Source organism: Panthera leo, chromosome B1, assembly GCF_018350215.1.
Source record: "Panthera leo isolate Ple1 chromosome B1, P.leo_Ple1_pat1.1, whole genome shotgun sequence".
Classification (NCBI taxonomy): Eukaryota; Metazoa; Chordata; class Mammalia; order Carnivora; family Felidae; genus Panthera; species Panthera leo.
In genome coordinates, this window is record NC_056682.1 from 25,677,126 (window position 1) to 25,749,214 (window position 72,089).

General features: G+C 39.4%; 1 protein-coding gene across 2 annotated transcripts; it reads left to right on the forward strand.

Annotated features, from left to right (window-relative positions):
* The first annotated feature begins 7,549 nt into the window (after nucleotides 1–7,549).
* LONRF1 (LON peptidase N-terminal domain and ring finger 1) lies at nucleotides 7,550–45,273 on the forward strand. 2 transcript variants are annotated; one of them, XM_042934410.1, is made up of 12 exons: nucleotides 7,553–8,353; nucleotides 18,150–18,268; nucleotides 19,281–19,403; nucleotides 30,118–30,267; nucleotides 30,760–31,000; nucleotides 31,097–31,193; nucleotides 33,095–33,209; nucleotides 36,143–36,264; nucleotides 38,485–38,643; nucleotides 38,754–38,916; nucleotides 41,506–41,658; nucleotides 43,974–45,273. In XM_042934410.1, the coding sequence occupies exons 1-12, from the start codon at nucleotides 7,639–7,641 to the stop codon at nucleotides 44,130–44,132; spliced, it is 2,316 nt and encodes a 771-aa protein (XP_042790344.1). In that variant the 5' UTR covers nucleotides 7,553–7,638; the 3' UTR covers nucleotides 44,133–45,273. The 2 variants fall into 2 exon arrangements, with proteins under 2 accessions (XP_042790345.1, XP_042790344.1); XM_042934411.1 differs by lacking the exon at nucleotides 41,506–41,658 and having other exon boundaries at nucleotides 7,550–8,353.
* Nucleotides 45,274–72,089: the final 26,816 nt, after the last annotated feature.

Below are 72,089 nucleotides of genomic sequence, written 5' to 3' on the forward strand. Positions count from 1 at the left end.
TGTTTTTGCTTTTGTTTTTTGAGAGCGAGAGACAGAACATGAGCAGGGGAGGGGCAAAGAAAGAGGGAGACAGAATCCGAGGCAGGCTCCAGGCTCTGAGCGGACAGCCTGGAGCCGGATGCCAGGCTCGAACCCACAAACCTTGGGATCATGACTTGAGCTGAAGTGAATACTTAACTGACTGAGCCACCCAGGCGCCCCAGAAAAGAAAATGTTATGAAGAAAATTGTCAGGAAGAGAAAATACGTTTACAATACCGTACTGAATCTGTGGAAAAGAAGCTTCCTGTACGTGGAACTTCACAGTCCAAACCTGTGTTATTCAAGGGTCAACTGTAGATGGGAGCTTAGTAAAAGCAGCTCTTGCTAGCTGCATTGAGCTGTCTAGTTACATTTGGAGCCGAATAACTTGGCTACATCAAATTTAGGAGAAACAAAAATGGAGCTGTTCTATTACTCAAAATGCCTCTTCTGGTCAGAAAGGTTTGATCTAAATCTGGAGAAGCACTTTCTATGGGTTAGGCCTAATTCTTTTAGGCCTGAGTTGATGTAATAGGGAGAATGATAAAGTGATACCTGGACAAATAAATCCTCTAAAGCCAAAGGCACTTGTAGCAAAGTTACCCTGGTAATAAATGCCTTTTCGGGAAGCTTTGGTTCCCTCCACGCTGGATCAGAAGTGTTGTCACCTAACAAATGAGTCAGAGTCAGAGATCTCAGGTTCTGAATTTTGTAGAGATCGGGGTCAGAATCAGATTAAATTAGTGGCAAGAATTCTCAGAGTTCATTTGAGCTAGTCAGTTAGGAATGAGAAGAAATTAACATCAACCAATACATATGCTGATAAATATGAACATATTCCTGTATTTTACAATCTGCTAACAGCTCAAGTCAAGACATTTTTGATTGCAAGGCATTTTATTTGAAGCTATTATGTGTTTGTGATTTGGTTTCCTAAGGGAGTTGATGGGACTTATTAGAACAACACATAAGAATGCAGGAACCAGGGGCACCTGGGTGGCTCAGTCGGTGAAGACTCTGACTTCGGCTCAGGTCAGGATCTCATGGTTCATGAGTTCGAACCCCACATAGGGGCTCTGTGCTGACAGCTCAGAGCCTGGAGCGTGTTTTGGATTCTGTGTCTTCCTCTCTCTCTCTGCCCCTCCCCTGTTCATGCTCTGTCTCTCTGTCTCTCAATAATAAATAAATGTTAAAAAAAAAGAAAAAGAATGTAGGAACCAATTTACCGGATTAGGTCCTTGGACCCTCCAGCCCATTATTCTCTTATTGACAAAAGCACCAAAGTGTGCATCATGGGAAAGCATCACTGTCTTTCTTGCTAACCTAAAGCTCCACTTGAGTCTGACTTCCCTCAGTAGTATTTTAATGTATCCATCATTCTTAAATTTGTTCAAAACCCTTTATTTTTGCGACAGTTTTCCATGCTGGATGACAAGAGTCTATGTTGTCATAGACTCAATTTATTTCACTTAGGTTTGAAAGAATGTGACTTCATCTAGCTATTTCAGAATTGGAAAGGGGATAGAAAGAGATCCTTCCCCATTGTCCGAGGCCCCAAGCCAGCCTGGCCTAAAGCATGCACTTCACCCTGAATAAAGATGGTTTGTAATGCACATCCACCTGAGCATTCCATATCTTCCTCTTCCTCTGGTTTTCTCTTAACCCGAACCCTCCAACCTGTTGCTCATTCCACCATTACGTCCTTGCTCTCATTCTCTCATCTGTACATTTTCATCTCCTGGTTGTGAACTCTTCCGTCACCTGAGGTCCTTATCTCTCCTTCTTTGGAGAACGTGTGGACCAAATTGGGACACAGATCATCTGGCCTAATCTAGTCACATGTATTTTCCTACCTAATCTGGCGGATCTCCTTCACCAGCTTAAATGCCCACCCCGCCCAGATAACTTCCTCCAGCATTTCCCTTTATACACATCAGCCATTCTTTTACGAATTACAATCTTGAATTTTTGCAATTTAATAACTCAGATTCTGAAACAGTCACACAGGAGCTGAAAATGAGCCAGGGAAAAGTGCGTTGCACTTCTGGCTACATTCTGAAGGTAGAAGCAAAGGATTTGTGAGCCTAGTGTATGGGAAATATGAAAGAAAGAGCAGAGCTGAGGGTGGCTCCAGGATCTTTTGGCCCATACAGGCTTCCCACCGTGCCTTCTCAAATCTTCAAAGGCTTTCTGCTATTCCCACTTTAGCAAGCATTTCTAAATAACAGTAGTAATAATGCTAGATTCAATCCAGATTATTAGTGCTTTTCAAATTATTAAAGCTTCATTTGCTATGTTAGATGGGTACACAGTTGCCTCCTGAACAATGCAGGGGACAGAGGCACTGACACCCGCCCCCCATGCCGTCCAAAACCCACGTGTAACTTTTGACTCCCCCAAAACGTAATTACTGAGGGCCTACTGTTGACCAGAAGCCTTACCATTAACATAAACATTTGCTTAACATATATACTGTATGTTACATGTATTATATACTATATTATTACAATAAAGTAAGTGAGAGAAAATAGTATGAAGAAAACCATAAGAAAAAACACACTCAGAGTACTGTATTGTATTAATTGGGAAAAAAATCCACGTGGAAATGGATGTGCACAGTTCAAATTTGTGTTGTTCGACTATATATTTCTTTGATTTCTTGATTTGTGTATACGTATATATAGTTGCTGAACATAATTTTCTTTTTATCTGTTTCCATTTGCAAAACTATTTCTCTTATTCTAAAGAATACCACAACTCAGGGCACCTGGGTGACTCAGTCGGTTAAGTGGCCCATTCTTGATTTTGGCTCAGGTCATGATCTCACGGTTTGTGGGGTTGAGCCCTGCATTGGGCTCTGTGCTGACAGCATAGAGTCTGCTTGGGATTCTCTCTTTTTCCTTTTTTCATCTCCCCTGCTTGCTAGCTCTGCTCTCTCCCTCTTAAACAAACAAACAAACAAACAAACAAACACTTTTTAAAAAATACCCAAACTGGTTATTTTAGGAGGAGAAATGTTGATAGCCTGGGCCAGGGTGACTGCGGGGAGTGTGGAGGGGGGATGGGAGGGAGCAAAAGGTTAGGGGGCAGAGTGAGCAGTGAGGAGGGGTCAGATTGTCAATACAATCTGCAGGCAGAACCCAAAAACTTTTCTGGCAGACCAGGTGGGAGGTATGAGAGAAGGAGAGGAGAAATGTAGAAAATAAATTGTCCTACTGTCTTAATGGTAAATGTGTGTCCATCACTAACAAGAATGAAGAATATTAGGTGGTATCATAATTTGTCGGTGACTCATTCAACAGTGACTAGCTAGGGTCTTTTCAGTGCCCTAGGTGTTAGAGACACATCAGTGAACAGGATGGGCAGAAAATCCTAGCTCTTGAGGAGTTTACATTCTCCAGGATACAGACAAATAATATAGATCTCTATATAAATATAACATGTCAGATGATGGTAAGTGCTAAGTGCGTGGGGGCAGGGTGCGGACAAGGGAGGAGGAGAGAAAGTACCAGAGGAATTCATATGTGGTTAATTCTTAGAACTTGTTGAATAATACATGGCATTTATTCCTGCATCTATTTCTTTTTTAACAGCTTGATACTGGGAAATACATTCATTTTATCAATTTGACTACCATGAAATGGAATATGGGTTACATACTTAGTATTTCTAGATTCTTTTGAGTATTGGAAAGAAGAATTAAGAATGGTGCCCATGGTAAGGGTGGTGCCCCTTTGGCACACTGACATTGTTCCCCATGAGGATAGCAGAATATTTTAATAATCAGTAGTAAACTGCACTTGGTTAGACAGTAGTCATTGCAGACGATTGGGTTTCGGCATCTACTTAGCATCACCTCTATTTAACCTACTCAGGTTGTCCTCATTAGGGCTTTTCACTTAGAACACCATTATAGCAATCATATACTGTATTTTTAGCATCTTATATAAACTTCCCCACAAATGCCCAAGTTATATAACCACCCCCCCCCCCCAGACTTTCCTCCAGCCTCTCACGGAATTACAGTAGGGGCGAGGAAGTGCGTGTGGTGGGGGGATCCCTGTCCTGTGACAAAAAGTGTTCATGTCCCAGAGACTGGTTCCCCCTCCCCTGGACGGGGCTGGGCGTGTATCAACAAAGTGTGCTTCCTGATACCCTCCTTTTCTATTCTCAGCCTTCCCTCTGCTATTACATTTTCATCAGGTGTCACGTTGCTGTGTTCCTGAGCTTGGAAGCCTCTCTGCCTCCTCTCATTGTGTTCAAACAAACCCCTGGGGCTCAGCTCCAGAAGTAGAGGCACCCAAGAGATCGTTCCATTCCCTCATTTTACAGATGGCAAATGAGGCTCTCTCAGGGCAGCCAGACGACTTCCTCTCAGACACAGAGGGACAAATACGGTCAGCACCAGGTCTCTGCATTGCCTCTCCATTATGACTTCCATTAAACCAGGAGCTTCTCAGATCTCCGTGTTCTCATCCACATAAAAATAAGGGGTAGGAGAGGTGATCTCTGAAGACCTTTTCTTCTGTGCATTATGTACAGATATGCTATTAGGTGTATACTGATTATATTGGACTTTAGAGTTTACGGTTTCCAATGCATTGACTAGGATGTAACCAGATGAAATAAATCAGGAAGAGGACATCATTTTGCTTGGCTCTTTAAAGCTCAAATTCAGTCTTTTTTAATGGTAAGAATGTGAAGAAACAAATGGTAAATTCACCCACGGCAAAAAAAAAAAAAAAAAAAAAAAAAAAAAGGCTCAAATACACATCTTCAGCTGACTCGTGTCCAGGAAAAGCACTATGTTACGTTATTCTTAAATAGGAGTTTACCTAACTATATCAGGAAAAGTCTCCTTCTGGTGTGGCGGGGGAGGGCAGGGATATGAACGGAATGATGGTGATAAGCATTTTCCAAATTAGGAAACAGATATGCTTTTCTTCTTACTCTCTTACATAACTGATCTATTTTAGAAGACAACACTAAAAAACTGAAATGAAATACAAATCTCATGATTTTACTACTTGGTTAGCTGAGACAGAAGCAAGTAATGCTCGGAGGAAGAGAGAGGAGAGCTTCACCCTTAGTGTTCTCCTCCTGGCCCCCGGGGGGTATTTCACCGGCTCCCTCTTCTCCAACTGCAGCCTGCCGGGTGAGCCAGAGACCAAAGTCCGAATTTTAGAACGTGAATGAAGAAAGGTACTAATTTTCCTCTCCTCTTAATCTAAAAAGCAGTCACATCAAAGTGCATATCCTCTTGTGGTGGCACGGAATGATGGAAGAAGGACCTGTCTCGAGCCGGTGATTGTCTTGCCCCAGACTTCCTGTTTCAGAGGGAAATTGTGCAGCACACAAAGGCCACAGAGGCAGTACAGCCTCTTACATAAATAAGTTACATAAATGAGAACCAGTTATGTAAATGTATAAACCAGCAAACATGAATTATAACCATTCACAAATGCCAAGGAGATCACGGCAAGATTCCTCCCACAGTCCCATTTTTTTTCCCCTCTCACATTATTGTAATTGTACCACTTCATTTCACACCAGAATCAGATGTGGTTATCTGTCACATTTATTAGGGAGAGAAGCTCCAAAGGACAAATGATACTTCACACTATTTTCTGAACCATACATTTTACTTTTGGGGGAAATTCCCTAATAAAACCAGATTTGAACTGTATGTGATAAGAAATATAAGCATATTTATGAATTTGTTATACTTTGTGTATAATCATGAACTTATGTATGAAGTATTTACTATTGTACATTTTGCAAGCTGTTGTTAAGGACCGGAATGTATCACAAAAACTCAATATCCACCTACATATGGATATTTATTTAACCACTTAGGGTTTCAAGTCTTAAATGAGTATGTGAGCATCCGTGTGAAGTCATTCTTCTGCTTATCGAAGGGGGGGGTAGTACCATGGTAGGGAGGTTAGCATTAAATTCAAGGTTATGCTTATGAATTAATCCCAATATTCCCCACCTCAAATGATGAGGAGTTGCTCCTGTATCTTGGCCACAATTTGTTTCAGGTGCCATGTGGATGGTACATGAACCTGTTTGCTTCTGTGTCCTGTTGGAACAGAAGCCTCAATTTTTCCTCAGCTAGCTTTTTCCTTGTTCCTTTTAGGGCAATAGATCTACATCTTTTCTGAAGTTACAGGATTTGCTCATTGTGTAGTAAAAACATATGTAACTCAAAGCAGTTTTGAGCCCAACTGCCTGTTCCATATAAAGAAGGATGTTAATTAAACGTTAGCCAATTTCAGGCATAGCATGCTCAGGTTAACATTCCATTTACCAACTTCCTTTATTTTGAAAATCTCATGTAATATATTTCTAAGATCTAACATAGTAACCCAACAGTGAAATGAGAGAAGAGAGCAGGGCCTCTGTATATTATTAGCTGTGTGATTAGAGACAAGTAACCTTCCCTCTCTGGGCCATTGTTTCTAACCATTTGAAAAAAGACTAAAAGTTCTAAGTCACTTCCAGCATTAACACTCTAGTAGCCTATAATTAAATCTGTATTTTCAGCTGAGAGCTTTACACTCGCTGACATCAAGTTTAAAGGAAATATAATCCATTATACAAAACCCAGATTGTCTTTTTTCTTCTGTTGGCAATACTTGGGTTGTAGTGGTATTGTGACCGCCTTATGAAAACTATTCATCCTGGTGTTTTCTCTTTAAAAATGCCAAACATAGGACTTAGCCAGCTGTGGAGCCCCGAATGCGATGTAAAGAGTACGTCTGATACCTTGGGAACCTGTGGGCTTTCTTCCTCGAGGTGGGGGTGGGTTTTAAAGCGGAAAAGCAGCAGTAACTTGCCACCATAGAAAACTGTCTTGCCCTCTGGAGGGAGTCGGCTCAGGTACATGGGTGGGGTTATTTTGTTTCTAAAGTTGACCTAGTCTAGACTTGAGGAGTCACAAAGTCATCAGACTGACTTTGCGCATTCCTAGGCCCTCTGCCTCTACATGTCCATCTGTAACTTGGGCATAAAAAAATGCAGACATGCACCTGACTACTACTCGGGGAGGCTCCCGCCGGCCAGGAAAAGGGAGCGAGTCGCCACTCAGGAAGCCCGGTGTGTCAGGAGAATGTTGGTGATCTGGGCTTTAGTCCCGGGAGGCCAGACGCCTAGCAGAAAAACCGCCCACCAAGCAAGCATCAGAAGAAAAGCCTTGGCAGGTGAGGGTAGTTGTCCCGCGGATTGGCGACAGGGGCGGAGGCCTGGGTTCCAAGAGGCTTTGTTCAATTACTAGCCAGGCCCCAGTTTCGGGAGAAGCCAATTAGATCCCCGCTGGGGGATCATCTGACCTCGCGTTCCTCCCCAGGAGGGGCTTCGCAGGGGGCGGGGCCAGGCGCGAGGCTCCTCCGGGACCGGGGCGCCGGCCGTGCGGGGGAGTCCCGGGCGCTTTAGCGAAGCCCCGCCCCGCCCCGCGCCCGCCAGGCCCCGCCCCCGGGGCTTCCCGGGCGCGCGCCGCCCCGCTGTGTCCGCGCGCCACGCCCCCCAGCTCGCGGGCCGCGTGCGGAGCCGCGCGCCCCGGAGGCTCCGCGACCGTGGCGGCGGGCGGCGGCGGAGGAGCAGCCCTCCGCGGGCCATGTCTTCTCCGGTCGTGGCGAGGAGCTCCCCCGGAGGGAGCCGGGAGATGGCCCCCACGCCGCGGAGCCGGGGCCGGTTCTGGGAAGTGGGCGGCGGCAGCGGCGACCGGCTGGAGCGCGCGGCGGCGGAGTCGGAGCGCTGGGAGCTGCTGCTCCGCCGCGGCGAGCTGCTGGCGCTGGGCGGCCACCTGAAGGGAGCGCTGGAGGCGTACGCGGCGGCGCTGCGCCGCGGGGCCCCGGTCAGGCCCGAGTGCCTCGGCACCTTGGTGGACTGCCTGGTGCTCAACTACCGGCTTCGCCACGGGCTGGGCTGGAGCGCGACCCTCGGAGCGAGCGCGGACCCCGGCGCAGGCGGGCTGCTCAGCTGCCTGGGCTGCCGGGGCTTCCTGAGCGAGCCGGTGACCGTGCCCTGCGGCCACAGCTACTGCCGTCGCTGCCTGCGGAGAGAGCTCCGCGCCCGCTGCCGCCTCTGCCGGGACCGGCTGCCGCCCGCCGCCGCCACAGATGCTGAGGGCACCACCCCGCGGCCGCCGCCTCTGGCCGCCGCCATCGCCGCCTCGGGCTTCAGAACCAGCGTCGTCCTCAACCACCTGGCGGAGAAGTGGTTCCCGGGCCAGCGGGAGCGAGCCCGCGCGGCCGGCCGGCTCGGGGAGCTGCTGCACCAGGGGCGCTACCGGGAGGCCCTGGCCGCCGCCTGCGAGGCGCTTCGAGCAGGTGACCGAGCGGGGATGCGGCGTGGGCCCGGGCGACCCCACCCTCCTTTCCCCGACGGGCTGGCTGCCCGGCGTCTCTGCCTCCCCGAGGCTGCCTGACTCCCGTGCGTGGGGTTTCGGGGTCCTCGAGCGTGTGGGAGGGGGCGGCGCCCCGGGGTGCTTCGGTCACAATGGGGATCGCCTTTGGAACCGACTGTGACGCGGCGCGGGGAGGGGCGCGCAGGCTCGGGGTTCCCTTGGCCGCGGCCCTGCGGTCTGAAGCGAGCGTCCCGAGCGGAGCGGGTGGCCCGGTGGAGGCCGCCGGAGCGCGGGATGGGGTGGAAGTTGGGCGAGCCCGAGCGGCCGCTCGCTTCCTGCCGCGCTCTTTCCGGTAATTGGCCGGCCGGGCCGGGCCCGCCGCCGGCAAACGACAGCCGGGGCGGGGAGAGGATCTCCCCACCGGAGGATAGGCGTGCAACGTTTACCGTCGTCTCGCACGAAAGTCATTGGGGCAGTTGAAGCCGCGGGAGGGCAGAATTGCATAAGCTGGGTGGGGGGGGGGGTTGTGTAACGGGTGACGTCCGGTGGGCGTGGCGGGAGCTCGGCGCCCGCACCCAGCTCCGGGAGGCCCCGCCGGCCACTGGGCTTGGGGCGGGTGTCGGAGCTGCCCGGGGGTGTTAGGTCTTACCTGAAACGTCTGCAACCTTGGTTGCTCTTGATGGTTTACCTGCCTATTTCAAATAATACTTATTTCATAAACACACGCGTGCTTACTTTCCGAGCACTCCTAGTTCTCGGTAAAGAAAAAGAGGTAGTCTCATCGAGTTCTTTGACACGCTTTTGTTTGCTTTTCCACTCTTGATCAAGCTGTGGGGAAAAGCCTTTTAGGTCTTTTGTTTGTTTCTTTGCCTCCAAGAAGCAGCATTGGCTTCTTAACCTAGGTTAGCACTCTTAAGGTGGTTTCAGGCTGCCAAAGGGGACCCTGCCGGACTTACCTAGGTGAAATGAAGACTTCTTTAAGTCAATCGGTGGTTCTCTACCGGAGGTATTTTAGCAGCCCCCCCGCCCCGGGGGACATTATCTAGAGCAATATCTGGTGATAACTGGAGACACCCCTTGTGGGTGTAGTGCTGGTACATGTGGTGGGTAGAGGCTAGGGATGCTAACATCCTACAGCGCACAGGACAGCCTCCCTCACAGTTGTCAGGCCCAAAATGTCAATAGTGTCACTGTTAAACCTTGTGTTAAGTAAGTATATTGCAAGAGTAGTGTCTTTATTGGCATGGAATAATGCTTGAGGGAATTATCCCCGAGAAAACAGACGTCTAAAATATAAACCGGTATTAGGTAAATTTATAAACTGTGTCACCAAAACGATCTTTTTGCAGGTCTTTTATCCTAAGTGCTTAGTCATTTTGAACTAGTGACAATACATTGAGTTATTTAATACCTTTGGAGTTCAAAGCATAAACTTGGCACATGTTCATAGTCTTTCAGTATCTTTATGGGAAGTGTAGGCAGTTATAAAATGGAATAGAATGATAGAAGGAAAGAGAACAACAGTATTTGGAATACAGAATTCTAATACAGACAGCTCTGCCTCTCTGGGTAAATGGAGCATGAGTAAGGAAGCACAAACCATCTAGGCCATGGGCCTCATTTCAACAATGAAGCAGAAGCTAGGGCAGTGAAATGACTTGTCCAAAGTCACACAGCTAGCTGGTTTTAGAGGCAACATCATATTCTCCATTTCTCCTAAATGTTGCACCAGGGCCCATTCTGCCCTTATAGCTCACCCAATGAAAGTGTTTGATATAAATTTCCAGGGAAGTTTCTCTTTCTTTCTTTCCTTTTTTCTTTCTTTCTTTCTTTCTTTCTTTCTTTCTTTCTTTCTTTTTCTCTTTCTTTCTCTTTTTCTTTCCTTCCTTCCTTCCTGTCACTCGTATAAAACAAAGGATGAAACTTATGGACAGCACTATGCAGTATTAATTACTAATTTGACCTGTTAAATTAGACACTTCATAAAAATTCGTATCCTAATCTATAGAACAGTGAGCACATTTACTAATTAAGGTCTGGCATAATATTCTCTAACCAGTAATCTTTTAATTAAGGAAGACTCTGGGCCTTGGGTTGAAGACCTTTTTTTTAACAGGAAAAAAAAAAAAAAAAAAAAGACCTTTTCTCTCCTTTTTCCAATTTGCATGGACTGCCCACGGGGATTTTGCCTATTTAGCTACTTAAGTCTTACTGTGGCAGAACTAGAACTCAAGTCTTTTGACTTTCACCTCATTGGCTTCTTTTCCCTTATTCTCTGAGGTCTTTCAAAAGTCATGAATTCCATATGGAAAAGTGTGTCTGAATGTTACTAATGAAGAAAAATTTTTTTCATCCCTTAAATTTTTAGTGCAAAGTGGGAAGGAAAAAAAAAGAAACCTTAGAGCTAACAAATTGTAGTTGGTCAACTATAGATACCAAGTGTTTAACAATATATGGGGTAAATAAAAATGTTTAGTAGAGTTATATATCTGTATTATTAGGCTTTAGCTTTTCAGAGTCAGCTAGTTTGCTAGATAGGCATTTGAAATGTGTTTATATAATTGTACAGTTCTGTGGTTACTAATGATAGATACTTTTCATTATTGCTGATGAGAAGAAAGACCACTATAATTTCTTCATAGAATTCTTATGATGAAAGAACTAAATACTATTAACTAGAAAAAGATAATCTAGTCTACAGTTAGCCCACACCCGTCCAAATTTATCCCTGTTGACAAGAAAGGCAAGCTTGAAAACCTTTGCCAAAATCAGAAGTTTCCCATTGAGATTACATAAGTTTCTGTTGAATTGAAATATATTTAGATAACATTTAATCTATTGATCTTTTGGTATTAACTCTCAGATGTTTCATAACTTTCTGTCTCTTTAGTATTCAGGAATATTATGTAAAAGTCTTTTTCTACATTGAATCTTTATACATAAGAGCCTATTGAAGTGATCTCACTTTGCTATGCTATTTTCCTTTTATTTTTAATAAATTTGTACACTGGCTTGCCTCTTCCCCGTGTACACCCCTCTCACCCAAAGAACCGTATAAGTAACAGTTTGAACTGATTAAAAGAAAAAATAAAGGTCATAAGGGGGAGAATAGTGTATTTAAAATACTTGTAAATTTTTGTCTTTAAAATTAATTATGTAGTTAATTAATTAAATGCTTACCTATTAAGCATTTAAAAAAATTTTTTATATCATTTGGTCTTCACAAAGAATCCTCAGAAGGAAACTGAGGCATCTAGAAGTGGAGGTGCAGTGTGGCCTAGTGGTTAAAGCTAGCTGACTGCCTCCGTTTGAACCCCAGGGCAACCTTCCACTTACTCTCTGACCTTGGGCCTGTTGTCTAACCCGTCTGTTTTGGTTTCCTTATCTGAAAAAGCGAGAATGGTATCTGAAAGATAGATACCAGTAGTAACAGCTACCTAGGGCTGTTGGGAGAATAAATGCCTAGTAAATAGTAACAAAAATGTTTTTAAAATATGAAAGTTGTGCTACAGCCAGAAGGCGATTTGGCTAAAATTAAAATCTAAACTTTGTAATGTCAAGTCCTATTCTTTTCTGTCTACCACATTAATAATATTACCCGAGTGAGGGCTGAATCTTGATTCTAGCCTGTATATGTGAATTAGTAACATTTTTAGCATACATCGATAAAATACAGATACTGCAAGGCTTTAGTTATAAAAAGAATAGATTATAGGTATCTACTGAATACATTTAAAGAAGATATGAAGGTGTTTAATATCTTAACTAGGTTAATGTGAAGAAGTTTCAATTTATTTTATCAGTAAACTTCTGCGTGTCCTAAGTTACTCTGTAAGACACTTGAAACTGTAAACACTTGGACGTTTATGTGATGTTTCCTAGTTGACAAAATATTTTCATTTCCATTATCTTAACTGATCCTTAGGAAGGCTCATGTGATTTAGGAGGGCAGCTTTCGCATTGCTAATTCACAGACTGAAGATGGGAGCTGCAAGACTTTTCAGTGACTTCTTGAGGCAAGTAAATAACCAAGTTGGAACTGAAAGGTAGAAGCAGTGGATATTGCTTCTAAGACTAAAATTGATATAAAAAATTAGCATATAGGGGCCCCTGGGTGGGTCAGTTGGTTGAACATCTAACTCTTGATTTCAGCTCAGGTCATGATCCCGGGGCCCTGGGATCCAGCCCTGGGTCGGACACCCTTGGGCTCCGCACTTAGTGTGGAGCCTGCTTAAGATTCTCTCTCCCTCTGTCCCTCTCCCTCTTTCAAAAAAAATTAGCATATAAATCAAATCTCAAGTATCCATACTGTCTTTTCAGTAGATACTTACTGAGTACTTAGTACATAAACGGCATTGTTTTAGGTGCTGGAAATATAGAAGTGAACAGAATAAAATATCTGTCCTTACAGAATGTGTATTTTTCTGTGTGTTTCCTTTAAAATTGCAGCAAATTGGTATTTATTGAAAATCACTACAACAGGGGTTTATATTGCTCAATTGACCTCTAACAAACAGAGCCTATAACGTGGTAGATCTTTGATTCATCCTTTCTTTAAGGATGTTACTTTAACTTAAGTTTGAGGATTTTTGCAGTGCCTCAGCATCACTACAAGGATCAGTTAAATGGCATACTCTTATTGATACAGAAGATGGGAAAAGGGGTTATGTAAATATGATATTTTCTGTTTTAAATAATGCCATTTTTTATCTTTTTTGATTCATCAGACAATGAAAAATTTATCAAAACTCCACTGTCTTAGATTTCTAGTTATTTGTACATTAACCTTTGGTATATTCAGAATTGTTTTTCTGTTTAGTGGAATATTTCTAAGAGGCTTAGATATATTCATGTGAAATTTTAAATGAATTTATATAGTATTCTACCACTCACATTGTAGAGATATTTTTCAAAATTGTACTGTGTTTTACTGTACAAGATGAATGACTTAGACTCTAAAATGCAATACGGAAACTTCTGTTCAGATTTCCCCCACTTTGGTAGAATAGGATCAGTCTTTTTTTTTCTTCTCCTCCCTCTCTTTTTTTTTTCTTCACCTTCCTCTCTCTCTCTCATTTTTTAATGTTTATTTATTTTTGAGAGAGAGAGAGCACGAGTCGGGGAGGGGCAGAGAGAGAGGGTCTCACAGAATCTGAAACAGGCCCCAGGCTCTGAGCTGTCAGCACAGAGCCTGACACGGGGCTCGAACTCACCAACCGTGAGATCATGACCTGAACTGAAGTCGGACTCTTAACCGAGTGAGCCACCCAGGCGTCCCTCTTTTTTTTTAACTTACTTATTTTGAGAGAGTGTGTGTGCGCATGCCACGTACATACATTAGGGTTTGGGGCAGAGAGAGAGACAGAATCCCAAGCAGGTTCCATGCTGCCAGTGCAGAGCCAGATGCGGGCTGAACTCCCAGACCAGAGATCATGACCTGAGCCAAGATCAAGGGTCTGGCGCTTAACTGACCGAGCCACCCAGGCGCCCCTCTTCTCCTTTTGTTCAGTCTGCACTACTGATCCCTAAAGATGTTGCTCACTGGCAAAGATCTATTTGGATAAAAGAAAGTACTTTTCCTAATGCCTTGTATCAAGAGCAAATCTCACTGCTATCCAACTTATTTAGAAATGTTTTGTAATACTAACGTTTATTGAGCATTTGTGTGGCAGGCATTGTGTTGTCAACATGCGTGGTCTTACGTAGTCTTCACGACAGTCAGAAGATGTGTCACCAGCATTCTCTAGGTCCTCGAGGAGACTGAGGTTTAAAGAGTAAGATAGACTGTCCAAAGTGGATCTCAACCAGATGTTCTGAATCCAGTGGTTATGATCTTAAGTATGCCAGTTACTATTCCTGGACTTTATTAATCACTCCCTAATAACTTGTCAATTGGCAGCTTTTAGTTTATGATAACAAAGTCCTACCATACTGAACTTGAAAAAGTAATCGAAGCAAAGAAATTTGGCATTTTGGTTAGCTGCTGAAATTGTTGAAATAGCTCAATACAGAAATCCAAGAAAAAAACACTCCGAACAACAAGTAAAAGATTATGAACATGGAATGTTTATTCTTACGCATACACAATCTAAGTAATCAATAAATATATATTGTAAAGGTCAAACTGATTAAAGTTTAAGCACATTAAAATAAATTTTTTTGTATTTTTCTAGGAAACAAAAATACATAGCTTGTGGGAATATAAAATAAGTTTTTATAAAAGGAGGGTTAGCAGAATGTATTGAAAACTTTGCCATTCATCTTTGTAGACCGTGACTAAGGAAATAAGCAGATAATGTAAAGGCATACAGATAGATGTTCATGATAGTACTTTTTATATTAGCAAACATTGGAAGTAAATGCTTAGTTGGACATTTTTAAATTGTGAGCATGGTAGAATACTTTGCGACCATTAAAAATCATGTGAATTTAATGACATTGGCAAAAAAGCAGGTTATAAACTGTATATATGGTAGATTTCATAAAACTATAAAATTACAAATATAATCTACACACAGAGGAGAAATGTATGTTTTATGCCAATACTAGTTATTTCTTTATGATGGGGAGAAAGGTTTTTATTTCTTAATATTGTATATTTTTCAAATTTTTATAAATAAATATTTTATAACTTTTATAATCTGAAACAAAGTTTCTTAAAGATGAACTAAGGAAACAACCCATAGACCCGTTACTGACCATTTACCCCTAAGGATTAGAACAAAGATGAGGAATTGGAACTCCGGAGAAAGTTCCTCAGCCCGTGAAATTCCTCAGATTGCTAAAGACCTGATTTCCTCAGATGTGTAGCAGAATTTTATTTCATTTTCTTAGTTTGCCTGGTGACTCACGATATTACTAGGTCTAAGAGAAAATGGGTGCATGAATTAAGGAGCATAAGGGGACAGATTTTAATGAATTTCCCCTTGTTCAGCAAACATTTAGCAAAGCCAGGATTTGAGAACACAAAGACAGGAAATAATGGAGGGAGCTCAAAAATGGATTTTAAAATGAATGCAGTGGACATAGAGTGAAGGAACATGATCGTACAGTGAAACTTACAAGGTACCAAGCCTGTTGTGTTTTGCATACGTTAACTTGCACTGGAGTAGTCCTGGGAGGTAAATGCTGTTATCTGCATAGAAGTGCAAGCGAGTACCCTGGAGCCGGACTGCCTGAGAGAATCTTGAATCCTCCACTTCTCAGTTTTTGTATCATGGGCCAGGTACTTAAGTTCTGTGCTTGGTTTCCTTATCTATGAGAATGTGGATAATGCTAGACCCAAAGAGGATTGTTCTGAAGGTGTAAGTCATCTAGAGTAGTATACACCAAGTGGTGTTTCTTAAACACAAATGATTTTTTTAAAAAATCCTCAATTTTAGGGGCGCCTGGGTGGCTCAGTCGGTTGAGCGTCCGACTTCAGCTCAGGTCACGATCTCGCGGTCCGTGAGTTCGAGCCCCGCGTAGGGCTCTGGGCTGATGGCTCGGAGCCTGGAGCCTGCTTCCGATTCTGTGTCTCCCTCTCTCTCTGCCCCTCCCCCGTTCATGCTCTGTCTCTCTCTGTCTCAAAAAAAAATAAACGTTAAAAAAAAAAATTAAAAAATCCTCAATTTTATAGCTGAGGAAACAGTACAGAGGTGTTTGGCAGTTTGTCCCAGTCATGCCGAGCAAGTGGAGGAGCCTGGAGTTGAACCCAGGCGGTGTGACCTCAGGGCTGCTGCTCCTGATCCTTGCGATGTGCCAAGTGAAGGCAGGCTCAGGATAAAGCATCTTGAGAAGAGACTGCTGAGCGGAGTCGTGCTGGATGAGAAACCGTTCCCCAGACCATGGGGCAGCAGGGCGGCACTGAAGCAGAGCTGTGACAAGGAGGGACTTCTGTGAGCAAAGGAAGGAGGCATGAAATAGAATGGCACGTGTGGGGCAGGGTGAGCTTAGGTATTACTGGAGCCCAAAGGGGGAGGTTGACCATGCAGGAAGAAAGGCTGAAGGGATGGGCAGATGCCGGGTGTGTAGGGATTGGTCTGTTGTACTAAATACCCATCTGATCTTGTGGATGGTGAGGATATAGTAGGGTAAAACCGGATGGAGGCAGTGAGAGCAGTTAGCAAGCTGTTGCAAAAATCATAGAGATGTGGGTCTGGACCCTTAACAAAAGCTGTTAGCAGTAAGACTGGAAAAGACCAGGGTCAGATTGAAGAATTGAAGGATGTAAAGTTGGCAAAGTCAAGGATTTGCATCAGTGAACTCCCTCTCTCTGAGGTGCTGGAGCAGAGGAGGGGGTCTTAAGGAGGCTACTGGAAGCACCCCAGCTCTGGGTGAGCAGTCCTTTACGGCTCGGGGTTTTAGATGCTTTTGCGTTGACTACTCATTCTTGGACTATTTTGGCACGCTGCTCTCCGTTTTCTGAACTCCAGTTGTGTTTGTCAAATGAGGATTACATGATCCCATTTCACAATAAAATAAACATTTCTAATTAGATTGTAAGCTCTTCAAGGGATAAAATGGGGATAAAACAAAATCTTTTGAACACCTACAGGGTCAAGCTTTGTGCCAGGACTCTTCATTCTTGCCTGATGATGAATCATACTGAGCTTTCACTTTCCATGTGCTTTTGTTCAGAGATAATGGTTTCCAATTATATTACTTTAAGAAACAAAAGACAAAATATTCTAGACATGTCTTTTTTATTTGGGAAGCATGAAATATTTTCCTGAGATACTTAGTTCCAATTCTTAAGCATCAGCTGAAAAAGGCCAATTTCATTGTTGAGACTTACCTGTAGGAAAGCAGTCCTTTAAAAACTAGAGTAAACCAAGGAGCTCTTGGGGAGTTTTATTAGTGGGTTTTTTTTTTCTTTTTAATGAGGCATTATGGGTCTTTATGCCCTTTTCATGATGAAAGCTTTAGTTGGTAAGCATTCATTTTTGAAGGCTTCAAAGATGAATAGCTTTAAAAGAAAAGTCAGATTAATTTTGTCTAGATGCACTGAAAATTAGTTTCTGGCTCAGACTTCAGTTTTACAATCTGTGTACCTACAGTAATTGATTATAGTATCATAGGTGAACCAGCTAACCAAAATTCTGAATACTACTTTGGTTTCTCAGGTAAAGATGTAGAGGGTAGTAGTGAAATTATCGACAAAGCTTTTTTCCTCAGAAATACTTGAAATTAAATCTGTTTTGGGATGATCCAATACCAGTTTTTGCAAATGGCAGGAATTCAAATTTTGACCTCTTAAATTCTCACCCCATTTCCTCCGGAATCAGGGCCATTGTATACCCTCATAAGTTTGAGCCTTGGTTGGTCTTTGTTACTAGTTTGAGCCTAAGACAGTCTTGGTCAGTCCTTGTACAGTGTGAACTAGTTACATATATGGTTGTTTATAAGTAAGGACTTAGAATTTAAGGTATAAAAAATTAAGATTTATCCTAGCATAAGGTTTATCTTTGAAAGATAAATCTTTAAACATCTAAGACCTGTTTTTCAAATTTGTATAGAATGCCCTATTTTAAGAAAACATTCATTTTCTTTAAGGTGATTATTCATATTAGAAAATATTTCCAGTTCTTAAAAACCATCATTCCCTGTGCTCACATTATCTACTTAATAGTCATGTGATGAAACTTCTAGATAAAACTCACCATGTAAGTGGGTTGCACCTGTATTGTACTTTTGTGGTTATTGGCTGGAATCACTAAGTCAGTTCTTAATCTGGTATGTATTTTGTAGATTATACAATAATATTTTTAAAATAAACCTTTATAAAATGTGTGTTTCAGAGCCCAGCGATGTGACTCTCAAAATTTACCGAGCGGAATCATATGCTGGTCTCCAAGAGTTTAAAGCAGCCATAGAAGATTTAAATGCAGTTCTCTTGGAACTGCCAAATTGGCCTGAGGTAAAGTTACTGTTTCACATTTGCATACGTTTCAAGTTTAACCTGTAGGCAGCATGCATTAAGTTATGGTTATAAGTTTTAACAGAATAGATTGATTGACTCTTAAAGTATACGGAGCTCTAGAAATCTAGGGTTAATATTTTGAGTGGATGGCTATCTAACAATTTTTTTAATTATAAGAGACCTCTATTTCCTAACTAAAGAACAGCCTGAATTCAGGCACAGAGGGAAAAATAAAATAAAATAAGAGATCTTATTATACAGAATTTCGTCACGTAAAACTGGTCACGTTGTAAAGGTGGAGCCAAACTGAAAACTGATGAAGGAAGTTTATTGATGGAAAGAGAAGAGGTTCTTCAGGCTGTAAATTGAGGCATAACGATGGGGATCTGATTAGGCAGTGATTTAATGCAGTAAATGGGAACAATGGAGGTTGCCTTGCCCATATGGTTTTAAAAAAGACTTGAGGCAAGTATATTATAAGTAATCAGTTTACTAATTCTCCTTTGTATTAAATTGCCAAGGCAAATCAGTTCATGTCTCATATATGTCCTTTAAGCCAGAAGTTACTATTTTATATGAATTTCTTCCCGTTCAAAACCATGCTTTTGAGGACACAATAGTAAGGATGTTGTAAAAATTATAAATTAATAAGGAAACTGATACAGAATCCCATGATGCCCAAGGCAAATATATATTAACAGGGAAATAATCTGTATGCACAACTTTAAAACTGTTAAAAAAAAAAAAAAAAACAGAATCTCTAGATTTATTACTGAAGTGATATAATTAGAAATTTGATTTTGAAGTCATTTTCCCAGAAGTGCTTCTCCAGGGAAGTGTGTAAATATACCTTTGAAATGCTTCGGACTCTCAGAGTCATTCAGAGTTTCAAAATGCACATTTCCAAGCAGACCATTTTTATTTTCCTTGATATTTCCAAGAAATAATTCTTAGATTTCTAAGAAATAATTCTGTTAGTAAAGGTTGTGTATGTGTGCTTTCATTGAAGGTCTACTTCAGGAAAGGAAAAGTACTCCATGATGCTGGTTTTTTAGGTGATGCCTTACAACTCTTTCTTCAATGCTTAGCCCTTGATGAAGATTTTGCACCTGCAAAGCTAGAAGTAGAAAAGGTAACTGGTTTACCAACTATAATAGTTCAAAGCACGTCTAAGACATAGGTCTTTTTAAAAATGCTTTTTTGGAATCTTGGGAAAGAGCATAAGGAGTCCATGAGTCAACTTTAGTAGCAGTTTGACAAGTGGTTTTAAGGTTCATATACTTAGTATATTGAGTTTTTACTGAAATCAAAATATTTCATTCACAGATATTTAAAAGCATTATTTTTGCTTAAATTTGGTGTTTTTAATAGTTTGTTTGCAGCCAGACTAACCATCCTTAATTAAATATTGTTATCATGATATATCTGCTCAGAAATTTTTTTTTAATTGAAACAAAATGGGTATATAACATATATAAGTTTCAGTGTACAGCATTATAATCCAACATTAGTATACACTACAAAGAGATCACCACTAAAAGTCTATTTACCATTCATCACCATACAGTGCCTCCTTCCCTCATTTTATCCAGATCCCTTCCTCTGTGGTAACCACCAATCTGTTCTCCATATGTGGAAATTTGTTTTTGTTTTGTTTTGTGTGTTCATGTCTATCTGTTTTTTGTTTTTTGTTTTTTTAAGATTCCACATTTGAGTGAAGTCATACAATGTTTGCATTTCTCCATCTGACTTATTTCACTTACCATAATACCTTCATGGTCCATTGATGTCACAAATGGCAAGATATCATTTTTTTTTGGCTAAGTGGTAGTCCATCGCATATGTGTACTGTATCTTCATTCATCTATTAATGGACATTTAAGTTGTTTCCGTTTCTCAGCTATTGTAAATAATGCTACATGTACATAGGAACGCATAACAATGTACATAGGAATGCAAATCTTTTCAAATCAGTGTTTTTGCATTCTAAAGATACATACCCAGAAGTAGAATAGCTGCATGATGTGGTATTCTGTTCTTAATTTGTCAAGGAATCTCCATACTGTTTTCCATAGTGGCTTTACCACCAACAGTTCACTTTTCTTTACATCCTCTCTAACCCTTGTTATTTCATGTCTTTTTGATAGTAGCCATTCTAACCATTGTGAGATGATACCTCATTGTGGTTTTGATTTATATCTCCCTGATTAGTGATACTGAGCACCTTTTTATGTTCCTGTTGGCCATCTGTATGTCTTTGGAAAAATGTCTATTCAGATCCTCTGCCCATTTTCTAATTAGGTTTTTTTGTTGTTGAGTTGTAGAAGTTCTTTATATATCTTGGATATTAATCCCTTGTCAGATACATGATTTGCAAAAATCTCCCATTCGGTAGGTTGCCTTTTTATTTTGATGATTCCTTATACTGTGCAGAAGCTCTTTAAAGTTTGATGCAATCCCATTTGTTTATTATTGCTCTTTTTCTTGCTTTTGGAGTCAGATCCACAAAAATACTGCTAAAACCCGTGTTGAGGAGTTAACCATCTATGTTTTCTTTTAGGAATTTGTGATTTCAGGTCTTAAATTCACATTTTTAATCCATTTTGAGTTAATTTCTATGTATGGTGAAAGATACTGGTCTAGTTTCGTTCTTTTGCCTGTGTCTATCCAGCTTTCCCAGCACCATTTATTAAAGAGACTCATTCATTCTCCATTGCATGTTCTTGGCTCCTTTGTTGTAAATTAATTGTCCGTATATGTATGGGTTTGATTCATTTCTGGTCCATCAGTGTGTGTGTGTGTCCGTTTTTATGCCGCCATTGTACTGTTTTGAATACAGTACTGTATTCAGTACTGTAGTTTTGTCTTATAGTTTGAAATCAGGGAGCATGCTCCAGCATTTTTCTCCTTTCTTAAGATTGCTTTGGCTATTTGGGATCTTCTGTGGTTTTCTACAATTTTAGGATTACTTGGTCTAATTGGATGGAAAAATGCCATTGGGATTTTGATAGGGATTACAATGAATCTGTAGATTGCTTTGGGGAGTATGGATATTTTAATAATATTATTCTTCCAATCCATGATCATGGTATATCTTCCCATTTATTTGTTTCTTTCTTTTATCAGGGTCTTAGAGTGTATAGATCTTTCACCTCCTTGGTTAAGTTTATTCCCCAGTATTTTATTTTTGATGCAATTGTAAATTGGATTATTTTCTTATTTTCTCTTTCTGATAAATCCTAATTAATTTATAGAAATGCCACAAATTTCTGTATGTTGGTTTTGTATCTTGCTAAGTTACTGAATTCTTTTATTAGTTCTAACAGGTCTTTTGTGGAATCTTTAGTTTTTTGTATGTAGTACCATATCATCTACAAATAGTGACATTTTCTTTCTTTCCAATTTGGATGCCTTTTATTTCTTTTTCTTGCCTAATTGCTGTGACTAGGATTTCCAGTACTATGATCAGTAAAGTGTTGAGAATGGGCATCCTTATCTTATTCCTGATCATAGAGGAAATGCTCTCAGGTTTTTGCCACTGAGTATGATGCTAGCTACAGGTCTGTCATATGTGGCCTCTTTATGTTTAAGTGCATTCCCTCCGTATCTACTTTAACAGTTTTTGTCATACATGGATGTTGACTTTTGTCAAACCCATATCTAATGAGATTATCATATGATTTTTATCCTGTTTTGTTAATGTGGTGTATCATGTTGATTGGATTGATTGGTTGTTTCATCATCCCTGCATCCCTGGAATAAATCCCATTTGATCATCATGCATGAACCTTTTACTGTATTGTTGAATTCAGTTAAATAATATTTTGTTGAGGATTTTTGCATTAATTTTAATCACTGATAATGGCCTGTAATTTTCTTTTTCTGTGGTGTTCTTGTCAGCTTGGTGGCATCATAAAATTATTTTGGAAGTGTTCCTTCTTCAAGTTTTTAGAAGAGTTGAGAAGGATAAGTATTAAATCTTCTTTAAATGTTTAGTAGAATTCACCAGTAAGCCATCTGGTCCTAGACTTTTGTTTGTTGGGAGGTTCTGATTACTGATTCCATCTTCTTACTAGTGATTGATCTATTCAAATTTTCTGTTTCTTCATGACTCAGTCTTGGAGGAGTGTATATGTCTAAAAAGTTATTCATTTCTTCTAGGTTGTCCAATTTGTTGGCATATAATTGTTTGTAGTAGTGTCTTATAATTTGGTGTGTCATTTGTAACGTCTCATTTCTCATTTTGTTGATCTGAGCCCTCTTTTTTTGGATTTGACAGTTTTGTTTTTTTTTTTTACTATTTTTTATTCTAGTAAAATTGACATGCAGTTATATTAGTTTCATGTGTACACTATAGTGATTTAACAATTCTGTACATTATTTAGAGCTCATCATGATAATGTATTCTTAACCCCTTTATCTGTTTCACCTCCACCCCACCAACCTCCCCTCTGGCAATCCCCAGTTCTGTATATTTAAGAATCTCTGTTTTGTTTCTTTTTTTCTTTGTTCATTTGTTTTGTTTCTTAAATTCCACGTATGAGTGAAATCATATGGTATTTGTCTTTCTGTGACTGATTTATTTCCCTTAGCATTATAACTTGTAGATCCATGTTGTTGCAAATGGCACGATATCATTCTTTTTTATGGCCAAGTGATATTCCATTATATATGTGTGTGTATACACACATCTTTATCCACTCATCTGTTGTTTCCATAGCTTGCCTATTACGAATACTGCAGTAAACATAGGGGTGCATCTGTCTTTTCAAATTACTGTTTTCATTTTGGGTAAATAACCAGTAGTGGAATTACTAGATCATATGGTATTTCTATTTTAATTTTTTGAGTGACCTACACAGTTTTCACAGTAGTTGCGCCGGCTTGTATTCCTACCAACAATGCCTAAGGGTTCTTTTTTTCTCCACATCCTTGCCAACACCTGTTATTTGTTGTGTTTTTTATTTAGCCATTTGACAGGTGTGAGGCAATATCTGATTATGGTTTTGATTTTCATTTCCCTGATGATTAGTGATGTTGAGCATCTTTTCTTGTATCTGTTGGCCAGGTTTATGTCTTCTTTGGAAAAATGTCTATTCATGTACTTGCTCATTTTTAATTGGATTACTTTTTAGGGGGTGGTGAACTGTAGAAATTCTTTATATGTTTTGGATATTAACCCCTTATTGGATATGTTATTTGCAAATATCTTCTCTCATTCAGGAGGTTGTCTTTTTGTTTTGTTGATGGCTTCCTTCGCTGTGCAGAAGCTTCTTATTTAGATGTAGTTTCAATAGTTTATTTTTGCTTGTGTTTCCCTTACCTCAGGAGACATATCTAGAAAAATGTTGCTATGACCAGTGTCAGAGATGTTATTGCCTGTGCTGTCTTCTAGGATTTTTATGGCTTCAGGTCTCACATTTAGGTCTTGAATCCATTTGGAATTTATTTTTGTGTATGGTGTAAGAAAGTGGTCCAGTTTTCCCAACACCATTTGTTGAAGAGACTGTCTTTTTTCCAACTGGATATTCTTTCCTGCTTTGTCGAAGATTAATTGACCAAGTAATCATGTATTTATTTTTGAGTATTCTATTGTGCTCCATTAATCTGTTGTCTGTTTTTGTGCCAGTACCATACTGCTTTGATTACTACAGCTTTGTAATAGATCTTGAAGTCTGGAATTGTGATTCCTCTAGCTTGCTTTTCTTTTTCAAAATTGCTTTGGCTGTTCGAGGTCTTTTGTGGTTGCTTACAAATTTTTGAATTGTTTGTCCCAGTTCTGTGAAAATAGCTGTTGGTATTTTGATAAGGATTGTATTAAATCTGTAGATTGCTTTGAGTAGTATAGACATTTTAACAATACTTGTTCGTCAGCCTATGAGCATGGAATGTCTTTCCATTTGTTTGTGTTGTCTTCAGTTTCTTTCCTCCATGTTTTATAGTTTATAGAGTACAGGTCTTTCACCTCTTTGGTTAGGTTTATCCCTGGTATCTTATTATTTTAATAAGATTATCAATTATCAATAAATAATTTATTTGTAAGTGGGATTGTTTTCCTGATTTCTTTCTGCTGCTTATTAGTATATAGAAGTGCAACAGATTTCTGCACATTGATTTTGTATCCTATGACTCTACTGAATTCATTTGTCTGTTCTAGTAGTTTTTTGGTGGAGTCTTTAGGGTTTTCTATACAGAGTATCATGTCATCTGCAAATAGTGAAAGTTTTACTTCTTCCTTACCAATTTGGATACTTTTTATTCCTTTTTCTTGTCGGTTACATGGCTAGGAATTCCAATACTATGTCAAAAGTGTTGAGAGTGGATATCCTTGCCTATCCCCTGACCTTAGGGGAAAAGCTCTCAATTTTTCATTACTGAGTATGTTGTTAGCTCTGGTTTCATATATGGTCTTTATTATGTTGAAGTATATTTCCTCTAAACCTACTTTTTTGAGGGTTTTTCATCATGAATGGATGTTATACCTTGTCAATTGTTTTTACTGCTTCTATTGAAATGATTCTGTGGCTTTTATCCTTTCTCTTATTGATGTGATGTATCACGTTGATTGATTTGTGAATATTGAACCACCCTTGTATCCCAGGAATAAATCCCACATGATTGTGATGAATGATTTTTTTTAATGTACTATTGGATTCTGTTTGCTAATATTTTATTGAGGATTTGTGCATCTGTATTCATCAGAGATATTTGCCTATAGTTTTCTTTTTTTGTATTGTCTTCATCTGGTTTTGGTATCAGAATAATGTTGGCCTCATAGAATGAATTTGGAATCTTTCTTTCCTTTTGATTTTTTGGAATAGTTTGAGAATAGACGTTAACTCTTATTTAAATATTTGGTTAGAATTCCTCTATGTAGCCATCTGCTCCTGGACTTTTGTTTGTTGGGACGTTTTTGTTTACTAATTCAATTTTTTTAAACAACCTTATACAATGTTTTATTTATTTTTAAAAGTTGATTTATTTTCAGAGAACGTGCACACGTAGGGGAGAGAGAGGGAGAGAGAATTCCAAGCAGGCTCTGCACTGATAGATGTGGGGCTCTAACTCAGGAACCATGAGATCATGACCTGAACCAAAATCAGGAGTTGGACACTTAACTAACTGAGCCCCCCAGGCACTCCTACTGATTTAATTTCATTGCCAGGAATTGGGCTGTCCAAATTTTCTATTTCTTTCTAAGTCAAGAGCCCTCTTTTTTTTTTTTTTTTTTTTTTTTTTTTGGTCTAGCTAAACATTTGTCCATCTTATTTATTTGTTCAAAGACCAGCTCTTAATTTTTTGACCTTCCCTCTTTTTGTCTCTATTTCATTTATTTCTGCTATGATCTTTATTATTTCCTTTCTTCTATGACTTTGGGCTTTGTTCCTCTTTTTTAGCTTCTTTAGATATAAAATTAGATTGTTTATTTGAGATTTTTCTTGTTTCTTGAGGTATACTTCTTAGAACATCTTTTCCTGCATCCCAAAGATTTCAGTACGTTGTATTTCTATTTTCATTTGTCTCTAGCTGTTTTTTTTTTATTTGATTTCTTTGATGAGTAATTTGTTGTTTAGTAGCATGATGTTTAATCTCCACATTTTGGGTTGTTTTTATTCAGTTTTATTTCCCCCTTGTAATGGCTACTTTAATACCATTGTGGTTCTAGAAGATGCTTGATAGGATTTCAGTATTCTTGAATTTGAGACTTGTTTCAACATGATCTGTTCTGCGGAATGTTTCATGTGCTCTTGAGAAGAATGTGTATTCTGCTGCTTTGGGATGCAACGTTCTGTATATACCTGTTAAGTCCATCTGGTCTAATGTGTCATTTGAGACCAATCGTTCCTTATTAGTTTTCTATCAGGATGATCTATCCATTGATGTAAATGGGGTGTTAAAGTTCCTCATTATTATTGCTGTCAGTTTCTCCCTTTAGGTTCATTTTATTTGCTGCATATTTTGGTATTCCTGTGTTGCATGTACATATGCTTATAAATGTTTCCTTGTTGAATCTTGTTTATTATTATGTGCTGCCCTTCTTTTAAAGTCTTCGTTTTAAAGTCTCTTGTCTGCTATGAGTACAGCGTGTAACTTTCTTTTCATTTCCATGTGCCTGAACGTCTATCCTTTCACTTTCACAATGTGTGTATCCTGAAGTAAGTGTCTCGTAGGCAGCATGTAGATGGATCTGGGTTTTTTATCTGTTTAGCCACCCTTTGTCTTTAGATTAGAAAGTATAGTCTGTTTTCACTTAAATATTGATAGTTATGTGCCTGTTGCCATTTTGTTAATTATTGTTTGCCTGTTTTCATCATTCCTCTCTCTTCTCCTTTTTCTCTCCTCGTAGTTTGATGATTTCCTTTAGTGTATGCTTCGATTCTTTTCTCATTTTCTTTTGCATATTTACTGTCAGTTTTTGTGTGGTCACTGTAAGGCTCACACATAACTTACTTTGTAATGGTCTGTTTTGAGTTGATGGCAACTTAAGTTTGAACACATTCCAAAACTACATTTTTCTCCCCCTTCACCTTTTATATTTTTGATGTCACCTTATACATCTCTTTATTTTAGACATCTCTTAACCAATTATTGTAATTTCAGTTAATTTTACTATTTGTCTTTTAACCTTCATATTTGCTTTATTTATAAGTGATTGCTCTACTCACCTTTACTGTATATTTATGTTTCCCCCTGAGATTTTTCCTTTGATATGTTTTCTTGTTAATATTAGTGCCACTTCTCTTCAGTTTAGAGAAGTCCCTTTAACATGTCTTGTAGGGCCAGTTTAGTGGTGATGAATTCCATTAGCTTTTGCTTGTCTGGAACACTCTTAATCTTTTTTTTTTTTTTTTTTTTTTTTTTTTTTTCCTAATTCTGAATGATAATCTTTCTGGGTAGAGAACTCTTGGTGGACGTTTTTTCCTTTCAGCATTTTGAATATGTCATGCCATTTTCCTTCTGGCCTGCAAAGGTTCTGGTAATAAATCTGCTAATGGCCATATGGGTTTCCCTTTTGTGTAATAAGTTTTTTCTTTTGCTGCTCTTAGGATTCTCTCTTTAAACTGTCCCGTTTGAGCTATAATGTGTCTTGGTTTGGATCTCTTTAGGTTCATCTGATTTGCAACTCTGTGCTTCCTGAATCTGGAAATTCTGTTTTCTTCCCCAGGTTAGAGAAGTTTTCAGCCATTACTTCTTCAAATAAGTTTTCCTACTCTTTCTTTTCTCACTTTGGGACTCCTATTCAGGAATTTTTGTTGACTTGCTTTTTTCATTTAATTTCCAGTCTAAGTTTTGCTTGTTTTCCATGGTTGCCCGTAGTATTGCCCCGGTTCGTTCTTCCTTAATTTTTTCAGTAATCCATCCATCACTTTCCAGAGTTTGTTTTGTGGTGTGTTAGTTGGTGTTAAGAAAAAAGGGAGGAGGTTCGCTGACTAAATGACTTTGGGAAACATTGGGTTAAACCAGGTTAAACAGGTTTGTTCAGAAATTCTCACAGTTTTTGCTGTACTAATATGACGGTAGCATTCAACTTTTGTCAAACTTATTTAGAGTATCTGGAAAGACTAGAGTCTTTGGAAAGTGTTTTTGGAAAATCTACCCTGATACAATTGCAGTGCCCAATCACGATGTTCTCCTCAATATCTTTAAAACATGCCGTGTTATTTATCACCTCTATAGTGTTTTTTACATTGTGGCTTTATTTAGAATCACCTTAGGGGCATGGTAAGTATAAAGATTCCTGGACTTCACCACAGACCTTTGGAATTAGAATCTCTGGAATTCCGGCATAGTTTTACAAACACCTAGGAAAATTCTTGTGCACTTTGAAGTATGAGAATGTTGAAAATTTTCTCAGGTCCTGGATCCCTCATACATACAGCTAACCTCTGCATATCTTCTCTGAGGCTTGCTTGCATATACCTTCCAGCCCATCGATTTAACAAAAAATTGTTTACTCTCATGTGTTTTCCAACTGTTTTATATTTGTTAGTGGTATCTCCCTGGGGACACTGCAGACCTTTTTAAGGGCTTATAATTTTGCATCTTCTATGCTACTAGATATCCTTATATTTCTGTAAACGTTTGTTGTTTAATAAGGTCAGGTAAATGCAAAACAAGTGATACTTTGAAATACTTGGTTTTCTCGAAGTACGCTTTTTGTAAATTGTGGTTTGATTTACATATAATAAACTGCATGGATTTTACAGTCTGGTGAGTTTTGAGAAATTAAACATCCATGTAACAGCACGATATAGACTATTGTCACCGTGCTGGAAAGTCCAGTCATCCCCTTTTCAGCAAATCGCCTCTATCCCTGCTCCCAGAGACAACTACTGTTTAGATCTTTATTACCACAGAGTAGTTTTGCCTATTTTAGAACTTCGTACAAGTGAAACCACACAGTGTGTGCTCTTTTGTGGCTGGCTTTTTTTGCAGAACATCATAGTTTTGGGATCTATCCAGCAATTTTTTCTTGTTCACTAAGTATTCCATCGTAGGAACATACCACAATTTGTGGTATTCACAGTTAATAGTGATTTTCATTTGGATTGTTACCAGCTGCTGCTATGAATTAACATTCTTGAACAAGTCGTTTTGTGAACATAAGTTTTTATATCTCTTTGGTAAATACTTAGTGGAGTTGCTGGGTTCTAGAGTAGTTGAGTGTTTAATGCATTTTTTTAAGCCAGGAGAAAAGTAAAAACATACAAATTTTAAAGGGAATATTGTTTGTTCATTAAAGGGGATATTGCCTGAGCTCCTACCAGATAAGCACTTTTATGTACATTGAATATATCTCCTATTTATTTACCTCATAGCAATGATTCAGGAGTAATCTGATTTTTGTGAGTTTGAGAGGTAATGCAACTGAAAAACTAAAACATCCACATGTAGACTTTAAGAAATGCTCTGCTGTTCATTTAATATAGTTTATTCGACAATAACAATCATTTGGGTCCTACTCATTTCCTTCTAGCCAGGTTCTTCCCTCGCTTAACCTACCATGGTTTTGTTTAAGATGTATTCCCGATAGCAGCACCCAGAAATTCTGATGGGACAGCTGCCTCCCAGGTTAACTCACAGCTGTTAAGGGACAGCTGCCATATGGTGCTCCCAACCGAGAGAGCTGGGCAATGGTGGCTACCCGTGTAGGTTACTCAGTGAGAAGCTAAATTCAGGGTAAATAAGTGGAATTTTAAGAGTTTTGTAATTAGAATTACAAGTTCTTTAATTCACTTAAACACTCTAAGTCCAGTCTTAAAGTATACTTTGGGGTGAACTGTGAACTTGCTAGGCTGGGACTCACTAATGTTGAGAGGTAAATATTTTCTACTTCTCTTGAGATCTCTTCTTTTTACAGGGCACCTGGGTGGCTCAGTCGGTTAAGTGTCTGACTCTTGGTTTCAGCTCAGGTCACGATCTCATGGTTCATGAGTTCAAGCTTGTGCTGGGCTCTGCTCTGACAGCGCAGAGGCTGCTTGGGATTCTCTCTCTCCCTCTGTCTGCCCCTCCCATAGTCCTTCTCTCTCTCTCATTCAAAAATCTCTTTATAATCCTCCATTAAAAAGTCAGTTTTAATATTGGGTAACTTCTCGGCTGGTAGTCTAGCCACTCCAATGCTTTTCTTTTGAATTATTTCTTTGACGTGATCTGACCCCATTCAGGCACACCTTGGCTTTACAAGCCTTTTGAATGGTTTGGCATTTCTGTTTATTGCTTAATCTCTTCCTCCTCTGCTCATTAAAAACAATGTCTGCTGTGAATTTTCTAAAATTTCTTAGATAGCTTTATATTAAATTATCCCTAATCATACATTTTCCATTACCTTTACATTTCTCTTACAGATTTTATGTGATTTATTGTCACCTGAAAACTTAAAAGAAGGCCTGAAGGACTCTTCCTGGAGTTCATTGCCATGTATTAAAAACAAACCTTTTGGTTTTCCTGTAGTAATGGAAGAGTCTCACTCTGCCACAGAGCTTAGCCCAGAGCAGGTAAGGGGTGAGAAAAGATTTTCATGGGTTGAGTGCATCTGTTTTTTTACAGGTTAAGATTTTCACTTTCTGGGTTTCAAGAAATAGAATCTATTAAGCATGATCTGAATTAGATTTTTTTGTCTGTAGCCTTTTATTTTACACTAAACTTTTATGTAAAATATGTGTTCATTAACCACAATTTTAGGTCACCTGAATATCAGAAAACTTTAGTCTCATGGGGAATGTAGAACATGGTATTTATTTTAGTTTCTTCAGGGTTGTAACAACTATATTAGCATAACTGCATCGACCTCATTATAACATGTCAGCTTGATGTCTAAGGCTATATTATAATTACTAGTAAAATGATTTATTTATCAGGGTTTTAGAATTAAAAGTTGGTGCTTTTAAATGAATGGTAAAAACATTCTGAGACAGTGGAATTTCATTTCAGTTTGGTTCGTGGTGAGAGCCGCAATACAGTTACCCTTGTTTATTGTACTTTTGTAGAACCAAGAAATACCAGAGGTCACTTCAGAGCTTATCAAAGGAAGCTTAAACCGTACATGGTCAGCACAGGCTATAAATTCAACAGAAATGCCTGCCAGAGAGGACTGTTTAAAAAGAGTGTCCTCGGAACCTCTACTCTCTGTTCAAGAAAAAGGTGCTCTGCTGAAAAGAAAGTTGTCTCTTTTAGACCAGGATGTGATTGTAGATGAAGACGGAAGAAATAAGCTTAAAAAACAAGGAGGTAAAAATGTCACTACACTCATTTAGAACACATCTATTTATTTAGAATGGTCTTTAAACTTTTTCCTAAAGATGATAACCCTCTTTGTTTTAATAGAAACTCGCAATGAAGTCTGTACGTTTTCATTAACTTACGGTGACATCCCAGAAGAATTAATAGATGTTGCAGATTTTGAGTGTTCTCTCTGCATGAGGTAAGTGTATAAAATTTTATAAAGATGCATATTTTATATTACCAAATAAAATACAAAGTACATAAAGGTAATCTACTCTAAAGTGACAGAATACTGGACTAAAAATCAAAAGATATGAATTTTAGTTCTCGGCTTACCTTTCACAACTTGGGCAGGTAATCTCTGAACGTTATTTGGATTTTCGTTACTTACACAGTGGGGTATTTCCATAGCCTATATTGCAGGCGTTGTAAGAATCTAATGACTTACATATTGTAAAGGACTATAAAAGTTATACATATTATTGAAACTTAGACACATACATGGTTTTAGATTTGGGTAAAAATGCTAACGTGTTGTATATATAGGATTCTGTCTTGTTTTAACTATAAAGTCCTTATTAAGTAAAGTTGGATAAAGGTTTCCGTTGTGTGGGAATGCAAGCTGGCGCAGCCACTCTGGCAAACAGTTATGGAGGTTCCTCAAAAAACTAAAAATAGAACCACCCTACCACCCAGCAATTGCACTACTAGGCATTTATCCAGGGGATACAGGTGTGCTGTTTCGAAGGGACACACGCACCCCCATGTTTATAGCAGCACTATCAGCAATAGCCAAAGTATGGAAAGAGCCCAAATGTCCATCGATGGATGAATGGATAAAGAAGATGTGGTGTGTGTATGTGTATATATATATATATATATATATATATATATATATATACATACACACACATACAATGGAGTATTACTCGACAATCAAAAAGAATGAAATCTTGCCATTTGCAACTACTTGGATGGAGCTGGAGGGTATTATGCTGAGTGAAATTAGTCAGAAAGACAAAAGTCATCTGACTTCACTCACATGAGGACTTTAAGAGACCAAAGAGATGAACATAAGGGAAGGGAAACAAAAAGAATATAAAAACAGGGAAGGGGACAAAACAGAAGAGACTCCTAAATATGGAGAACAAACTGAGGGTTCCTGGAGGGGTTGTGGGAGGGGGATGGGCAAATGGGTAAGGGGCACTAAGGAATCTACTCCTGAAATCATTGCTGCACTAGATGCTAACTAATTTGGATGTAAATTTAAAACAAATTAAAAAAATAAAAATAAAAGATTTCCATTGTGTAGAATGCTTGTAATTCTAGAAGACTAATAGTTTTGAAAGATATGTTCCATTTACTTGAGTTGTGGTGGAGTCAGAGGAACAGTACCCGGAGACCTGGTGGCTGGCCACATCAGGCTGGTAAGAACTAGCTGTGTTCTGAGCAGGTCCCTTATCTCTGAGCCTAGACTGCTTCATCCATCTGTGAGGTGAGGGCATTAGGCCAGATGATTTCTCAAGTGCCTTTTTATCTAGGAAATTCCGAAGTATCATGTTTCAGGAAATAATTATCATGTAAGTAAAATTAGTATTTCTATATTGTTCATTAATTCTGGTATTAAGCCTAATATTTCTTTACGAATTAACTGTAAAGTTTATTGGGTTATTCTTTTTCATGGATTTTATATTGTAAGGCTTTTATAGGCTTATTAAGAAATAATCTAGTCAACAACTAATAATTATATATTTCATATTGTTTATTTTACACACCAAGTCTCAGAGACTATGTGCATTTTACATTTATTGCACTTCTCAGTTTGGACCAGCCGGATTTCAGATGTTTAGTAGCTCCCATGTGGGCTGTTCCATTGGTCAGTATAGCTTTCACCCCTTGGCAGAGTAGTACCCCTGTTGATGGAGAACTTTTAAAAGGTTCAGGAGGGGATAATTGTATGTATCACTGCCCCTTCCTTCCTCTCCTGCCCACTAGACCCTCCTTCTTCCTCAAATAGAGATTAGTCTTATGGTTCCATTATTTCTTCACTTTTTCCCATGGATAGTTTAATGTGAAAACATGTATTTTGGTTGATTTCAGGTTGTTTTTTGAGCCAGTAACAACCCCTTGTGGACACTCCTTCTGTAAGAATTGCCTTGAGCGCTGTTTAGATCATACACCGTATTGTCCTCTCTGCAAAGAAAGCTTAAAAGAGGTAAACATTTGCATATTTATCTGTTTATTGATCTTAAGCTTGGCAATACTGATTTGTATTTAGCCCATAGAAATAGAGTGATTCTCATGTTCAGAATAAATTACATTATATATGCTGACTGACCAAGAAGGAAAACATTACATTACCCAAAATGCTAGTGCTGGAGAAAGGTGAATTTGGAGAGCATAGGGGAAAGGAGGGCCATTCTGGAGGCCAAGCCCCATGTATTATTTTTTTTTAAACAAAGGGGGCTATGGTCAAGTACCTGGCCTAGACTTGGTTCAGTTTTAATGATGACAGACAGTATTGGGAAAACCCAACTGCCTTGCCTTCCACCCTCAATAATACCCTGGATTTCAGCCCTAGTCCTGCCTCCTTAACATATGGAACAACTAAGAGAATTTTTTGCATTGATGGAAATTCTCCATAACTATGCTGTCCAACATGGTAGTCACACGTGGCAATTGAGCACTTGAAATGTGGCTAGTGTGGCTGAAGACCTGTATTTTAAATTTTAATTTTCATTTAAGTGGACACATGTGACTGGTGGCTACCACTTGGGCAGCACAGCTCTAGAAAGTGGTGTACTTACTGGAGGCACAGCTTCCCACACCCCTTGTACAGTCAGTGATCAATGCTGTTAATAACCTGTGTTAGGGAAATAGCTGGATCTCAGGTACATATCTTTTGTAACCAATGGGAAGACAGCATTTTCCCAATCCTGCTTGGGTGTCCTTAGCCATAATGTGAGGCCCCAGTGTTATAATTCTAGGTCCCAATTACAACCGTAGCATTGATCACGAGAATGATCCTATCTCTGGGGGGTGACAGCGTTGCTTAAAAAATAGTCTTCCAAATATGAATAAAAAATTAATAAGCCATTTTGCATTTGAACGTAGTTAATTCCTATGCAGAAAAAACAACTCTGTACAGATATTATAATAGCATATGTGTATTAAATACATGGATAGGAGTCTTACATAACAAGCCAATATGTCAAACATAAAACCATATATAGAATTTTCACAAAGTCCAAAAACCTAAGACAAACTCGTTCTTAAAAAGTTTATTAATTACATTTCTGCCTATATACTTCATGTTTTCAGGTGAAGTACTCTAATCATGTTTTTTTTCTGTGTTTCCAGAGTTTTTAAATATTCTGTAGTATATAGTGTTTTTTTTTTTCAAATTAACAATTAGAGATGTGGCTTTAAATTTAGAGCTACCTCACCTTAAGAAATGTCTGGAGTTTGAAGGAAAACAAGCATTATTTAAAAAAACAGCCAGCATACTGTTTGAAAATAACTTTATCCTGTGTCCTAAAGGTATCCTGTATAATAGGTAAAATCTAAGTATATATTTAAAAAAACAAATTGATACGCTCTATCATTTTATGCTTTTGTCATTTTCTTTTGTTCTTCTTTCATCGGAATGTATTTAAGATTTTTTTATAGCAGAATAATCCATTGATTTAACATTTCCCTGTTGTTGGGTATGTAAGTTGTTTTGTTCTTTGTTTTATATACCATGATTTGCATCTTGACTATTTCCTTAGGATAAATTTCTGGAAGGTGAATGGCTGATCCAAAACCATGTATTTATAAGACTCTTAAAACCAAATGCTGGGTTACCTACATCCCCCCAGAAATATTGTACAATTTAGATTCCTATTCCCCCCAAATTAATACACGAGTATCATATATACTGTTTAGCCCATTGGTTTTCAAAATGTGTTCCCCTGATGAGCAGCATCTGTATTACCTGAGAACTTGTTACAAATTCTCAGACCCCACCTCAGAGCCACGACATCACAAACTCTGGGGTGGGGCTCAGCCCTCTGCTTTTCAACAAGCCTGATTTCATGCTAAAGTTTGAAAACCACTCCTGGTACCCTTTCCCAACCTCTCCCCCTTCCTACTCCTCCATTCTTCCTTGGATAATGACAAACCCTTATTTTTGCTGCACCGGCAGATTAAAAGTATGTGGCTTCTCTTTATCTTCTCATTGTCTCCCAAGAGTCGTTCCTCACCAACTTTATTATATGGGTTATTGTTCCAAAATTCTGTACCCACGTCCTGACCTGGTCCCAGCCTTATGCAGTTTTTTAACTTACCTACAGAAACATGTCTTTTTGTCCATGGAATACAGTGTGGTGTGTGGTAACTGCCTTTTATGGGATAAAGGCAGTAAAATTGGGTTTCTCGGGCAACAGAAAAATTAAGGCAGACTTCATGAAAAAGGTAAAGTTGGAGCCAGACCTTGCAGGCTAGGCAGGCTTACAGGCTGGAAGGAGAGGGATGGCTTTTAGCAGTTGGAATAATGACGTGGAAATGCGAGTGGCGGTTTTCCGGAGTGTCAAGGGAGTGGTACAAATGTACCATTTTATATAGAGTTGGGGGGTGGATCGTGTAGGAAAAGCAACCTCTTGATAAGGGTCTGAGTGACAGTGGGTGACACGGGAAGGAAAATCGTCAAGAAAAATGATCTGGAGACTCGGCCACCAAAACTGGGACAAAAAGAATAGTTTCACTTTTCCTAAATAAGGCAAGTGTATTATTTTCTTTATTCCTTAGCTTATTTTTTTGGTTCTCAGTTAAAATGCTAGTCTGAAGTACCCACGAGCTGTCAGATAGAAATTGGCCTTTGGTGTGGGAGAGGGCAGGGCCTCCTGCTGCCCAGAAAGGATTTGAGGTCGTAGCAGGACAAGGGTCTTCTGGACGGTGGTAGTCTCCACCGCAGCCACGTGTCTTCAGTGCTTTGGGGCAAAGCCTGCGCAGATTGACCTGTGTGGCATCATCACTTGTCACGTTCTTCCTCACAAATTAATTCAGAATCGACTGTATAAATATGTAATAAAGGCTTTACTATGAACTGTTTTGCCTGTTTTCTGCTGTAGGAAAAGTACTGGAGTGTGAAATAACACTGTCTTTTAGTATCTAGCAGATAGGAGGTACTGTGTGACACAGCTGTTGGAAGAATTGATAGTGAAGTATCTGCCTGATGAGCTGTCTGAGAGAAAACAAATATATGATGAAGAAACTGCTGAGCTGTCACAGTAAGTTTCTTCTCATAAAGTTAATGTGATCAAGCCCCAGCCACCACCCTTTAACACAGTAAGGAGAGACCTTCCCGCAGCCAGCTGGATCCTGTCTCGAGTTCAACCTAGTGTAGCCCCAGGCTATTTTCAACAAACACGGGTCAGGTTCCCCTCTCCTCAACAGACAGAAGTTTTTAAAAGTTCATTTGGTAACTTCCAGATGTTCCACTGGGGGTTGTTGACTCAAGCCCTTTGCACCGTAGTGGTAGTTTCGGTGGAGGAGGAATTTCCTACGGGACCTCAGGCAGTGGAGTTGGGAACAGAACCCTCAGGTACCAGGCAGGGTTAGCAGGAAGGTGGAGCGTAAACGGCCTGGACTGGCAGCTGCTTTAGCCAATGAGAGGTCGGGAAGTGGGTGGGACCTTGAGGCCTGAGGCTGAAGTTGGTAGGAGTGGCGTAGGGGCCAAAGTGTTAATTAGCCAAGATTACCGGTAGCAGATTAAGTTAGTGTCGGGAGGTAATTTAGGGATAGAGTGGTACAGACCACTACTGAGAGCGAGCACGAACTGGCTAGTTGGGGCTGGGTAGGTTGGACCTGGTTTTGGTGCTCTGTATCCTTTCTTCCTTGTCCTTTTCCCTTCCTGTCTTTCCCTCTTGCTCGAGTCACAGGAGTCTCTTTAAATTTCTTTCCTGCATAATTTCTTAACTTGCTTTCTCTTTCACTGGACACACCAAAGAAACAGAACTGCACATTTTACATGCCGTGTTTATGTAATAGATTTTGGAAAATAATGGAAACAAAAAGTTATTTTTTTCTTACTTTCTAAGAAAAAATTGTGCTTGCAGACTTAGTATGTGTCCACCAAATGTCTTCACTGGGCCAGTGCCCTTTGATAGAAGAACGGTGTCCATTCTTCTAAGTTGGTACTGATTTGTCTTCCATGATACTGATATTTCATTGTGATTTTGATAGAAAATGTCCTGATATGAAGATTATGAACTTTCTTGATCAACACTGCCAAAAGCTAGTTACAGGAAAGCCGCAGATATATTTTGAAATCTTAAGTATAGTGACTGCAACCAGACTCCCGGCAGAAGAGTGGAATCGGCAAATGACAGATGAAGTCCTCACTTGAGGGGGGCTGAGTGTGATGCAGAGAAACTTGAGGGAGTCTTTGTTACTTACTACCAGGGCTGTTTTTTTTTTATGGGGTGTGCATCTTAAGTACTCATCCCCTGGTACTTCGGAGTTTTGCTGCTTAATATTTGTCAGAAGAACTGAAAAAGACCAAATGGAATGCTTAGTCATGGTAGATTACACATTTTTTAAAAGAGGAGCTAATACTTGTATTCCTTGCACATAATTATGTCATTTTGAAGAAAAGCTAGAAGATCCTGTAAATAAGCAGGGGTGGCAAAGGTCATCTATAACCCAAAAGGAATCACCGTTGGCATTTCGGCACGTATCCTTCCAGATTTTAAGATGTATAAATACATTTTCAACAAAAGTGGGATCTTTTTTTCCAAGTCAACGTGTGTATGTGCACACACACACACACACGTATATCTTCATTTTATGGTTATGTCAGTTTATTTTACTAGTCCCCTCTTCTAAGTTTTGGTTACTATACACAATGTTACAGTGAGCTTTCCTTTCAAGTACTTGTACAAGTTTTTCTAGGAGTTTAAAGGATATGAACTTTTTAAAGTGTCAGCCAGATTCTTCTTCAGTTTGGTTGTACTGTTTGAAACTGCCCTCAGCCCTGCCAGTTTTTCCCATGCCCGTGCCAGAACTGGGCGGTACTGTTGTCCTCCTTCTTTCCTGCCAATCTGGCAGTGAAAAATATTCTATAATTTTAATTACCTAGAAAAAAATGTTACTGAGTTATGTTTTTGATCGTGAATTTGAAAATATTTTAATGCACTAGGAATTTTAATGATTTGCCTTTTGTGGACTGTGGGAGCCCATTTTTTTCTTATTATCTATAAGGAAGAGTATTTGATGGATAAAAGACTAACTGTTCTAAATATTTTAAACAGATTAATACAAAATACAAACAAAAGTTTGTATTAATACTAACTGTACTCTTGATTCATAAAGATACTTAGCTCTGTATGACAACCTGGTATCTTAAATTCAGATTTAGTTTTATAAATAGATGCTGATGAGGGTTGCAAGCTTCAGTCATTTTTGTGGTACGTTCTGATGGATGATAATGAGACTTTTTTCCTCTTCAGCTTGACCAAGAATGTTCCAATATTTGTTTGCACTATGGCCTACCCTACTGTGCCTTGCCCTCTTCATGTATTTGAGCCAAGATACAGACTGATGATTCGAAGAAGTATACAAACTGGAACTAAACAGTTTGGGATGTGTGTTAGTGATACCCAGAATAGGTATGTTTTTGTACAGAAATAGTTTTGTTTACATTGGAACTTGCTTTGAATATTGAGAATTTGAATGCTTGTTACTTGAACTTTGATATTAATCCGAAGTTTTCTTTTAGTTTTGCAGATTATGGGTGTATGCTACAAATTCGGAATGTACATTTCTTGCCTGACGGGAGGTCTGTGGTTGACACAGTTGGAGGAAAGCGGTTTAGGGTCTTAAAGAGAGGAATGAAAGATGGATATTGCACTGCAGACATTGAATATCTGGAAGATGTTAAGGTATTAAATGCTTCTTGAGCACACCTCGGGGTACTCTGTCCTTGGCATTGCACGGGCTGATAGTCTAGGTGCGTACAACAGTTCTTTGGCCCAGGGACTCTGGTCGATACTTATACAAGTTAGCTCCCAGTTAGCTTTTGCTTATCTTGCTCTTACTCACGGTGTGTCGACTTGGAAGAGTCCAGAGCACGGATCCTCTTCATTTCTGCAGGCTCCCCAACCAACGTGGTGCCTAGAGTGTATGTGGGCATGGTGGGCACTTAGCACCAGCGATGGATTGAATTGAACTTAGAACCCATCTAGGTTATGAAAGCTGCTAATCCCTGCCCTTTTTAATCGAATTTATTAGTAGGCAGACACATTAAAGCCTTTAAAAACTGGTCTGTATGTATCTGACATAGCCTTAATGACAACATGGACACAGTGAGAGGACAGGTGTTCAAACTCTAGGGCACCACAGAGAAAGTACTGTCACCAGCCTTACTGGTGAGATCTTTCCTGCGGTGCGTTATTGTGATAACCTTCTTGCAAAGGGTTAATGTGGGCCTTTTGATGATTCCAGTAATTCACCATCTGCAGTTAGTTTAGGTACCAAAAAAATGATTTGTGATGCTGTGATTATCAGATGAAAGGCAGTTTCTTTTGGAAGGGCATTATAAAACCATTGATCATATGCTCTCCCTGTTCATTGATTTGGGCCCTTCATTTTAATCGTTTATTGAATGCTGGCATTACAAACATTAGCTCTTTGAATTTTCAGAACTCTGAGATCCTTAGATGAGGAAAGTCAGATCCAAAAGTGGTAATAAATATGTCTAAGATCCTCTAGGTAGAGTCATAGAAATGATTTAAAGCTAGCTCTCTGGCCCCAAGTGCTGTGCTTCAGCATTATGCCATATTCATATTGCCTCTCTGATCAACTTGATTGGGCTGATATTTCCTGTCCTGTCTTATGATTAAGATGCTATGGGGAGACTTCTTTTTTTGTGCAGTAGGCCAAAAGTGTTGTGGAAGTTTGATAGTTTCTGTGCCTTAGGCATGCTTAGTTAATGGAATCATTTGCTAAAGGCAATATTCTTTGTAAGTTTACATCTTCACATTTGGATTTGATGACACAATCCCTTGAGTATATGGCCAACCATATGCCTAGATAGAAATATAGGACAATAGCATCTTGAAAGCATTATGAGTTTGGTGTTTAGAAACTGTTTGCTGTCTTTGCAGTCTTAGGAATGTCTAATAATTTTTCCTCATCTTAATGTCTCATCTTTGTAATGATTTCTTGTCCCTTCCTTCTGGAAAAGCTTCTCAAATTTACTTTATAAGCAGTCTTTTTTTCCCTTAAAGTTCTGCCTGCTTTTTAGCCAGCTCCTTTTTCCACGTCAGACACTTGTCATTTGTGTCGTTCCTTGTTTTCTATAGCCCATGGTTTGTTTCCTTGAATTTTGTAAGGGTGCCACGTAGAGGTTTTCTTTAGTAGTTTTAACAAGTCACAAGTTTATTTCCAGCTCATGTCAAGACCAACGTGTGTTAGCAGGGGACTGAATCTTGTATAGTCATTGCAAGAGCAGAAGTCTTCAACTGGCTCCTCTACCTTTTCATTAACCCAACTTACCAGTTTAATCATAGCTAAGTATATAGCTCAGTGGTATTAAGCACATTCACAGTATTGTGCAAAAGGCAGGTGCTTTTTAGTTTTTTCATTTCACATCTTTCAGAAATAAAAAGTATGTGTTCAGAGTCCCTTTTATAGTGAGTCATTCTTGAAGTATGAAAGGCTGAGTCAGGCCTGGTATTTGTTCAGTTGAGTTAATGTATGTGAACTAGAGCCCTCCCCGGCACATAGCGAGTGGGCTAGAAGAGCGTGCTACAGAAATCAATAGAAGATGGAGGAGTTAATGCTCTATTTCATCTCCTGTGTCCTGTGAGACTACTTCTTCTGGATCTGAGGCTGCAGAGCTGATGCATTTAATTTTATGTTTGCAGTTTGGTGATCTGAAGGGTGCAAGGAGGAATGATGGAGGTAGCCACAGCCTTGCCTTTATAGAACTTCCTCCTTGCATAATTTCTTCTCTTGTCTTTTGATATACTGGTTTTCTATGCTAAGATTCTTGTTGTGTTTTGACTCAGTTCCCTGGTAAAAGTGTAGTTATGCTTATTGTCCCTCCTGTTACCTGCTTTCTGCCATGTTCTCTCTGCCTGAAACCTCTCCCAATCTTCCCTCTTATTGTAGTGACGACATTCCTTTCTTGTCCCACTGCTTTCAAAAACCATCAATGCAGAGAGACAAAAAGGAATTCCCAACTCACTGTCAGTTGTACCCCTCCCAGCTGGAGGCCGGCAGTAGGGTTCCGCAGTATTGCATTGCTTCGGTGATGAGGCCAGGTGGCGGTCACACCTTGTGGCATCTCTTTAGTCTGGCCATTGCGCTTTGTGAGGCAGAAGCACAGGATATGTATTGCATAAGAATACTCTGATCCAGCACTGAAATTGGGATTGCCTCTTTTTACATTTTTATTTTTGCATTTCTGTTGGGTTAGTGATCTGGACCAGGGGGACTAGATGCAAGTCTTACTGTTTTGTTTCTAGGTTGAGAATGACGAGGAGATCGAGAATCTCAGACAGCTTCATGACTTGGTATACTCACAAGCCTGCAGCTGGTTTCAGAATTTAAGAGACAGATTTCGAAGCCAAATTCTTCAGCACTTTGGCTCAATGCCCGGGAGGGAGGAAAACCTTCAGGTATGATGGCTTTGATGTTGTTTCCAAAAGTCTCACTTTTTTTTTAGCAATGGGTTTTTAAGTTTTTTTGTTTTCCTTTTTGCACAGCCTTTCCGTTGTCCCCACTGTCTTTACAGTGATGACCGTATTTCCAGAGCAGTGCTGTCTGCTGCTATCTGTAGGGGAAGGGGATGGACAGAGCTGGCAGCTGAGGGGTCCGTAGCTGTGACTGCACAGAAGGAGAAAGCCCTTCACTGAGGATTTGCTCAAAGGCGGGATAAGGAAATTAACAATGGGACATTACAGTAAATTATTGGGAGATCTTTTTTTCACCTCTCCTTTTCTCTCCAGCTTTTTCCCTTGTGTCTCTTCATGTTTAATGCTTCACTCCTCATGAAATTATTGTTCTGATGGTCTTGTTCAAGTGCTTAGGGGTGACACTTAACTTTCTGTGCAAGCAGATCAGTGTGGTAGGCTCTGTAAGACGCACAGAAAGACGACCCTGGAAAATCTGATAGACTGATCAAAGCGCTAACTTTTAGACAAGCATTTTGAATTGAATAAAATGGTTATGGTCAGAAGGTAGATTACATAATGGAATGGCTGTAAATATACGGAGATGGAGAGAAAACAGCCCACTGTGATGGACACTGCCTCTCATTCTGGTTTTCAAAGGTTGGCCTCAGTCTGTCTGAATCCCAATTGAGTCCTTCACCTGAACTTGAAATTATAACATCAGATCATCTCTAAACTGAGCACTCATTCGGTGTCATACATATTGTCAGTTGCTCATGTGTGTTTTATTCTGGCTTCCTAAATCTGATTACACTTGATAGAAATAGTCTTTGCTAAGCATAAAATTGAGTAAGTACATCTTAAATGTAAAAACTTTCACCACTCTTGCCTTTTATGATTCAGCCCTCTACCACTGCTTTGTTGGTAGTATTGTGAGTCAGGACTTGGTCAGTGAAACAAAAGCAGCCACTCTTGCATAATCCAGGCACGGAGGGTGTGCTGTGGGATGGAGGGCTGATGCAGCTGTCTGCAGAGCTGGAGGAGTGAAGATGAGGGTCATCACGGAAGGAGGATGGGGTACCTGACACAGGGGAGCACTGTGCTTTTCAAGAACTTGCAGGGAAACTTTTGTATTTCTTAGGAGTACGAGGGAGGTACCCACCGGTATCTCAGTCTGGAGCAGTGTAGCAGGTGGTTAAGAATTCTCTGGAAGGCTCCTGCACATCTGCCGACACTTGGCAACAGTCTCCAGCGAACAATGGCTTCTTCTCTTCCAGCTTCCACATTTCACGGGATTATGCCTCTCCTAGGCCAAGTCTAACCCAGAACCATGTGAGGGAGAGGATTCTGGGAAATGTTTCTGACTTCTCTGAAATGCAAGAAGGATGGCATAGTGATGCTGAGTGGACAACAGATAGTACACAACTACAGAAATCTAGTGTGGTTCTAGAGGGAGCTTACTGAGATCAGGAGCTCCTTCTGTCATTCTGAAACTTCAGGTTTCAGGTTCAATAAAAAGCAATTCGGTGTGCAACAGAGATGGCTTAAAAATTCTTTTGTATAAATTCCAAGTTCTTTCAATGGCCACTAGTCAGCCTTTGCAACATCAGAAGGACTTCTTTGCTGGAAATGTTTATTTTTCAAACAAAACTAGAGGCTGAGACCTTTTCTTATGTCTTGCCTAGGATCTTATGTCTTGCCATGGTTCCTTGGAGACATTTTTAAATATTAATTAACTTAATGCTTTAAATATGTGTTTTCAGAAAGTAGTTCTGAATTAGGGCAGTTTTGCCCCCCTGGCATATTTGGCAGTGTCTTGTTCTTTGACAGTTGGGAGATGCATCATTTCCTATGCTTTTAGCAAGTCTTTTCTAACTTTTTTTCCCTTGCTGCTTCAATTTATTTGTGGCTCTATCAGTGTTTCACTCCTCATGAAATTGAAGATATTTTGCACTGTCACAACTGGGAGGTGCCATTGGCATCTTATTGGATAGAGGTCAGAGATACTGCTCAACATGCTTCAGGAGCACAGGACAGTTCCCGCATCGAAGAATTATCCAGCCCCAAATGTGAGCAGCCTGAAGTCGAGAAACCCAGCATTCAGGCAGTGCAGGGGACAGAGTGTTAGTCATGGAAGTCAGGTCTGGATTTCAGTCTTGGACAATTCACAGTTCTGGTCTTTAGTTTCCCCATTTTATAGGGACATAATAGCCTTCCTTCCATGATCGCTAAGAGTTTGAGATAGGATCAGATATATGAGCACTGTTTTTGTTACATCGATGTATATTGTATTAATACTGTAAACTGTTGTTCATTTTTAGGCGACCCCTAATGGGCCCGCGTGGTGTTGGTGGCTTCTTGCAGTTCTTCCCGTAGATCCCCGATACCAGCTATCGGTTTTGTCAATGAAGTCTTTGAAAGAACGGTTGACAAAGATACAGCATATACTGACCTATTTTTCTAGAGACCAATCTAAGTAACTAACTGCTTGGATCTTCCTTTAAAGTTACCCTAATCTGGCTGCGTTGACAGCCAGATTGTCTGCTGCCTTTTGCACATCCAGTGCTGGTTTGAGAAATGTAACGAAACTTTTTTTTCCTTCAACCTCCTGAATCATGTGGTTCTGCAAATGATTACCTTCAACTAGGACTTAGACCACTAAGAACTTGCACAGAAAAACACACTGAATGTGTGTTAAACCTCTACATTGTGATGAAGTTGCACTATGTACCATATTCTAAAACGAAATGAGAACTGTGTGTATGTGGGGTGTGTGTGTGTGCGCGTGTGCATTTTCTCTGGCTTTAAAATTTTAAAAGAAAAAAAAAAAGCCATAGAGAGCAGAACTTGCTGAGGGTTTTTACTGCCCAAGTTTACAACAATAGCGATACAAGTTTTTGCAAGTTGAATTTGCCTCAGATTTATCTGTCCTAATGCTTATATTTGCACAAGTATGTAAACTATGGTATTATCACTCTTTGTTGGAAATACTGCTCTTGCTGAACTGTCTTGACCATTGACTATGACACAGTTTCTTATTTATGTAAATACTTGCATCCTAGTGGCCAACAGGCTTTGGATGCAGAACCTAGAGCCAGTTTTCAGGAACAATTGCAAACCTGCCATGGTACTGTGCATCTATTCATAAAACACTTAAAACTGTGAAAATATGGTTTACATTTAATTGTACATAAAGGTAAATGGAGAACTCAATTCAGTACCAGTTAGTTTGTGCATTTTAGGGGGCTTTTCACATCAACTGCCCATCAATATAATTTATAGTTTGACATGATGTGTTTAAAAAAAAAATGTATTACATAGTATAAACCCATTAAGGATCTGGGGGAAGAGAAGAAGCTTAATGTAGAAGTAAGCTTTTAAAGTATGTTTTATTTTTTAATTCTAGTCTTGGTGCAGATGTTAGTTATGCCTTATTCATATCACAATTAGATCACCATGCTGTGACATGGTTTATATTCATGCTGCCCTAGATACTTTTGTAATTATTTGTTGCAAACTTGTGACTGTCCCGATTAACTTTCTTTTATGTAAGTACTTTGTAAAAGTTTCTTAAACTTTTGCTTTTGCTTATTTAATTTTGAATAAAAGCTAAATTCATAATAATTTTTTTCTTAAATTTTAGGTCAGTATGAAAGATGAGTTTTGCTTACTGTTTACTTTTTTTTCTTGGCAGTATCTTAAGGAGACTTCAGGCCCTGGAACAATCCTTTAAAGTACTATTGTTCAACATTTAGAAAAAAGCCATGTCCCTTTAGGATAAAGATGACATTTTTCATGTTACCCTTATTTGACACCATTAAACAGAACTGACCATTTCAGGCCCCATTTTCCCAGCTAGGATTTTCCAGATATAAAGAAATCCTTTTTTTTAATAGTGAATATTTTTATAAAAATATATTAAGAAATGACTACCTGGAAGACCACCCTTTGCCCCCACAATTACACTATTGAAAAATCTCCAGAAAACGTGGTCTCAAGAGTGGGCCATTCCCCCCAAAGTTACCTTACCCATAGTCCTGCTGAAGTGTTCAACATTCTTATAACCAACTATTAAATGCCTGTTAAGTAGTGTTTAGGTAGTAGCATACATGCAAAGTTTACCTATAGTTCTCAAAGCATGTGTGAGAAGCAAGTAGGATTTACCTGGTGCCCAATCTACATCTGTCATATGTGCGTGCACCCACAAATGGGCATTAAATGATCTCTCTCTGTAGAGAGGATACATACACTACTAATGGCAATTCATGACTTTTATCATTTGACCCTAATTTTGTGATGAATGTTCTGTTATTCTGTGTATAGACTTCCTGTTAGAGGTCCAGTTCTGATGCCTTCACTCAACTAGAACTCCGAACTCCACAGCTTCCTTGTACTTTGCTCGTGGCACTTACAGGAGATAAATGAATCATGCATGAGCCAACCCTCTTGTGAATATTATGACTGGTGTCTAGCACTTTAGACAGATTTAATAGGCTGACCACTGAACAGAACCGAAATAAATGCCAATTAAGAAGGGAGACTGGATAAAGATAGTTAGACTGAGAAATAACCTTTGCCTTCTCTTCCTCCCCCAAATCCAACAAAAATGACAGTGAAGTGAATGAAGTCTAATGACATTGTGAAGACAAAAACCCACCCATTGACAAATGCTTATGAGGAATTCTCTGAGATCTGTGTCAAATCCTGTTCCCACAAGACTGAGGAGACCACAGCTTTGCAGAAGTGGAGGAATATACCCCACACTAGGGGAAGGTCTTGGAAAACCCCAGAGGATTTCTTGGGGAGACTATACCTGACCTAGGTGGATCATCTGGCTTCTTCCCTATTTCGGCCGAGCAGTAGATAGAAACAGCAATTGTTCTCAGACCAAATCACAGAATGTGGACATTGGGCCAGAGAAGACCCTGAACCAATAGCTACAGATGCCCAATAGGATGGAGAACCCTCAAAGGACCACAAACTACTGACCTACCTTATGCGGCAGTGTGTTCCAGTGTTCTCCCACAATCAACAGAGGCAGACTACCTGTGATTAAAACAGCAACCCCAAAAGAATGAACAGGGATCCCAAATGACAAAGAGAAGTAGACAACCAAGTCCTAGAAATCTGAGGAGAAACAAAACAAGACAAACTCAGTATCCTTAGAATTGAGGATGTGCAATCCCAAAAAAGATCTAGAGATCTAAAAAATGTCCCAGTCTCTGGTACCACAAGCAGTCAATACAAGTTTGTCAGATTGGTGAATGAGTCATAAGAATAAGTAGATGAAATAAATAGAAGAATGAATGCCAAGAATGAGTTAATAAGGTAGAAGGTTGAATTACGGCCCTTTCCAGAACACAGTGAGAGACCAGTTAAGCCAAAGTATGAGAGAAAAACTGAGACATGGAAGGTATATTCAAAATTTTGACATCTATCTAATAGAAGTTTCTTTTTTTTTTAATTTTTGTTTAACGTTTATTCATTTTTGAGACAGAGACAGAGCATGAATGGGGGAAGGTCAGAGAGAGAGAGGGAGACACAATCTGAAACAGGCTCCAGGCTCTGAGCTGTCAGCACAGAGCCCGACGCGGGGCTTGAACTCACAGACCGCAAGACCATGCATGACCTGAGCCGAAGTCAGACACCCAACCGACTGAGCCACCCAGGCGCCCCTCTAATAGAAGTTTCTTAAGGAAAGTGGAAAAGAATATCATTGTCTCCAACCTGAAGACAATAACCTACTTGCTTTCCCAGGGACCAAATTCATCCATTTAAAGGGAAACAAGGCAAACTTAGGGGACAAACACAGGTAGAGGACAAACAACAGTAATAACTCAGCTGTCTGGCATTGATCTACAATACAAGGAATGGCCCAATGATACGAGTTTGATATGATTTTTCTTCATAAACCAATGTTTAAATGCCAACATTTTAAAAATGTTAACATTTCTTATAGATAAAACATTTATAATTCAGCTTAATAAATGAGCTCTTTTGCCCACCTGCCTCCAAATACCTTTTGGCTGTTCACCAAAATTAAATATATCCTTAAAGATTTGGGAGGGGGGGGTGTCACAATTTAGGGTACAGAAAAGAATATAGGCTTACTTTCAAAATGTAAGAGTTAAGCCACGGGGTGGGGAAAAAACTGAAGCAGGCAGTCTCCTTGTACAGAAGAGAAAACGGCAAAGACTGATTTGTCAAAGGATTTACACTGCTAATGTGTGGTGAAACTGCCATGTCAAGTTACAGAAAACAGATCTAAGAAGGTCACTGTGTAAAGAAGAGAAGAGTCTGGAAATGAGTCACTTGACTTTCTGACATAGCAGACTTTACAAGTGGCAGTGGGTGCATTTTACACCTCTGGAATTAGAACTAGTTTGTTAGCACCTCCCCGAGATCTTGAGATGGCCAAACCAGGTTTAGCCATGTGCTTTGTGGCTAACAAATGGCTAACAATCATTTTAGTAAGTTATGTTGCAATGTATGTATCAAGGATTATTAAAGTGGTCATATTCTTTGAACGAATCTTATGTTAGAGGAAGTAACTTCATAATTCAAGAAAATAGAATCCACATGAATGAGGATATTCTTTTAATGCCTCTAGAACAGCAAAAACTCAAAAACCGGTGCCTACGACTGGCAACAAATGGACTGTGTGAAAATGTACAATTCAACAAAAGTATAAATTATACCACCATTACCATGTATATTAAGAAGTAGAAGATATTATGTAAAAATGAAATCAGTAAGATCAGCAGGTAATAGATTTTTCTTTGGAAATCCTTGATGTCCTTCTTGTAGGGATGGCCAGCCATCTAGTTCAACCCACAACTACATTACTCTTGGGTTTTACTATTTGAGATTGTGACCACGTGAACCTTTATGAACATCATGATTATACTAATCAACTTTTGTTTCAAGTACACGAAAGTTTGAAGGCCTGAAACTAGAAACAGTAATAGTAAAGAATGATTATATAGGCATGCACCTTTTAAAAAAAACTCAGGGTACTTGGCATTGTTCTTTCACTGTTCAGTATTAGGAAATACAAAGAGAAGTAAATGTGGAAAACTATTTTAGTAGTAAAACTGTTAAGCCATGGTAGCCAGAGGACTTCCAGGGAAGATGGTGGAGTAGGAGGATGTTAAAGTCACTTTGTCCCATGAATATACCTAGACAACACCCAATCAGGGCAAATAATCCAGAAAATGACCCAAAGGCTGGCAGAACAAACTCCAAAGCTCACCATGAAGATGCCACATTGGAAGCAGTAGTAAGGGCAGAGACCAGGTCGGGAAACAAGCTGACCTGTGAGACTGTCCACAGGAGGGAGGGCCACTGCAAGCACAGGAAAGGGAGCAGCACAGACCCCATACCAAGCACCCTAGGCATGGGGGACCCACACTGGGAGGAGGAATCCCCCTAACACTGGTCTTTGAAAACCAGAGGGGCCTAACATGACAAGTTCATACGATCAGTGAGGTGACACCTGGAAAGTCAAAAATCAGTGGGCTCTACTCTGGGAGGGCAGGAGTACAACAGGAAACTGAGTCCCCACCCTTAAAGAGACAGCACAGCACATATCCACACAGAGATACAACCTAGAAGCAGCAGTTTGAAAGAAGACTGGTATATACAGGAAGAAGGTTGATTTACTCATCTCAGAACACGCACTCTAGGGGCAGGGATCTTTAAGAGACTTCTCCAAGAACAAAAGAGCTGGAGGGTACCCTTTCCTTCCCCTGCCCCCCAGCCTAGACAGACACCTGCTGAAACCTGTGCAGCTCTAACACTCTCCGCCTAGTTTGCTCACAGTGAAACCAGCCCCCATGTTCTCCTACAGACCCACCTCCTCTAACCCACCCTCAGCAGATCACCCAAAATGGTGCCACAAGCCTGGCAGTGTGCAAATGGCCCAACAGGACCAAAACCACTCCAAAGTGACTGGAGTCACATGGAGAGAGGAAAATAACCACACATCAGTTTGACATTGGTCAAATGGGTTGGGGGCAGACATCTGGTTTGACTGCAGGCCCCACCCACCGAAAGCCTCGGGGTACAACACAGGGAGAGCGCTCTGCAGTTTAGTGCTGCCACAGCTCTGGCAAACATCTGTTCTGACTCAAATTAAGCCCAGGGCAGCCCAATACTGGCACATGAACAACACAGGCACCAAACCCTGCCCACAACAGACAAAGCCATTGCAGACGACTGAAGTCAAATGCAGCTCAGGCACAACAGTAGGGCACATGCAACACACACAGACACCCAAGAAGCACCAACTTCTAGCAAACGGGACACGGCACTGCAGGCCACCGTTTGCAAGAGCCTGGCACATAGCAGACTTCCTTAAAACGCAGAGACACACAGACAAAATGAGTAGACCGAAGAAGATGTCCCGAAATAAAGAACAGGACAAAATCACAAGACCTGAAATGGAGATAATATGACTGATAGAGAATTTAAACTAATAGTCATAAAGATAACTCACTGAACTTGAGGAAAGAGTGGAAGACCTCAGTGAGACCCTCAACAAAGAGAGAAAACATAAAAAAGAACCAATCAGAGATGAATAACTCAATAATTGAAATTAAAAATACTCTAGACAAAAAAAAATATACTAGAGGAAGCAGAACAGATCAGCGACCTGGAGAATCAAGTAATGGGGAGCAATCAAACTGAACAGGAGAAGAAAAAATTTTTAATTAAAAAAAAAATGACAGGGGTGTCTGGGTGGCTCAGTCAGTTGAGTGTTCAACTCTTGATTTTGGCTCAGGTCATGATCCCAGGGTCATGGAATCAAGCCCCATGTCAGGTTCCATGGAGCCTAAGTCTCACTCTCTCTCCCTTTGCCCCTCTCCCCCACTCACACACACACACACTATAAAAATAATAAAATAAAATAAAAAATGAAAGAAGATTCTCTTTCTCCCTCTTCCTCTGCCCCTCCCCTGCTAGGGTGTCTAGGGTGTGTGAGTGCTCTCTCAGAAAACAAACAAAAAGAATAGAATAGAATAAGGGAACTCAGTGACTCATCAAGCCTAAAAGCATTCCCATTGTAGGGATCCCAGAAGGAGAAGACAGAGTAAAAAGGGGGCAGAAAATTTATTTGAAAAAATAGTAGCTGAAAACTTCCCTAATCTGGGGAAGGAAATAGATTTATGGATCCAGAAAGCACAGAAAGCCCCCAATAAAATCAAAGAGGTCACACCAAGACACATAGTAATTAAAATGGCAAAAACTTGTGATAAAGACAGAATTGTAAAAGAATTTTGAAAGAAAACTATTACAAAGAAGGGAAACCCCATAAAGTTATCAGTGGCTTTTTCAGTAGAAACTACAAGCCAGAAGGGAGTGGTATATTCAAAGTACTAAAAGAGAAAAACCTGCAACAAAGAATAGTCCATCCAGCAGGGCTATCATTCAGAATAGAAAGAGAGATAAAGAGTTTCCCAGGGGAGGAGTGAAAAAGCCACAGAAAAACTTAAAGGAATTCATCATCACTAAACCAGCCTTACAAAAAAATATTAAAAGGCACTCTTTGAGTATAAAGGAAAATCAATAACCAAGAATAAGGAAAGTAGGAAACATGAAAACAATAAAAAGTATATTGATAAAAATCAAAGATTTCACAAAATAAAGGATGTGAAGTATGTCTCTATATATAAAATGGAGGGGTGGGAGGAAAGGAGTAAAGGTTTAGTGCTTCTAGAATGCGTTCAAACTTAAATGACCATTAACTTAACAGACTGCTATATGCACGAGATGTTGTATAGAAACCTAATGATAACCATTAAAAAAGAAAATGGTAATAGGCATGCAAGAAAATTAAGAAAAGGAACAGAAGCATATCACTAAAGAAAGCCAACAAACTATGAAAGAAAAAAAAGAGAATAAAGGGACAGAGAAGAAAATAATCATAAAACAAGGAACAAAATGGCAACAAGAGACCTATCAATAATTGCCTTGAATGTAAATGGACTAAATGTTCCATCACAAGACACATGGTGATGGAATGGATAAAAAAGCAAAACTAATCTATATGCTGCCTACAAGAAACTCCTTTCAGACCTAAAGACATGTGCACATTGAAAGTGAAGGGTTGGAATAGCAGTTATCATGCAAACAGCAGTGAAAAGAAAGCCAAGGTAGCAATATTTATATGGGTCAAAATCTACCTTAACACAAAGACTGTAACAAGAAACAAAGAAGAACACTGCATAATCATGAAGGGAACAATCCAAGAAGACAGAACTATTATAAATATTTGTGCACTCAAAATGGGAGCGTCTAAATACATAAAGCACCTATTAACAAAGTAATTGATAGTAATAAAATAATAGTAAAGCACTTTAATACCCCACCTACATCAATGGATAGATCCTCCAAACAGAAAAACGAGGTAACAGTGACTTCAAATGATACATTGGACCAGACATATCTAATAGATATATTCAGTACATTCCAGCCTCAAAGAGGGGAATACACATTCTTTTCAAGTGCACATGGGACATTCTCCACAAAACAAGTGTAAACAAATTCAGCAAGATTGAAGACATACCATGCATCTTTCCCCGACCACGATGATATAAGCAACTAGAACTAAACCACAAGAAAAACTTGAGTGAACACAACTACATGTAGGTTCAATACCATGCTACTCAAAAATACATGGGTCAACCAAGAAATCAAAGAGTATTTCAAAAAATACTTGGAGACAAATGAAAATGAAAACACAATGGTCCAAAATTTGGGGGATGCAGCAAAAGTTATTCTAAGAGGGAAGTTGATAGTAATACAGGCCTGACTCAAAAGCAAGAAAAATCTCAATCAACCTAACCTTACACCTAAAGGAACTAGAAGAAGGATAACAAAACCCAAAGGCAGCAGAAGGAAGGAAATAATAAAGATTAGAGCAGAAATAAGTGAAATAGAAACTAAAAAAAACAAAAACCAAAAAACCAATAGATCAAATTAATGAAGCCAGGAGCTGATTCATTAAAAGATAAACAGAATAGACACTTCTCTAAAGAAGACATCCGGATGGCCAACAGGCACATGAAAAGATGCTCAACGTCACTCCTTATCAGGGAAATACAAATCAAAACCACACTCAGATATCACGTCATGCCAGTCAGAGTGGCCAAAATGAACAAATCAGGAGACTATAGATGCTGGAGAGGATGTGGAGAAACGGGAACCCTCTTGCACTGTTGGTGGGAATGCAAATTGGTGCAGCCGCTCTGGAAAGCAGTGTGGAGGTTCCTCAGAAAATTAAAAATAGACCTACCCTATGACCCAGCAATAGCACTGCTAGGAATTTACCCAAGGGATACAGGAGTCCTGATGCATAGGGGCACTTGTACCCCAATGTTTATAGCAGCACTCTCAACAATAGCCAAATTATGGAAAGAGCCAAAATGTCCATCAACTGATGAATGGATAAAGAAATTGTGGTTTATATACACAATGGAGTACTACGTGGCAATGAGAAAGAATGAAATATGGCCCTTTGTAGCAACGTGGATGGAACTGGAGAGTGTGATGCTAAGTGAAATAAGCCATACAGAGAAAGACAGATACCATATGGTTTCACTCTTATGTGGATCCTGAGAAACTTAACAGAAACCCATGGGGGAGGGGAAGGAAAAAAAAAAAAAGAGGTTAGAGTGGGAGAGAGCCAAAGCATAAGAGACTCTTAAAAACTGAGAACAAACTGAGGGTTGATGGGGGGTGGGAGGGAGGGGAGGGTGGGGGATGGGTATTGAGGAGGGCACCTTTTCGGATGAGCACTGGGTGTTGTATGGAAACCAATTTGACAATAAATTTCATATATTGAAAAAAAAATAAAGACATAAAAAAAAAAAAGAAATTCAGTCAGAGAAAGACAGATACCATATGACTTCACTCATATGTGGAATTTAAGAAACAAAACAAATCAGCAAAGGGAAAAAGGAGAGAGATGGGGAGAAATCAAGAAACAGATTCTTAATTATAGAGAACTGATGGTTACCAGAGGGGAGGTGGATGGGGGTATGGGCTAAATAGATGATGGGGATTAAGGAGTGCACTTGTCATGATGAGCACTGAGTAATGTATGGAATTGTTGAATCACTATATTGTACACCTGAAACTAATATAACACTGTATGTTAACTAACTAGAATTAAAATAAAAAGTTAAAAAAAAAGATAAACAAAATTGATAAGAGAAAGGATTTGAAATAATAAATCAAAGAGAAATAAGTACCAACACCACAGAAGGACAAAGAATTATAAGAGAATATTATGAAAAATTATGCAACAAAATGGGCAATCTTGAAGAAATGGATAAATTCCTATAAACCTATAACCTCCCAAAACTGAAGCAGGAACAAATAGGAAACATGAGCAGACCAATTACTGGCAATTAAATTAAATTAAAAAAACAAAGAAAAGTTCAGGACCACAAGGCTTCACAGGCAAATTCTGCCAGATATTTAATGAAGAGTTAATCCCTATTATATTCAAACTATTCCAAAAAACAAAAAAAAAAAAAAACAAAAAAAAATAGAAGACAGAAAGCTTTCAAATTCATTTGAAGATGTCACAATTGTCCTCATACCAAAAGCAAATGAAGATACTACAAAAAAAGGAAAACTACAGGCCAATATCTCTGATGAACATGGATGTCAAAATCTTCAGAAAAGTATTAGTAAACCAAATCCAACAATACATTTAAAAAAATCATTCACCATGACCAATGGGATTTATTCCCGGGATGTATGTGTGGTTCAATATTCACAAATCAACATGATGCATCATATCAATAGGGAAAGGATTAAAAACATATGATCATTTTAACAGACACAGAAGAAGCATTTGACAGAATGTAACATTCACTCATGATACCTCAGCATAATAAAGGCCATATATGAAAAACCCACAGCTTAACATCATACTCAGCAGTAAAAAGCTGAGAGCTTTTCCCCTAAGATTGGAAACAAGAATGTCCACTCTCACCACTTTTATTCAAAACAATACTGGAAGTCCTAGGCACGGCAATCAGGAAAGGGAATAAAAGGTATCTAAATTGGTAACGAAGAAGTAATACTTTCACTATTTGCAGAGGACATGATACTATATATGGAATACCTTAAAAATTCTACCAAAACCCGGGGTGCCTGGGTGGCTCCGTCGGTTGAGCGTCCAACTTCAGCTCAGGTCACGATCTCACGGTTCGTGAGTGCGAGCCCTGCGTCAGGCTCTGGGCTGATGGCTCAGAGCCTGGAGCCTGCTTCCAATTCTGTGTCTCCCTCTCTCTCTGCCCCTCCCCCATTCATGCTCTGTCTCTCTCTGTCTCAAAAATAAATAAACATTAAAAAAAAAAATTAAAAAAAAAAAAAAAGATTCCACCAAAACCCTACTAGAACTGATAAATGAATTCAGTAAGATTGCAGGTTACATAACATATAGCAATCTATACACTATACACTAATAATGTATTAATCCAATAATGTAAATAATCTATTTCTATACACTAATAATGAAGCAGCAGAAACAGAAATTAAGAAAACACTCCCAACTGCAAAAAGAATAAAATATCTAATAAACTTCACCAAGAGGTGAAAGACCTATACTGTGAAAACTGTAAAACGTGGATGAAAGAAATTAAAGAGGACACAAATGGGAAGATATTTCATGTTCATGGATTAGAAAAACAAATATTGTTAAAATGTCCATACTACCAAAAGCAATCTATAGATTTAATGCAATCCTTATCAAAATACCAGCAGCATTTTTCAAAGAATAATCCTAAAATTTGTATGGAACCAGAAAAAAAACAAAACAAAACAAAACAAAACCCTCGAGTAGCCAAAACAGTCTTGAAATAGAAAAACACAACTGAAGGTATCACAATCCCAGATTTCAAGTTATACTACAAGTCTGTGGTAATCAAAACAGTATGATACTGGTGCAAAAACAGACACATAGATCAGAATTGAAAGCATGGAAATAGGCACATGCTTTATGGTCAATGAATCCACGACAAAGGAGTCAGGCATATCCAATGGGAAAAAGACAGTCTCTTAGATAAATGTTGGGAAAATTTGACACCTACATGCAATAGAACGTAACTAGACCACTTTCTTACACCACACACAAAAATAAACTCCAAATGGGTTAAAGAGCTAAATGTGAAACTGAAACCACAACAATGCTAGAAGACATCACAGGTAGTAGTATCTCTGATTGGTCATAGCAACATTTTTCTAAATATGTCTCCTGAGACAAGGGAAAGAGAAGCAAAATGAAACTATTGGGAATACATCAAAATAAAAAGCCTTTGCACAGCAAAGAAAACAATCAACAAAACTGAAAAACAACCTCCTGAATGGGAGAAGATATTTGCAAATAACATATCCAATAAGGGGTTAGTATCCAAAACATATAAAGAATGTACACAACTCGACACTCACACACACCAAAAGAAGATATGAACAGCCATTTCTCCAAATAAGACATTCAGATAGCCAACAGACTCATGAAAAGATGTTTACCATCACTTATTATCAGGGAAATGCAAATCAAAACTATGATGAGACATCACCTCACACCTGTCAGAATGGCTAAAATACACGGTTGGGTAAGATGTGAAGAAAAAAGAAACCCCCATGTACTGTTGATGGGAATACAAACTGGTGTCGTCACTATGGAAAACAGTATGGAGATTCCCCAAAAAGAAAAAACAGGATTGTCATATGATGCAGTAATTCCACTACTGGGTATTTATCCAAAGGATAAAAAACACTAATTTGAAAAGATAGGTGCACTCTTTTGTTTATTGCTGTATTTACAATAGCTAAAATATGGAAGCAACCCTATTGTCTTTTGATTGATAAATGGATAAAAAGAAGCTGTGTATTGTATTGTGTATATGTATGTATGTACACAGACACACACACACACACACACACACACAATGGAGTATTGCTCAGCCATGAAGAAGAATGAAATCTGAGCATTTGCAAAAATGTTATACTCTCTGGATGTGTGGAACTAGGGAGTATCATGCTAAGTGAAATAAGTCAGAGAAAGGCAAAATACCTTATGATTTCACTCCTATGTGGAATTTAAGAAACAAAAGGTGAAAATAGAGACAGAAAAATCAAGAAGCAAATTGATGGTTACCAGAGGAGAAGTGGGTAGAGGGGTGGGCCTCTGGGTATTATATGTAAGTGATGAATCACTAAATTCTACTCCTGAAACCATGGTTATACTATATGTTAACTAAGTTGGATTTAAGTAAAAAAAAAAAAAAAAAAAAAAAAAAAAAACTATTTCAAAGAGATAGCTCAATTTTTAACTTCCAGCTTCAAGGGATTTGGGTCTAGCATGTATATATGTATATAGACATGCATATATACATATACACACACCTGTGTTTTGTTGCAAAAAATATATATCATGATTAATGAAAGACTTTCAAGTATAAAATGTTATATAACCATAACATTCTTAGAGGGTTAGTGGAATGGAAATATAAGCTAAAGGACAAAAGGATTAAAGAAATTGTATATGTAAAAGAAAAATGGTTATCAGTAAAAATCATATATTTACTCCATTAGATACATTTAAAAATAATCTTAGGGAGCCTGGGTGGCTCAGTGGGTGAAGCGTCCGACTTCAGCTCAGGTCATGAGCTCACAGCTCGTGAGTTCAAGTCCCACGTCAGCACAGAGCCTGGAGCCTCCTTTGGATTCTGTCTCTCTCTCTCTCTGCCCCTCCCCCACTCAGGCTTTCCCCTCCCCCCTAAAAAAATAAATAAAAACATTAAAAAAATTAAAGTCTTAAACTATTTTATTTTAAAATATTGTTATAATAAGCTGAAAATTGCACTTTGTCATTATTCAAATTTACGATAAAAATGTATACTTCAAGTTAAAATATGTGAAGAGGAACATCGTTTTTCAAATTTTTTTTAGGGACTTCATGAGCAAAAATGTTTCAGGACTACTTGTGTAGATCACCTCCTTTCATGAATTATTCTGATAGTCTCTCCATCATTTACCTCCTTCATCGCTTCAAGGAAAATATTTCTAAAATTCCGATCCCCTAGCTTGAAAACCTTTGATTGTCCCTTTTGGAGGAAGGGGAAACCTAATTAGCCTCTTTCAACTCTGGCTTCAGCCTGTGAAGCCTCTGCTTCCCACCCTCTTATTGAATTTGTGTCACATCTGTCCTAAAACAGAGTCTCAAAAAACTCTCCGCTAATACCCCTGTACATTGGTTCCTGGCCTTAGAAGCCACATTCCTTTATACTATATACTGGAATTCTACTTATCTTCCGAGGCTGAACTAAAAAAAAAGCACTTTCCTGTCAAATGCCCAACCTCTCAAGCAGCATGAATTGTCTTGCTGCTTTGCCCCATGTTACTTGCTGCCTGTTCGGATTAGAACATCCATCAGGCATTGTACTTTTTACATGTTTTGTATTGTTTACTCGGATTTCATGCAGGATATTCTTATCCCTTCATGTAGTTTCAACTAGCAGAGATCCAAATGAAAACAAAATGAAAATAGAACAATGCTATGTAACATTTAAATCAGGAAAATCTTGTATGCTTTTGTGCCCCATACTTAAAATAGCTTCTGTATTCTTTTAAATGCCTTTATTGCTGAATACTCAGTGAATAATTACCAAACTTTGATCCACTTGATTTCTTTATAAACCAATGCCACTGAAATTAGTCAAGATACTCCAAGGAAGCAACAATAGATCAGATACTTCCAAAAGGCAAAGAAAGGAGGATGAGAGGGAGGGAAGAAGGGAGGGAAGGAAAAAGGTGTGTGTATGTGGGGTTATGGAATGAATTTTACGGTCACCAACAACCGGTCACCAACAACTTGTGTCTGTGGTAAAGAAACAATGATGCACCAGCACACAGAATAAATCATTGTTGGACAGTAGAACATGCTAGAACATGTCTAAGCAAGGACAAAAGGAAACAAAATGGCAAGGTGAAAGGTTTTAAGAACTCCTTATGCAATACGGGGAGTGGAAGAAAAACATACCTTTAGTTCCAAGAATATTTCCACATCAGTGGAATTAGAACAGACCTGTGGTTTACCTCTTGTACTCAAATGCTCAACTCCTAGACTCCGCAGGAAGTGGCAAGTGAAATAGTTGCAATAGTTACTATTAGAGCAAGCGCGCGAGCGCTACTCAAAGTATCACACCACACTGATTTCTGTTCTTTTGTTAAATGATCTAGATTTTTACCTGGAGCCTCCAACTTAAAAAATCATTCAAGTCTAATAGTTTGTTAAGGCTAGGACTCAAACTTGAACACTGTAAGTTCAGTTTTCTTAGGTACATGGTGGACTCTTAATGTGTAGATTCAGACCTTTTATAAAAAGTTCTCCTGAATATAATTAAAAAATAATTTGCTGGTTTTCTTCATTGACTGCTCTTTCCCTATCTTCTATCTCTCTTACTCTCTCTCCTTTCCTTCTTACCTCTTTGTTTCCAATTCTCTAGGCTGTTTTCATTACCCTCTTCAAAGTCAGTTAAAGACCCTCACTTACATCTTTTCTTATTTGATCACCATGTAACTAAGTCTTCATTTCTAAGGTAATTTTCTTTTACTTTTTATCATAATTCAGGTTAACTCAAAATTTTAATATCTTGATTTGAAATGTTCTCTCATCTTTTCAAATACTACTTTAACGATACAAAATTCACTCTCGAGTATTGTGTTACAGTTTGTTTCATAGGTTTCTTAAAAATCAGCTTTATTCCTGGCTACGACAAAGATACAAGAAAACTATAGAACAACATTCCTTATGCATAGAGATGCCTTTGTTTTGCAGAACTGAACCAAACCTAAAATTAATGGAAACGCTAAGTCATACAAAAAAAGTTAAAGGACTCACACTTCCTGATTTCAAGCTTTACTACAAAGCTGTAATAAGTAAGGTGGTGCACTTGGCTATGGCAGCCTCAGGACAATACAACCTTCATTTCAGATTGACAAGGATTATGATGCAAAAGCCATGAGAGAGCCGGGCTGCAACTGGTTGAAAATTTCCCTTCTCAGATTATAACTTAGTCTAGTAACTGGAGGTAAAGAATTTGTACATAGAGATAAAAATGCCAAACATGAGTAAAGGAAGGGACCTAGAGACAAATTAGCAGACCAGACTCACAGACTCACAATAAGCATCCCTTTGGATCCAGAAACCTCTATTTATAAATCCACTCAGACTAGCAGGTATATGTGAGACACATGGACAGGAAAATCCACCCTTCCATCCTAAGTCAAATTATCTGGATGGTTCTAGCACCTTGTATATATACTACTTAATAAATGTGTACCGAATGACCATATATCTGGATATACATGAACAAATGATTTCATGTTACCATCAACTTGATGTGATTTTCAAATTAAGATGGGGAAGATGGCAGAGGAGGAGGATTCTAGGCTCACCTCATCACTTGGATACACCTAGATAATAGTCAGTGTAAATGATTACCCAAGGATTGGCATAACAGATCCTCCAAAGCAAAATGTAGAGAAGAGGCCACATCGAGCAGGGTGGAAGGGCAGGGACATGGTCAGGAGCCAAACTGACCTGCAGGAAGGTCCCTGTGAGGAAAGGGTGCTACAGGCACACAGAAGAGAGAGGCACAGACTCAACACCGGGCATCCCAGGCACAGGGGATCCACACTGAGAAGACAAATCCCTGATAACATTTGGCGTTGAAAACCAAAGGGGGCTAAACTTCATGAGTTCTTACAATCAGTGGGGCTTACCGCCTGGAACTTTAAAAACCAGCAGGCTTGGTTCTGGAGAGCCAGGAGGGCAATAGGAAACTGAGTCCCTGCCATTAAAGACACAGCACAACAAACAGATCCTCTGAGATACAGCATCGAAGCAGCAATTTGAAAGATGCCTGGAGTATATGGAGAGATTTATTTACTCATCTCATAGTGTGTGCTGGAAGGGCAGGGAACTTTGGAAGACTTCTCTAAGAACAAAAGAGCTGGTGGGCACCCTTTCCCTCACCTGCCCCCTGGCCTACATACAGGGATACCCGTGGGAACGAACGCAGTTCCAATACTCTCCACCTAGCTTGCTAATGGCATGCCTCACCCCAAGTTCTCCTGCAGACTCACCCCCTCCAACACACCTTCCAGAGGAGCACATCCAAACTGGCACCACCGGCGTGGCCTTGTGCAAGCAGCTGTGACAGGGGCCAGCACCACCCCAAAGTGGCTTGGGCCCCAGGGAGGGGGGAAAGACAACCACACACACCAGTTCAACTACTGTCCCAGCAGTGGGCTGGGAGTGGTCAAATGGTGTGACTACCGGCCCCACCCACCAGCAAAAGCTTCTCCAGGGACAACACAGGGAAAGACCTGTAGTTGGGTACTATTGCATCTGTGGCAAACACGTGATGTGACTCAACTCAAGCCCAAAGCAGCCCAGACTGGCCAAACCAAACAGGCACTTGAGCCTGCCCACAGCAGGCAAAGAGAGCCATTGCAGATGACTGAAGCTCGGCCACAACAGTATGGCATAAGCAACACACACAGGAGACACCCCTGAAGTGCCAGGTTATGGTGGACAGGGGACACTGCACTGCCGGGCACCACAGGATCTTTTCTTCATACGGCCACTATTTTTAAGAGCAGGAGACTTGGCTGGCTTTCCCAACACACAGAATGGACACAGAGGGTTAGACAAAAATGAGTTGACAGAAGATGCCCCAAATCAAAGAACAGGACAAAAATCACAGTAAGAGAGCTAAATAGAATAGAGATAATATGTCTGATAGAGAATTTAAAGTAATGGTCTTAAAGATACTCAATGGAATTAAGAGTGGAGGACCTCAGTGAGTCCCTCAACAAAGATACAGAAAACATAAAGACCCATCAGAGAGGAAGAACTCAGTAACTGAAATTAAAAACTACACTAGAGGAAATAAATAGGACACTAGAAGAAGCAGAATAATGGATCAGTGACCTGGAGCACAGAGTAATGAAAGCAATCAAGCTGAACAGAACAGAGAACAAAAGTAAAAAATGAGAAAGACTAAGGGAACACAGCAACACCATCAAGTGTAGCAATATTCACATTATAGGATCCCAGAAGGAGAAGAGAGAATAAAGGGGCAGAAAATTTACTTGATGAAATAATAGCTGAAAACTTTCTGAACTTGGAAAAGGAAACAGAAACCTAGATCCAGGAGACACACAGACCCCCAATAAAATCAACCCAAGAGAGTTCACACCAAGATATATAGTAATTAAAATGGCAAAAAGTAGTGATAGAGACAGTTTTAAGAGCAGCTGGGGGTGAAGGGGGGGGGGGGGGGGGGACAACATTTACATACAAGGGAAACCGCATAAGGTTATCAGTAGACTTTTCAGCAAAAACTCTGAAGACAAAAAGGAAGTGACACGGTATTTTCAAAGTACTGAAAGAGAAAAATCTGCAACCAAGAATACTCTATCCAGCCAGGCTATCATTCAGTATAGAAAGAGAGATAAAGAGTTTCCCAGTCAAACAAAAGTTAAAGGAATTCATGACCACTAAACCAGCCCTACAAGTAATGTTAAAGGGGATTCTTTAAGTGGAATGGCAAGACCATAAGCAGGAGTAAGAAAAGTAGGAAACACAAAATCAGTGAAATTAAGTGTATTTATAAAAATCAGTCAAGAGATTCACAAAATAAAAGGATGTAAACTATGATACTACATACGTACATATACACACACACGTGTGTGTGGATATATATATGTATATATAATAACAATATGGGGGAGTAGAGAGTAAAAATTTAATGCTCTTAGAATGGGTTTAAACATAAGCGACCATGGAGGCACATGAGTGGCTCAGTCAGTTGAGCATCCAACTAAATTTCTATTCAGGTCATGATCCTAGGGTTGTGAGATTGAGCCCCACATCAGGCATGGAGCCTGCTTAAGATATTTTCTTTTTCTCTCTCTCCCTTTTCCCCAACTCATGCTCTCTCTCTAAAATTTTTTTTAAATAAAAACATAAGTAATGATCAACTTAATATAGATGGCTATATGCATAAAATGTTATATATAAATCTAATGGTAACCACAAATGAAAAACCAGTGATATGCAAAAAAATGAAGACAAGTACAAGTGTATCACTAAAGAAGGCAGCAAACCATGGGAAAAGAGAGCAAGAGAAGAAAAGTATTATCAGAAAAGAACTACAAAAACAACTGTAAAACAATTAACAAATGGTAATACGTATCTACCAATAATTACCTTTGCATATAAATGTACTGAATGCTCCAATCAAGACATAAGGTGACAGAATTGATAAAAAAGGAAGACCCATTTATATTCTTCCTACAAGAGACTCATTCAACACTAAAGACAACTGCAGATTGAAAGTGAATGGAATGGAAAAGTAGTTATTATGCAAATGGAAGTGAAAAGAAAGCCAGGGTAGCAATACTTATATTAGACAAAATAGAATTTAGAACAAAGACTGTAACAAGAGACAAAAGAATATCCCCACATAATCATAAAAGGAACAATCCTACAGAAGATAGAACAACTGTAAGTATTTATGTACCCAACATGAGAGTACCCAAAACAAAGCAGCTAATAACAAACATAAAGTAATCAATAGTAATACAATAAGAGAAGGGGACTTTAACACACCACTTACATCAATGGATACATTACCCAAATAGAAAATCAACAAGGAAGTAGTGGCTTTGAATGAACATTGCACCAGATGGATCTGATATATTCAGAACATTCCACCCTAAAACAACAGAATACACATTCTTTTCAAGTGTACATGGAACATTCTCCAGAACAGATCACATGTTAGACTACAAAAGAAGTGTCAACTAATTCAAAAAGTTTGATATCCTACCAAGCCTTTATTTCGACCATGCTATGAATGTAGAAATTAACCCCAAGGAAAAAAAATCTAGAAAAAAACACAAGTATATGGAGGTTAAATAATATGCCACTAAACAATGACTGGGGCAACCAAGGAATCAAAAAAGAAATAAAAAATACATGTAGACAGATGAAAATGAAAACATAATAGCCCTAAATCTTTGGGGTATAGCAAAAGCTGTTCTAAAAAGGGACGTTTAGGGGCACCTGGGTGGCTCAGTTGGTTAGGCGTTTGACTCTTGATTTCAGCTCAGGTCATGATCTCACGGTTCATGAGTTTGAGCCCCACATTGGGCTTTGCGCTGACAGTGTAGAGCCTGCTTAGGATGCTCTCTCCCCGTCTCTCTGTGCCCCTCCCCCATTCGCTCTCTCTCAAAAATAAACATTTTAAAAAAATAAATAAAAGGGAAGTTTATAGCAATACAGGTCTGCCTCAAGAAGCAAGAAAAATCTCGAATAAACAACCTAATCTTACACCTTAAAGGAGCTGGAAAAAGAACAAATAAAACCCAAAACCAGTACAAGGAAGGAAAGGATAGTGATTAGAGCAGAAATACATGATATGGCAACGAAAAATCCCAACAGAAGAATGAAACCAGGAGTTGGTTCTTTGAAAATATAAGAAAATAGATAAAACTTTAGCCAGACTCATTGAGAGATAGAGATAGAGACAGAGAGAGAAAGAGAACTCAAACAAGATGAGAAAGGAAAGAGGAGAAATGACAACCAGCATCACAGAAAGACAAAGGGTTATAAGAGAATATGAGAAATTACATGCTAACAAACTGGGTAACTTAGGAGAATAGATAAATTCTGAGAAACATATAAAGCTCCCAAAACTGAATCAGGAAAAAAATAGAAAATTTGAAAAGCTCAATTACCAGTAATGAAATTGTATCAGTAATCAGAAAACTCCCAACAAACAGAAGTCCAGGACCAGATGGCTTCACAGGTAACTCTAACAAACACTTAAAAAACAGTTAATACCTATTCTTCTGAAGCTATTTCAAAAAAATAGAGGAAATAAAGCTTCCATATTCATCCTATGAGGCCAGGATTACCCTGTTACCAAAACTAGGTAAGACACTACAAAAGAAAAAAGGAGAACTTCAGGCCCAGATCTCTGATAACCATAGATGACAAAATTACCAAAGGAGTATTAGCAAACCGAATCCAACAACACATGACCAAAAAAAAAAAAAAAAAAGAAAATCTTTCACCATGATCAAGTGGGATTTATCCCTGGGATGCAAGGGTGATTCAATATTCGCAAATCAATCAGCATGATACATCACATAAACAAGAGACAGGATAAAAAAGAAAGATCATTTTAATAGATGCAGAGAAAGCATTTGACAAGGCACAACATCCATGCATGATAAAAACCCTCAACAAAGTAGGTCTAGAAGGAACATACCTAAACATAATAAAGGCCATATATGAAAAACCCATAGCTAACATCACACACAGTAGAGAAAAACGGAGAACTTTCCCCCTAAGATCAGGAAAAAGATAAGGACGTTCATGGTCAACATTTTTATTCAACATAGTACTGAAAATCCTAGCCATGTCAATCAGACAAGAAATAAAAGGCATACCAATTGGTAAGGAAGTAGTAAAACTTTTGCTACTACATACAGAAAACTCTGAAGACTCCACCAAAAACCTACTAGAACTGATAAGTAAATTCAGCAAGTTTACAAAAATCAATGTATGGAAACCTCTCACATTTCTATACACTGGTAATGAAGCAGTGCAAAGAGATATTAAGAAAACAGTCCCATTTATAATTGCATCAAAAAGAATAAAATCTCTAGGAATAAACAGGAATAAACTTAACCAATGAGGTGAAACAGCCCAAACAGAAAAAACAATCTCAAAGAGGAACAAAACTGGACACACCATAAACCCAGATTTCAAGTTATACTACAAAGCAGTTGGCACTGGCACAAAAATAGATGCATAAATCAACAGAACAGATTTGAGAGCCCAGAAGTAAACCCATGCTTATATGTTCAATTAATCTTTGACAAAGCAGGAAAAAATATCCAATGAGAAGAGGACAGTCTCTTTAATAAATGGTGTTGCAAAAACTGGACAGCTACTTGCAAAAGAAGGAAACTGGTCCACTTTCATACAAAATACACAAAAATTAACTCCAAGTGGATTAAAGCCATAAATGTGAGACCTGAAACCATAAAAATCTTAGAAGGGAGAGCAGGCAGTAGTTTCTCTGACACTGGCCATAGCAACGATCTTCTAGCTCTGTCTCCTAAGGGAAAGAAAAGCAAAAATAAACTATTGGAACTAAATCAAAACAAAAACTTTTGCACGGCAAAGGAAACAAGCAACAAGACTAAAAGACAACCTTCTGAATGGGAGAAAATATTTGCAAAGGACGGGTCCCATAAAACGTTAGCATCCAAAACATATAAAGAACTTCTATAACTCCACGCCAAAAATTCAAACAGTCCAATTTAAAAATGGGCATAAGACATGAACAGATACTTCTCCAAAGACACCCAGAGGGCCAACAGATACATGAAAAGATGCTCACCATCACTAATCAGGGAAATGCAAATCCAAACCACAAGGAGATATCATCTCACACCCGTCAGAATTGCTATCAAAAATATAAGAAGTGTTGACAAAGGTATGAAGAAAAAGGAACCTCCATGCACTGCTGGTGGGAATGCAAACTGGTGCAGCTTCTGTATGGAGATTCCTCAAAAAATTAAAAAGAGAACTATTATTCATTAATTTCACTACTATTTACCCAAAAGGATATAAAGACACCAATTTCAAGAGCTACATGCATCTCTCTGTATATTGCAGGATTATTTCAATAGCCAATTTATGGAAGCAGCCCAAGTGTTCGTTGATAGATGAATGGATAAAGTGGTACACACACACACACACACACACACACACACACGCAATGGAATATTAGTCATAAAAAAAGAATGAAATCTTGTCATCTGGATGGATAGGAAGAATATAGTGCTAAATGAAATAACTAAGAGACAAATACCATGATTTTGCTCAAAGAAAAAAGACACAAGCAAAAAAAACAAAACAAAAAACCCAAAAAACAAAAACAAAACAAAACAGACTCTTAGGGGCACCTGGGTGGCTCAGTCGGTTAAGCATCCGACTTCGGCTCAGGTCATAATCTCACGGTTCATGGATTTGAGCCCCGCATCGGGCTCTGTGCTGATAGCTTAGAGCCTGGAGCCTGCTTTGATTCTGTGTCTCCCTCTCGGTCTCTTCCCCAGTTCTTGCTCGTGCTCTGTCTCTCTCACTCTCAAAAATAAAAAAAATAAAAACAGACTCTTAAATATAGAGAACAATTTGATGGTTACCAGAGTGGGGCACAGGGGGCGTTGGGTAAAACAGGTGAAGGGGATTAAGAGTACACTTATGATGAGTATGGAATAATAATGTATAGAACTGCTGAATCACTATATTGTACACCTAAAACTAATATAACACTGTATGTTAATTATACTGGAATTAAAATTAAAAATGTTTTAAAGATGGGGAACCTGGGTGGCTCAGTTGGTTAAGGGTCCAACTCTTGATCTCAGCTCAGGTCATGATCTCACGGTTTTTGAGTTCCAGCCCCCTGTTGGGCTTTGTGCTGACAGTGTGGATACTGCTTGAGATTCTCTCTCCCCCCCACCCTCCTGCCCCTCCCCTGTATTCTCTCTCTCACTCTCAATTAAACATTAAAAAAAAATGTTTTAAAGATTTTAAAATTAAAACATCAAGGGGGTCTATAGGGAAATAAAAATTTTATGAAGTCAAAGGGATCCACGCATTTATTGGGACAACGCAATTGTCTTTAAGTTATTTTCATTCTTAATTTTACAGATTCTAATGCTACCTGTGTTTCACATTGTTGACGGTGCATGAAGGTTAGGAATTCCACACAGAGACAATCTAGATCTCTTTTAGTAACACTCCTATTCACAGTTAGATCTTTGGTTCTGAGAATACGCACTGGCATCTACCTTGTGCCTAACGTTGGGACAGGTGTTTGAAATTCTATCAGCCTTTTAGAAGCATATAGTTTAGTAGGGAAAAAACAGGTCCATGGAGGTCTAAGTGCCTGATCAGTGCGCCAGGGTCGGCTGTGCTGTCTGGGGAGCAGATGGCAGCTCTGAAATAGATGAAGTGAGGTAGCAGATAAGTGATAAACGGCCAGGACCGGACAGGTGAAACAATGGGTGGGGAGTCGCCCACACAAGGGGGTCAGCAGAGATACGGGGGAGTAAGTATTGCTTACGAAGTGGCCAAAAGCAGAGTAGCGGAGGCGAGAAGGGGGCCTAGAGGAGGTTGAAGCGGTGGGTGGTGTCAAATTACAAATGTAGCAGAAAGAACGAGGACTTTCTCCTCCAGGAGCGTCCCTTATCAGATACTCATCTGTTGATCTCACCCTGTTGTTTCCATACGTGACAGACCACAAAAAGTTCTTCACGGTAGACTGAAGTGACGTTATTCCCGTACTCCAGAATTTATAACAAGATATCCAGTCAGAATGTCAAAATATGAAGATGGTACAAGAACGTAACCAGAACCTAGAAGTTCCTCTTGCACCCACTCCGAATTACTACCCTCACCTCCTCCCCAAATTTCTACCTTAACTTCTAAAACCACAGATTCATCCTGCCTGTTTTTGAATTCATAAAAATGGAATTATAGGCCTTTGGCATCCAGCTTTTTAAAAAATGTTTAAGTGCACACACACGTGTGCACACACATAGGAGTAGGGGAGAAGTGGAGAGAGGGCAGGAGAGAGAGAATCCCAGGCAGGCTCTGCACTGTCAGCACAGAGCCCGAGTCGGGGCTCAATTTCACGAGCCACGAGATCGTGACCTGAGCTGAAATCAAGAGCCCCAACGCTCAACTGACTGAACCACCCAGGCGCCCTGTGTCCAGTTTACTTCAATCATTATTCTAGTTCGTTCACTTTCCTTGCTATATGGTATTCCATTTCATGAACCTACCACAATTTAGGTCTTCTACTGTTAGTAAACATGCATATTCTTTTTGCACTTATCAGTAATACATTTGTGTATAGGTCTTAATGAGGAAAAAAAACACATTAGGAAGGTCAAAAAAAGGCCCTGAGTCCAAGAATGGTGGCATCAGTTTCCACTGCTGGGGAAACCCACGAGCTAACTGGAGCTGGGTTTTGTGCCATCTTCTGTTACATTAATGGAAGACTGTTGTGCAAAATAACCCAAAGTCAGGAAGGAAACATGTTTTTCAGTTACACTGTGGGGGAGGCTAAGTCTAAGATAGGTCTTGACTTTTTTACCGCATGGGGGCACCCAAAAATTTGGAAGGAGATGAATATGTATACGCTACACACATTTTGAGTGATTGTTAACTCAGTGTTCATAATCTTATATATCAATGTAGAGTTTAGATATGGGGATGTTCCGGCAGAAATAAGAATGTTATCTTTTCCTAATTGAAAACAGACGGTCTTACCAAGATAAAATTTTCTGACCTGCTCATAAAAATGTGTCAAGAAAACACGTATACTCCATTTCTCCTTGGGTTAATTTGGCAATTTGTCCAATGTTTCTAATTACTGAAAATTTCTAAATGAAAGTTTCCTTGTAGAGGCACACCAGTGTCACCTAGTGTTCAGAAGATCAACTTCAGGCTGAAATAAGCTTGTAGAACTCTTTCTAGCCTATTTTCCCACATAGTCCTGGGGTGGGGGTAGGGGAGGGGCAGGGGCAGTAGAGGAAATAAGGGGATTTGCATGTAAATGTCTGGTTCAGACTTCCTTCCCACCCCTGCCCCATCCATAGACGGACTTGTAAATGCACTGGGGAATGCTGCCCAAACCCTGAAAAGTGATTTAGAGGTTTAGTCGTTTGTTTTAATATGATTACAAGCATAACGTACATTTTAAAGAGAAAATATGGACATTTAAAAAGAAGCAAAATTTCCCCATCATTCCAGTTATCCAATCCTGCAAGTGCTCTGTTCGCTGTTTGGACATGTTTTTAGACAGAAGAGGCTTACTAGAGGTTTCTTCATACTAAATTGGTAGAAACTTGGAAAAAACAATACAGTAGGAAGCACCATCTGCCACCATTTCCTCAGTTGTAGCACAAAGTCTCAATTAATAAGTCTAAAAATTCCCCCCATCAGCTTTCAAAGATCCGAAGTTTGTAACAATTGACACGAATAGAGGAATACATACCAAATCTCAAGCTTCATAGTGTCTATTAAAATGATACCCTTTAAAGACAAGATGTGGCACATTTTCATCCTCAACTCTTACTAGTTTATACCCCATTTGGTTGAGACTTTTTTGCTGCCGATAGTAACGTATGAAATATCGCAGTGAGTTGTCAAATTGAAGTTTTTAAGTTTTTTGGTCCTGAAGACATCCGCATCTCTGGGAGCCAGCTGAATTCCCAATTCTCTCCTCTCCCGACGTTGGTACTATTCACAAGACCTTGCATTCAGGCTAAGAAAATTAACCAGAAGATTCCCCTTCGATGGTCTGTTACCATGTCATTGTCCTTTGGCCTCTATTTGACACTGTTATTCCTATGGTCCATTCTGACATCTGTCACATCTTAAATTCAAGCCAGTCCTTGCCCCCACAATCTAAGAAATCACTGAGAGCCAGGAGAACCTTGGCTATAGAACCACCTGTAAATGTTCTTTCAGGGCAATTGTGACTTCTATTCATTAACACAAAGAACATCTAGTATGTCCCACCAGGTGCTTGGCCACAAACTAACACCAAATCCATGCCCTCAAGGTGAGCTCATTACAGTGGGAAAAATAAATGGAGAAACACCTGGGGCATTAAGTTCTAAAGATGGTCAGTTAAATCCATAGGAGTGTCAGGTGGTGATGTTGTGCAAGCTTCCTGGAACGAGGGACTCTAGGCGGTCTTAAAGAGGTCTGTTTAATTGGGTAAAGTGGAGTGAACTCTCGACACGGGGAACAACCTGAGCAAAAGCCTAGAATTCTCTATCAACTACAGTAATTACTAAGGAAGACAGGTGCACGTAGGCACAAAAGCCTACTGTTAGTTAGCCTACAATGGTTCTGCCAACCTCCTAGATGAGAGGTTAACTCAGAGGTTATCGGAAAGTTCATAAACTTCACTGCATCGATAAGCACATAGAATATTTGTTTACCTCATTAATGCAAAGAAATGCATAAATTTATCTGTGCTTCAAACTTCATCATTAGGGGATAAATCTTAGATGGCATTTTGATAAAATAAATGTTAGGAATTAAACATGATGAGGACAAGAAGCTAGTGATTTATCTTCTTTGGAGAATGTCTGGTGGTTCATGCCTCTGAGTTTAGGGCAAACCCAAGTGGTCAGTCACGAAGACTTCACCTATAGCAGCCTAAGAGAACAACTTGTTTACCAAATTCAGAGGCGATGATGGAGTCAAATGGGCAAAACCAGATGTCTGGGGTGGCAGGAGGAATTTTCATTTGTTTTTTTAACTTCCATCCAAGTTAGTTAGCATATAGTGCAATGATGATTTCAGGAGAATCCAGTGGTTCATCCCCTACATAGAACACCCAGTGCTCATTCCAACAAGTATCCTCCTCAATGCCCCTTAGCCATTTAGCCCACCCCCCCTCCCACAAGCCCTCCAGTAACCCTGTTTGTTCTCTGTATTTAAGAGTCTCTTACACTTTGTCCCCCTCCCTGTTTTCATATTATTTTTGCTTCTCTTCCCTTATGTTCATCTGTTCTGCGTCTCAAAGTCCTCACATGAGTGAAGTCATAGGATATTTCTCTTTCTCTAACTTCGCTTAGCACAATACCCTCCAGTTCCATCCACGTAGTTGCAAATGGCAAGATCTCATTCTTTTTGATGGCTGGGTAATATTCCATTGTATATATACACCACATCTTCTTTATCCATTCGTCAGTTGATGGACATTTGGGCTCTTTACATACTTTGGCTGCTGTCAATAGTCGTGCTATAAACACTGGGGTGAGCGTGTGCCTTTGAAACAGCACACCTGTATCCTATAGATTAATACCTAGTAGTGCAATTGCTGGGTCATAGGGGAGTTCTATTTTTAATTTTTTAAGAAACCTCCACTGTTGCCCAGAGTGGCTGTACCAGTTTGCATCCCGGCTTTGCAAGAGGTTCCTTTTTCTCCACATTCTCACCAACAACCGTTGTTGCCCGAGTTGCTAATTTTGGCCACCCTGACCAGGGTGAGGTTGGTTGCCAGTGTGTGGTTTTGATTTGTAGATCTCTGATGAGTGATGTTGAGCATCTTTTCACAGGTGTCTGTTTGCCATCTGGAGGTCGTCTTTGGAAAAATGTCTATTCATGTTGGCCCATTTATTCACTGGATTGTTTCCTGGATTTATTTTATAGATTTGGGCTACTAACCCTTTATCCAATATGTCATTTGCAAATATCTCCCATTCTATCGATTACCTTTTAGTTTGGTCGATTGTTTCCT

Coding starts and splice junctions, on each gene's coding strand:
- LONRF1 (XM_042934410.1), top strand. CDS start 7,639: ATGTCTTCTCCGGTCGTGGCGAGGAGCTCCCCCGGAGGGAGCCGGGAG. Junction 8,354..18,149: donor CTGCGAGGCGCTTCGAGCAG/GTGACCGAGCGG, acceptor TGTGTGTTTCAG/AGCCCAGCGATGTGACTCTC. Junction 31,194..33,094: donor GAGTGTTCTCTCTGCATGAG/GTAAGTGTATAA, acceptor GGTTGATTTCAG/GTTGTTTTTTGAGCCAGTAA.